This window comes from Camponotus floridanus, unplaced genomic scaffold (genome assembly GCF_003227725.1).
Source record: "Camponotus floridanus strain SB8 unplaced genomic scaffold, Cflo_v7.5 scaffold42, whole genome shotgun sequence".
Taxonomy (NCBI): Eukaryota; Metazoa; Arthropoda; class Insecta; order Hymenoptera; family Formicidae; genus Camponotus; species Camponotus floridanus.
Genome location: NW_020229570.1, coordinates 791,901 through 863,989, shown reverse-complemented (window position 1 = coordinate 863,989; position 72,089 = coordinate 791,901). Strand labels below are relative to the sequence as shown.

Here is a 72,089-nt window from a genome sequence, read left to right as displayed (position 1 = left end):
AACAGAAGAAAAACACCGAGATATGAGACGAATATAAAACTAATGCAATTGAAGTGATACTTATAAACCAAAATTATTTAGACGAAATTATTAAGACTATTAACAAAAATTATTTAAAATTTCTTGAAAATCTTATTATATACGTACATTTTTATTCGTTTAACTCTAAATACTACTAGTCTCGATATTTTTATTAAGAAAGATTCAATTGGAAATTGATCAAAAAATTCATATAAAAAGGATTAGCTAAGACTGCGACATATCATCCTGTATCTTTTTGCTTAATAACTATTCTGATTCGAGAGAACTCTTAAAATTATTAATCTTAAGCAAAGTCACAGTTTTGTTGCAAAGATTAAATTGCAGAAGTACGAGTGGAGAAGGGCAAGGAAATTTGAAAGCAAAGCTAGAAGGAGAAGAACAAATTTACGCTGCGTTCGGCGTGAACGTACGTTCGACAAATGTCGAATCGGAAAACAATTGAGACATGTACGCTACTCGCTGCTGAATGGGACGGGGACATCTAGGGATAGAAGGGGGAGGGGGGAAGGAGAAGAACGATCGAGAGAAGCCGGAAAAGACCTCGGGGAACATCGAAGCGGAAGACGAACAACCGGATAAACTGTTTCTTTAAGAAGGAATACAACGGGAGTGAGGGGCTATCGCGGTGTGGAATCGCAATAAATAGCTCCTCTGAAAACGCAACCGGACAAGTGGTTGAAAGAGTAGTCAGGAAACGGGCATGGGGAAGGGGGAGGAAGAGGGGCCGATTTAGAGAGAGGGAGAAAAAGCGAGATATGTGTCGATGCGGATAAATTCGTCGCAAAATATCGAAATATCGGCACGCTTTTGGTATCGATTAATGTCGTCAGAATTTATTGTCGTGTCGTCAATAGTATTTATATCGTAATCGCGTCTGTTACGACACATTCCTCTAAAAGCATTGAATTTGTATGGCTTTTATGTATCTACTTGAAATGTTTATCCTGTATTCCTAAACTCTTTGTTTTTTAATTTATTATCGCTGAAAGCGTTTTGATAAATTATTATCATAAAATTATATTTATTAAAACAATAATTTGTTTTATTTATAATCTTATGTTGACGTATACGTTATTGTAGAAAATATTTTTTAAAGAAATATGCGAAAGAATATAAAATATATTATTATAGAACATGTGTTGTCGACATGTAGGCCACATATATTATAAATATTGGAGCAATTTGAGTTCTAAAATTTAAGAAACGGCAGAAGGGATAATAAATTTACGGTGAGAGATCAAGTAAGCATGACATTGGCAATAGACAAGAAAGTTCGCGAGAAAACCAGGACACGGAGAACCAGAAGATGTATCATAAATAAATGAATCGTTCTCTCTACCGCAAAGCTCGAGGAAAATTGACTAAATAATATAACATGCAGTTACTAACATGACTTATTTTCTGCAGCAAACAATTCTGCGGTATCCCTTATGACAATATTAAGACACATATATTTTAATCGTAAGCTATATATTAATTATAAATAAACAGGTCTCTCTGTGCGCGTACAATAATTCCAATTAAATTATTAGATGGCTAACTACATAACAAGATAAAATAATAATGTAAAATTATATATTAAAAAAAAAGATATATGTATGTAATCTAAAGATAAAATATTTCATATTTTCTGATTTACAGATAGTTAAATTTCCTAGTGTTTTAAGTCTGCTAATATATAAAAAAAAATTTTAGATATAATAAATTTCGAATTCACAAAAATTTTTAATTTCTTAGATAATATTTAGATCTCTGAGTATATTTTGCATCGCAAATATTATATCCAAAAAGATGCTACAAGTATTGTTGTGTCTGATATAATATTATAACAAAGAAAAAGAAAGAGAGACAGAGAGATTGTAATGCGGATTATATTCAATGTTAGTTGTCAGATAGAAATAGCGGGCAAATAAACAAAGATGTTAATGCGCTGGGCTGAGGAATCCTTGACGAAACAAAGGTATCCATTCGCAAAGAAATTCTAACCAGTTCATCTGCGAAACAGAAAAAGAAGCAGAGAAATAAACTCTTCTCTCTTTCTCTTGGAGGAAACATTTCCCAAAGGAAACATTACATTCACGAAGATATTAATCGTAAAACAGGGATAAAAAGCAAATAGTAATATATATTGAGATATTAGTATTATATATATCAGCTGAATTATATTTCTCAATACCTATTTCTCGATAAATAAAGAAACTACATAATGTATAACAGCTATCTACGAGAAACTGAATAGATAAAATTTTGCTAAAAATATGATATACGTTTATGTATGTATAAACGTATACATATACATGTATTATCGTTATTATTATGTATGTAAGTAAAAAACTAGATCTATATTTTGTGTTTATGTATACGTAGCGTATAACATTCGCGTAATATTTCAATAAAATAAAATTTTGAACGTAAAAATATTCAATTTATTTTTTTTCTCTTTTTTTTTCTTTTTTATCTTATATCATACAAACAAAAATATCTATATATATTCTATATATATATTTAAAATATTAAAAGAATAATGTCGATATTTAAACGCCAATTTACAGATTTTTATTGCAAAACAAGGTCTCATGTACTTTCAATAGAATAAAGAATATTATAGAACCTATTTATAATTCTCTATTATTGATCGCAGCGACAGAAATAAACAGTGCATGGAACATAGAGATTGTTAATGTCGCTTAAAGAATCCACTGCGGAGGGAAAATAACCACTCGCGACAAGCTCGATATCTTGCGATAGCTGACTTAGCGCAAAATAAGTCTGTGGCAACGAATATTAATAACGAGAGAAAAAAATGGGGATAACGCGATAAAGAACAGGGGAATAAGAAATATAGTTATTAATACAGAGACTCGAGAAATTTCTCTTGCGAAACAAAGCCGTGGTCGTCCCTCCTCGATGTCGGAGCTACTTGGACTTCGATAAACGGAAGGGAGAAAACAAAGGAGAAGAGAGACAAATGAAGAGAATTAAGACAAGGGGAGAAAATAGAACGACGCAGCCGCTCTTCGGGCATTAGCACCTCGTTAACGTGTTGCATGGACATTTCCAATTTTCATTTTTGACCTCGCGCACGCCTCGGTAAAAAGTTAAACGGGAAAAGTTTCGCCGAGATCTTTCCGAAAGCCGAATACGAAATGCGAGCGGATGTGTACGTTTCCTCGTGCGCGATAAGCAACGAAATCGAAGCTCAGAAGATAAAGTGGCAAGATGTGTGTGGGTGCGGTCAGAAATCACCAAAGATCGAACTTAGGGGAGACTTCGGAAATTGCACACCGAGAGAGATATAAATGTGATATGCGGGGACACAGGATATGTTCATTGTAAATAAAAAATAAATGAAGAGAAAATGAATGATAAAAAAATGTAATTAATTATTGCGCCATAAAAATAATTGTATTTTATCGTTCAGTAGTTTTTCTATATTACATAATTTTTCATATTTATAATATATCAATTATATATAATTATAACATACATAATCATATTAATAAAATATAATATGATAGAGGAGAGAAGAGTTTAATCTACTAATGATCCTGAATACCGAATGATATGGTGCAATTTCAATGTCAATTAGATCGTCAATTAAATAATTAAGAGAAAATATATACCGTGCATTTTTTCCTATAATAAATAAATTAAATCATAGAAAAGAGAGATAGAGAGAGAAAGAGAGAGAGATCTATTTTCTTTTTTCTTCTTAATATTCTTAATTTTATGGAATAAAAGATGACACGATTAGTTTAAATAAAAATATATAAGAGTCTGTGTGAGCGTAGTTATAAATATATAATCATTTATAGAGACAATGATTAAAAATATATTTTAATTTATATTTACATTTAAATGCTTTCCAATGATTCAAAAGAAATAATAAAATAATAACAATTGAAATAATACTAAAAAGAGGTAAATTGAATAATAATGAAAAAAACATACTAAACAGTAAAAATAAAATGTAAAAAAGAAATCGAAATCATATAAAAGGTTATTTACATAAGAAGTTTTCAATTAAATTATTTTCAATTAAATTATTTCAAGATTAATTTAACCTTTAATGTAAAAAGAATTTATAATATATTATCTTTTAAAACTGAGCATTTATAATATCGTTTAAAAAATTATTTTTCAAATATATCATTAAATTAAAACAATTCCTAAAATAAAAATATGCTAATATAAATATAATAATAATAATTTTCTCTGTTTTTCTTTTTCCTCTATTTTTCTCTCTTTTTTCTAAAAGTTTATATGTTACCGTGTTATTTTGTGACTTGTAATTTGATCACGTGTTCGATCCATCTGACGAACAAACATTTCTACTGTATTATGATCAGTTCGATGTAATGTGAAATAATAATCCCATGTGCATAATTAAATTTAGCTGCATTTACGAATTGATTATAATTCGTTACACAATAGTACACCGCAATTTTACGTTACATATATAACCACTGGAAAGTAATTTTATGTGAATAACGCGCAGCTAAATGTGAAATGTGTAGGTGTATGAAACAGCGTTTTGTCGAAGGTATCGCAAGAATTTCTAGAGGCGAAAAAGTATCATCCGAAATAGGAGCAGCGGACCAACACTTATACACGCAAGTTCGCGAAGTTGGCCATCATCCCGGAGCAAGAATGTTTGCCCTGCTGTGCCTTGAGCCAGCCCCATTAAGTACTCGCCTCATCGCCGCAAGCCGCAAGCCACAGGCTAACTGAAAATTACCGTGCCACTGAAACCCTTAAAACCGTCCGGGATTTACGTTGCCACACGATGCTGAAATGTATACGTCGTACGTGTAATTATGTAGCAAAATTAAAATAGGGACGTATGTAGACGGGATACTTTGACTGTCATCGCGTAACAATTTTCTCCTCATTTTATTTATGCCGTGCTTTTCTCGCTTGCGTTTCGTTCTTTTACTACTAATTAAGTATTTTACTGTATTCTAACGAAAAACAAGATGTACGAAACGCAAAAACAAATTAAATGTGTATAAATATATTAAAAATATTTATATTGCAAAAGCATTTCCAAAATTTTTACTTCAATATTTTCAGACTTCTAAATTCATTGTTTCAACAGAATTAAGATAGAGAAAATAATGAGAAAACATTATACAAGTTTGTTTTTTATTTTCTAATTATGAAATAATAATTATAATTGATAGTGAAAAAATTATCTTACTTTTAATTCTAATGTCACTGTCCCTTGTTTATTTTTAAGAAAATGTAATGCAATAAAAAAATAGTAATATATTTATTAATAATTCCGTATAACGTCAAAAGAATTCTTTCAATTCTATTATAAGTATAACAAATATAAATATATTAGCATGAGTTTTATGATAGAAATTATTGTGAATGATTTGACAAATTATTCAGAAGTTCTTTATCTTATTAAAAGCAATCAAGTATCATTAACAGAAAGAGAGAAATTATTCATTCAAAAAGGTTTAATATAACATCTATATATGAAGTTTGATAAGGAATTGAGGAAAAATGTCTATCTCTCTTTCCACAATGTCAATACGATAAACCCACACATTGAACAAATAAAATACAGCCGTACAAAGGTACAAGAGATCGATTCTCAGCTAAAGAGCCGAATCCACGTAGAAAGCGGGGCAAACTACTCAGCGAGTTTCCCTGATTGGTTAACAGGCTGAATACCCGCGTAACATTTTGGACCCGTGATCCAGTCAAGTAAGAGCCCAGTCAAACCGTTAGTCGCAACAGTGGAATTCACCACGGGGAAGCAACTTCTCTTAAATAAGCAACCCTTTGACGGACTCATGCCCTCGGAGCTTCGTTTTCCCGCGAACTTGCGAATCGGCATACGCGGAATAAATCTATCGTGTCGTAACTTTGGTAACAAGCGGGTCATTGTAAGGACGAGAAATTCTGTCTCCTGGATCTCGTTCGCTTAACTAAGCAAAAGGAAATATCAACCGGAGGCTATTGTCCGAAGTACAGAAACGTCGATGACCAACTGATTTTAGCAATATACCTCCGAGCGAAATATTCTCCGTTCAAATAACCGAAATTTCATATGCTCGAATGCGATACATTAGTTTTTGACGATTAATTTTAATAGGATTTGATATTAAAAATGCATTCATTTTTTCCACAGATGAGTATGATAGCATATTAAAAATAGAAAATGGGGAATATTTCTAAAACTCATAAGGTCATAAATAAGGATTCTAAAATTTTCGTCTTCACGTTTTTTATATATTCAACGGAAGATTCAACTGTTGTATTCCATTTTATGCAAGGATCTGAAAAAAGATATAATTTATAATATCAAAATATATTCGTCACTTGTCTAAATATGAGAATTCGCAACTTATATTCAATTTCCGACGCAATGCTGAACTGTGTTTAACACGAGCCGCAAATTCAAGCACTGTACGTAACTATCTCGTCCTGGCGAAGGTGTCAAAATTTTCGATTCAACCAAGATCTCTACTTAAGTCTGCACTCACGGTTAACCTACGAGGATCGCATGTTCCGACCATAATCTTGCGAACTTGGCTGTTTAGTTTATAGACTTGGTTCAAAGTACGCAGGAAACTTAGTCAAAATACTCTACAAGCACGACAAGCAATGAAACATTTCAATTTAGCGTTTGCTACAATAGATAATAAAGTCTAGTAGTACATATGCGATACACGAACAAGATTGAAAGATAAATCAAATTTCAAATCGATTATTTAAAAAAAAACACAATATATTACATCATATTAATATATAATATTATACATATAATAAATTATATATCTTGAGATTTTGAAACCTGATTAACTCTTATTATTAAATCAAATTCTCAATGTTAAAAAACTCGCTAGTAAATTAATTCAAGGTATAAATAATCATATGTAGAAACGACTCAACTAGCGCAAATTAATTCTTTATTATTCAAACATATCATACAACGTTTCGACCATTTGGTTGTGGTCCTTTTCAAGTATAAATTTCAATAAAGATGGTCGAGATAAATTTCAATAAAGATGGTCTTTATCTACAATATCGACCAGCTTTATTGAAATTTATTGAAATTTATTTACTTGAAAAGGATTACAACCAAATGGTCGAAACGTTGTATGTTTGAATAATAAAGAATTAATTTGCGCTAGTTGAGTCGTTTCTACATATTGTTTATATCTTATTATTAACGTGTTAAATTCAATTAAAAATATCTTTATTAGGTCAAATTTATAAATTGTCAGTTACTCTCATGTATATTTTTCCAAGCAAATTTACGTTCGATTCTATCATTCCAATTTAATAATGCTAACTTAGCGTCTCTTATGTGTGGTACATACATCTTGTATAATCCCCAACCGCTCTTTTTTTACTCTGTTGACAATTTTTCCGATTAAAAGGAAATATCACACAGCGCAGAAAAGAATATTTCATCCAGCAAAAGCGTATCTAACTTATTGAAATAGTTATTTGAGCAAATATTGGATCTTTATCAATACAATACGCCTTTATCGACACACAATTCTCACAGTATTCAATTTAAAAGCATCGATATTCTAAAACGTCGTGAATACGGTTAATGCGTAAATGCTTCGCTTAAAATTCATCTCGGGATATCGGGCTCAGCGCAACACCGAGGGAGTCTAGCAAAATATGCGAGTATAAACATTCCCAGAGTGCGGAATCGTTTATCGCGGCCCGTGACGTATTTTTCCGTCCTCGCCCTGGTGTTTTCAATTTCGCGCAAAAGCGATTGGCGCAGTCGTGCGCCGATAAGACAACACGTGAATAAGCAAACGAGAACGGCCAACGTCCATCGGGCGTACGTTATCAGCGTTAATTTCGAAATATCGGAAATCTTAGCGTGTTACAGTCGTGTTTCGCGAAAAAAGGAGGTCGCCGGCTTACCTGAGCTAGAGACAAGCTTTATACATCACTCTCTGGGTATACGCCCGATGTCGTGAGTATAAGTCTACCCTTTAACTCTTGGTCCGACGCACACATACACCCATAAAATGCCGACATAAACAACTATCGCTCGAGTTTATCTGCGAAGTGTGGAGTTCCGCGCGGCAGAATTTTATATCTTTTCCCCGAGTTTTTTTAATCTCGTTCTTAAAGGGTATAATCGTCGTAGCCGCCGTTGTGGTACGATGCGAAATTAGCGGGTGCTCCCGCAGCGAATGAATCAGCCGAACGATTACGACGGCTGAGCGGCGTTTCGGGGGAGTAACGACTTCGTTACTGCGTCCGATTACTCACGCCTGGCGGAATAATTTTCAGCGTTAAAAGACTGGGAGAAGCATGTTATTGCCGTTACTTTCATACGAATATTTTAGAGAATAAATTTATCGTGGAAAAAATGTTTAATGTAAATTTTTAAGAATTTTTAAATAAAGCTCTATATAAGAATAATTCTCTATAAGAATCTATAAATATAGATTCTTTTAGATTTGACGAATCTACGCGTCACATGAATTGATTGATGAAATTGCCTTTTTTTTTTTGACAGAAATATTAAAAAAGACGATGGTTTCTCGTATACTTTTATATTAAATATCTTTGCAACAAATTCTCAGATATTTTACAAGTTTCTCAAGTGTGTAAACTCTGGTTGAAATTTGTCAAAACATTGATTGATTTTAAATTTATACGTTTAAAAATTAATTTTCTAAAAATCATAAATTTTCAATTTTTTATTTTATATTTATATTTTATATTTATTATATTTTTACTTTTATATTTGTTATATTTTTATTTTATATTTGTTTATATTTGAGAGTGAGAACAGGTATGTTTGATAGTTGAACGGATTAAATTATTTGAAAATTTTTTTACAAAAGTATATTTGCTAAAAATAATAAGATTATGAATAAATATATAAATTTTAAATTGATTAATGAATTTGCAAAAGAGAACGCGTATGTATGTATACATATATGAGTAATCAACTTAAAATATCCTATATATGTACAGCTGATATTTTTTTATTATAATTCCCGATTTATTAAAGAATAAATTGAATATATTCCAAGCATCTCTGCTAAGTAGACGTGTTTTCCTCTTTTTTTATATTTTTTATCTTTTCCCAATTTAAATTTAAATTTAAATGTCGAATTAATATCTTATATTCACGACAAGAATCGAATTACTATCGATCTATTTATATGATTCGACAGATGTAATCGTATGATTGAGAGCACATGTAGAGGATCCTTAATTAATTCAGATTAACTGAAGTAAATTGGTTACTGTATATATATCATATATTGTATGCAACCCAAACGACTACGAAGTCTAAGAGCTCTGATTAGCTTTAGACGTGAAATCTAATTACGGTACGTTGTACATTTCGACACACGGTAATACTATCAGAAACAATGTCTTCCATATAGTTTGGAATATCTAACACTTTGTCCTTTACGAAACTCTAATTAAATCTCATAATACTCTAGATGATTTATCTATCATAATAATTAAAAGTAATTATCAATTTTTTAAAACAATCTTTTTTTAATATATTATTTTTTTACGTATAATATTATATATGTACTTTTTCTTATAACAATGTTGAGTCAAATATAATCTAACTCTTTTACTTTTGTAATTTTTCTACAAATATAACGCCTTACGAATTGATATTTTTGGGTGAAAGATTTAATTAACAAAATTTTTGTAGATACAACGTACGTGATAAATCTCTCTTAAATAAGATCGTAGCATAAAAGGCAGACTTCAAATATTCTATCGTGCACTTTAACATGCCAGATAGGAGAATTACCGAATAAAAAAATTGAAATCATACATTACTAATTCGAGTTAATCGCAATTTCTCGATCGAGATATTACAGAAAAAAGAAAGAAGGACTGAAACTCGGAGAAAGCGTGATTAAAGAGAGTCGGTCATGATCAAGAAGAAGAATCACGATGATGCAACGATGGAGAAGCAGAAATCAAGAGCAAGATCGTCGGGAGCGATCATCATCATTCATCTCCCGGGGATGAAACGCACTCGCGTCGCTATCTTAACGGCGACGAGGCTGGTTTACCTAGTGTCGCGCTATCAGCTGATCCGCGCCAAATGACCCGGGCGTTGAAAGATCGCGCGCGGAATCGCGTCGCGTGGCGACGGCAGACGGATATTCGTCGATCGGCGTGTCTTTCAGGTAAAACGATCGCGCCACGCCGAGTCGAGTCGTTATCAGAGCGTTCACGTGCGAGGCGCGGCTGATGAATGGTCCCGCCAGCCAAGGTACGGGCCCGTCACGCGAGACGTTATTTATAACCCTGCCGAGGTGGAGGCGGAGGATGGAAGGTCTGTACGTCATCGCGAGGCGGGACATTCTCCCTTTTTTCTTTTTTTTTTTAAATTCATTTTTCGAGCACACGTTTGCCTCCACGAGTTACGCCTTCGCGCGATCAGCGTCGATGGAACGAGCTCACATCCGATACACGTCGCGATGCGTATCGCGTCGCAGCCCCGTCTTCGCGAATTGAATTCGCGGCGAGCGCACAATCTGATGAGAGGAAGAGAAATAGAGAGAAATTAATGGGGCGCGCGCTCTGTTCTGCCTTTATGACCAACGCAAACGACCGGCCAACGAACGAAAATATGCCTGCCAGCCGCGCGGTCGCACTATGCGTCAACCCTCCGTAGTGTGCAAACGTTTAATTATTTACCGATAATGACGGCAAATTGAGGGCGTCGATTCGCTCGCCAAATGGCCCCCGATATAAATCTCGCTTTGATTACGTACGCTTTCTTCATTAGCGCATGTCGAGCTAAATAAAATATATCACTTTGTAAATGGTGTTTGAGAAAAAAATTTCGAATAATCGTTAACATTGTGTTTTTATCAGGAAATTAACATAATTTTTTTATCTGTGATATATTTCAAAAATGACGAATTGCGATCGTTGAAGCATATTTTATGTAGATAAATATATGCATAGAGATGAGAATTAAGTTATTTGCATAAGCCTGATTAATGTGACAAAAAAAATATTAAACTGTATTAAAAATTATATATATCGCAATTACTTGAGATTGTGTCTTTATTTTGTAATTATTTTGCAAGCTTGATTAGAGAACTGACAAAAACTTTTAACGAGCATAATAATGAAAACATGCATCGTAGATTATTTGTCGTACGAGAATTATAATATCAGTGTACTTTACTTAGGCAAATGTTACATATTTTTTTCGCCTCAATATATCCTATAATTTTACGCAAACTCATCCCAGCATTCCAATCACTGACCTATATTGCATGATCGTTTAGATTCTGGAACATCAAGTATCCATGTCGACATGTCGGCATACAAAATAAAGACTTGAGTTAATATTTAACGTCTCCGTGTGCTGACCTTATCATGGATGTCCAAATATTTACTAAGGTTCTAGAAATGTTGCCGATCTATACACATTCATTATGCATTATGCACCATCCCGAACACGACTAACTGCGATGGGCCGGAAGACCAAGCCATAAACAAGACACACTAAAGCGAAGAACGGGTGATCCATTGCGCAGTTAACTCTTTCAGTATTAAATTCTCTCTCTTTCTTTCCCCCCTCTCTCTCCCTCTCTCATTTATTTATTAATTAAGCAGACTAATATTCTATATTTCTTCCCGAAATTCTTGGATACAATAATTATAAAATTCAAATTATTGTTAAATATACGTGACCAAAGTAACAAGAGAATTTATTGTCATTTCCTATTTATCATTTCTCATTTAAAGAATCTATATTAATAAATAGAAAACCGCAATAGAAAGAAAAATAAATTTATTAGTTTTCCTTAGGTAAGCGGTCATTTTTTTGCATGTTATATATTCATTATATTTATTCTTTTAATAATTTATTCTTTTAATAATTCATAATATTTATTCTTTTAATAAAAAAACTGACATGTGAAATTTTTTTTAAGTGATAACTTTTAAAATATGTATATAAATCGACATAAAAATATTAAGTGACGTTAAAGACATATGTTTATATATCTTACAAATGACATAAAAATCTGTCCACGATTGTGGGAATACTAACGGTTGTTACACACGGGATTCGGAATGACAGAATTTCCATCCGCGCTGAACGGAAGTAAAAGTTTTACCGCGTTTCCACCGTGAAAAAGCGCTATCGAGGGAAATGGTGGCCTGCTGTGTTCGGCTGATTACTGCTGGCAGCTTAAAAGCGATGATACATACAAACGTAAATCAAACGATGAAGTATTTTCAATGTATGGTCCATCCTCCCGTTTCCCCCCCTCTCCAGTTCGCTCGTGTTAAGTCGCGTCGAATAACGGGGTAGGAAAATCTCCCGCAATATTTACTTCCATTTTGTCGTGATGCAGTAAACCGGTTAAAAGTTTTGAATCACGGCAAATTTACGCGGATGCACTTTTCATATAAACAAATGTTGGATTTGCACTTTAGCGTTTAGATAGTAAATCTGTATTTCTACTCAATAGATAAAACGAGAAATTTGTCCGCTAATATGCTTATCCGTACAATTGTTGTAGATTTTATTGTGTTTTTATTTTAAAATAGAAAATATGGTAAAAATATAGTGTGCCCATTTAATATATTTTATTATATTTTTTTTTTAAATTGCGTATTTTTTTGAATTAAGAAATATTTGTTATTGTTGGTATCAGCAACTCTTGAATTTTTATAAAAATTTTTATAAAAATTTTTAATTTTATAAGAATTTTTATAAAATTTAATAATAAAAACCTGAAATAGAAAAACCTGATATTTTGATTAAGTTGTTACTTAAAGATTCGACATTAATTAATTTTGACACATGCACGAATTAATTAATGTCTTAGAATAAACGATTAGAGAATATCTTTTGTCTTAATTTAAATCATACGTATTTCCATAAATCATACATATTTTCATTATATAATCTTTTTGTAATAAAAATTTATGCCGGTTTTTTCAACATGGCTTCACCACGCAAAAATAACGCCCGTCACGACTGCAGGTCGATATAGTCAGCGAAATAAAAATACGAGCAATTTTCAAAATTACCAATAACACTTTCGTGCAAAAAGTTCATGCACCGTTGACATACTTTGTGGCTGACATACCTGCCTGTATCAATTGGATCTCTGATAGTATGATTAGTTTCACCAATACTTTTGCGCGTAGCATTATGCTTTTTGCAAAACAAATATTTTATCAATGATATTCCATCAGTATTTCATTATCTAGGACATTTTATTGGCTACACAAGCTTTTGTTTAGAAAGTGCAATAAATAAAAGCAAGCAAATCATATGTAACGTATTAACAAAACTGAAAATTAGCTTTAACTTTGATAAAATCAAGGTTTTTAATTCATAATGATTAAAATATTCATTTTATTTTATTTAAAGAATGTGCTCTAGAGTGTGTTTTTATTCAATTCAAATGGGTACCTTCTTTAAAATATTATTTTATATATCGCATAGATATAAAATATGAAATATGAAATTATTAAATAACAATATTTGTTTGATAATAATAGAATGAAATGTATATCAGTTACACACACACACACATATAATATAAATAATAAAAAAAAAATACAGAAGATATATTTTTCGTATATCGACATTTGTGTCTTCATGATCTGCGATAGGATCTACACGTATTGCACATGGCTTTTTAAGTATACTTCGCAACTTTTACAATATATTTGTATTCCTAAAACGTTTTCTTCACAATTATTCTCTTACAATTTCTTTTATGGTTCGTATTCCTTTAACTTTTAATCGAACTAGTCGAGAATTCGTATTACGTTCCTGGAGTGTCGTATTCCCGAATCAAGATAGTTTCGAATCTTCGGAGCTTGTAAGTATTTCAGAAGAGTCTAAATAAACTGTGGAAAAAATTGCGAATAAAAATTGAATTCGAAAAATTAGATTAAAAGAAAAAACGATTACTACAATATTGAAAATTATTCGTACGTCATAATTTTGTGCTAGCGTTTTGCTTTAGGTAGTCAGATTTACATTTTCTCTGAAAAAGAGAAATCTAGAAACCTGACAGTCAGAGATCCGCCATATTCGTGATATTGGATTGACAAGTACGTGGAGACGCGAGTAAATCTTTAAGCCCATCACAATGTCTCTAAGAGTACCGTAGATTTCGTACCTTGATTCTGCACTCCTTGCACGCCTTGCCACAGTTTCTGTCCGTGACACACAGTCCTGTACGTCCTGAGGATAAGAAGAAAGGGTGAGAAGGGAGAGAGAGAGAGAGAGGGGGGGGAAGGAAGGAGGGAGAGAGAAATGATGAGGAAGAAGAGAGAGAGAGAGAGAGAAAAGGAGAGGTTTCCTTTACACACACGCATACACATATAAGTGTGTAAGTGTGCGTACACCCTCCTAGACGAATGTTTGTGTGTCGACGTACTTCCTCGTGGAAAGAGAGGGAGAATATATGTGAATCGGTGTGAATCTTTATGTGTGTGTGTGTGTGCATCCGCGGACCCTCTGCGCGCTTCCATCGTCACAGGGGGTGGATCGGAAACGCGCATGCTCCCACGGCCGAGAATCTCCCCAGTCAGGTTAAATCTGCCACCGAAACAAGACGTGCGTGCGTGCCGTTATGCTATATACAATGTCGCGTACGCGAACGATCCCCGTGACGATTTCTTAAAATAGCGCCGCGTATAACAGCCCGCGAGACCAAGTATCGACATGGAAAACCGCGACGGTTGGATTTCCGAGTTGTTTATCGAAACGTAAAGTCGGAGCGCAGAGGGAGGCCGAGAAACAGAAATAAAAAAGAAGCTCAGGAGACCGCATGATCCGACAAACGTTCTTCGATCGACAAATTATTAAAGAGTGCTTTGATGTAAAAAAAGAAGGGTGTCGATAAACGGATGTCGTTATGCGGTGAACGGAGAACTCTCCTGCGACCACGACCACTTCGGTTCGAACAATTTCGAGCGGTGCGACGGAGCGAGGGTGAAGAAGAGACTGCGTTTCCGGAATAATTCTCGACTGTCAAGTGGCGCGCGATCGATCGATCGCTCCAACGCGCGGCGTCGATCGCCAAGATCCCGTCGCTTCGGCCGAAAGCAGCTCGAGATAGTTCTGATTATGTGTCTTACGAGATCGCAACGATTTTTCATTCGCAGGATTCTCCGCGCAACGATGAGAGCCTCGCGCGTTCGCGCGACGGAAGCTGGGACCGTCCTGTGAAGGGACTCGGTTCGATAATCGCGAACAGGAGAAGCAAGTTTTTCGAATCTTCGCAAGTGTAACGCGTAGAGCGGAAATTCCTCGGGGCAACTGCAACGAGAGTTTACAGGTTTCTTCCGGAACCCAAGACAAGATTCAAACTCTACCGAGTCGCGTCGAGAAACACGACGGGGTGAAGACTTTATCCGACGATATAGGTGGAAAGTTTCGCAGGATACGCGGCACGCCGCCCGTCGAAAGTTTTGCCATAATCATTTCCGCGCGTGTTATCGTCTACCTAGTCGTTATATAGGAGATACCACTTTGCGGAAGATCGATCGTATGCACGATCGGGCCGCATCTTATGGGAGATCCGACCAAACTGCCAGCCGTCGCGCTAATTCATTCCCCTTTCGGTTGAACTCGCGGCGAACGAATTGATATCTCAAACTAACCGTGAATAAGTATCGGCTCTCATTTCCCTTTGAAAACCTTTGGACGCGACTGTGAACTGTGTGTGTTAATTAACGTGTAAGGATCAGAAAGAGACGAGTGATAAGACGCCTCCTGGTCAGTGCCATGTCAGTGAATGGTGGTAATAGCGATCACGGGTGGAAGATGTGAATGATTTTAGTAATTCAAGTGTAAACGTCTCTCAAAGATATAGTCGCGGAAATGGCTCTGAGATGGCAAGCGAGGCTCTCGATTGCTGCCATACTCTTTATGTGCACAGAAGGTAATCACTTTGCTACTTTCTAATCATCTTTGCATGATCCCGTCGTAACTCGAAGGAGGATGATCCGTGGCGTGCACTTGCGACATTAGACGACCGTAGGGAAATCGTGAGGAAATATTCTGCGTCATAAAGAAAAAAAGAGACTACTATCTTGGAATTATTAATGCATCCGTGTTGGTGCACAATTGCAATCTCGTTGTAACTCGTTATTAATTATTAAAAACGGTGCATAAAATTGTTTGCTTTGATAATTGCATCGTTGAACATTATAAACATGCTAAAGCAACCAAGCAACCAATTTTTAAAACAATCAATTTTTAATTATTGTTAGTGATTGAAATTAATTTGAACATACAATCTCTTTCCTCGCGTACTTGAATATAAATATTTGCAATATTAATTACAAAAAAAAAAAAAGAAATTGATACAAAAATAATAATGATAAGAGGAGAATATAAAAAAGAATTTAGGTTTAGGTTTTTTTTAAATATAAAAAGAGATAGATATATATGTATTTACATATATAAAACGGCGAAGCGGTATTTCACGATGCAGATAAAATCTCATTTACTATCGTCCACGAAAATTAAGATTCAGTTTAATTACGTTAATTGCAACGCGACATTTGCTGTTCAGAAAGGAAGAGAGATTTACGACTGCTGTTCTAGTCAAAAAGCAAGAGAGAGAGAGAGAGAGAGAGGAAGAGAGAGAAAGAGGAGTAGGGGAAAGAAATGTAGAGATTTATAGCTCATGTTTGCGCTTCGTAAACGCAGAGGAAGTCGATTGTTTGCTGTTTGCCTGTGATACCCGTACAATTCCTTTACTATGTACGGTCGATGTAAACTGAAAATGGAAAATGATTTATAATTGAAATTTTGTTGATGATAGATGAACATCTAGAAATGATAAAAATTACGACATAAGGGAGAAATACGTAATGATTTAAGGTCTTTTTCGTGAAACAATTATTTATGCATATGTTTAAATAAAATTTATTATTAGTGATAAATAATAATATGTGGGAACAAGAATTTTCTATTTGTGTGAAAGCTACAATTTCTCTTGAAATAATAAAAAATATCTTTCGTAAAATAATAAAATTAATAATATAAACTTAATTGGAATGTAAGAATAAATTTTCCACTGTGTGTGTGATGAAAAGTTTTCAGTGTACATTGAACACATGAAGAGATATTTCACATATAAGTATTAAATTGTTTCATATATTCTTTCATTGCCAATATAAATAGTTGAGATAAAACTTCTATTTCAGATAAATAAAAACGCGCGGATACAGTAATGAAAATATAAAATATTTGAAGCAAGAAGAAGTTATCAGCAAATAATTAAGAAGTATCTAACAAGTTTCTTAAAATGAAATACAGAAATGCTCATGAAATGAAATCAAGAATAAAAGGAATATAATAAGCTACTCGAAATTTATAGAAATGTCTAAGAGAAGAAATTAATATTAATATAATAATATATACATATTTATATTACACAATTACTTTTAATTAGGAGAAATGTCTATAATGTATAAAATATATTATAGGTTGGAAATTGGAATCAATTAGTGATAAAGCAAGTCAATTTAGACTTTTGAATTAAATAGTAAAAGAGATTAGATTTACAATTACGTTGATAGGGAATATTCAATTATTTATCTATTAAGTTACATACATGTAATTATTTATAATGAAAATATATAATTAATTTAAACATTTCATATATTGGATACATATTGCAAGATTTATATATAATATAACTTATCACATATAAGTAAATACATCTATTATTATATTTGCAGCAAATAAATAAAAGAAATGAATAAATTATTATATTGAAATGTAACTTTGACACATCGAATATATAATAGAAAATGTTTACAATTATTTTAAATTACATAATTTTAAAATGTTATTTAATTGTTACTGATATTTGATATATTGGATAATGTTAGAAAGATGATTAGTGCTTCTGTATGTGTTATATAAACTAAAAATGTGGAAGTATATATTATAAGTATCATATGTATATAGTTCTTGCCGTTTCGTCGATTAATTAAAATGATTAATGAATCGTCCCACAAAGGAAGGAAGAGATGGTTAAATTACGACACAAATAAAGATAATGAGATAACACTACATTATTGCACATATTACGTAAAGGACACATATTATGTAAAGGACATTAATTATTATCAATTATAAAAATATACTAATAATATATAATATATAGACACGAAAAGATTCACTATTTGAATGAATTTAACGCGTATTCATGGTAAATTATTTTCTTTATTTTATTTGTAGAATAGATTGGTGCTTACTAAACATACACAGTGTTGTTTGAAAAAATATAATAAGTCATATTTTATTATATTTTTAAAAATATTTTTTACAGAATATTCTATAATATTCTATAATACTATTTTTCAAAATTTATGTATTTATTATTATTATGTACTTTTATATATTATTTTTATAATATTTTTCTAATTTCGTTTTCTCAAATAATTATTCATTATTACATGATTTTATATATCAGATTATTTATTTTTTAATGAAGAAAAATATTTTTTTTGTATATTATATAATATAATTAAAAATGTATCTCTTCTTTAATAATGACAAATTTGAAAGATTTATTTTTTTTATAAATTGCGTGTGTATCTTAATTAAATGAAATTAAATATAACGAATGTGACACATAAGTCGCCTTTTTTCAAATATATTTTTTTTATTAATATGTAATTAAAATCTTTCATTAAATAATTAAAAGTAATATTTATTAATATTTATGATAAATAATATTAAAAATAATTGCAACGCAAGAAAATACTAACACATTAATTAAAGTTATGAAAAAATAAATCATTATTATACATAATTTAATTTCATTAATTTTGTCATGCTAAAGCACTGTTCATACAAAGAGAATGTAATTATCTTTTTTATTTATACACTTCTGACAAAGAGACACTATGACACTATGACGTCAATAACTTTTATGGAAAACTTTTTTCCGGAAACTGAAATATTGCTAGAATTGTTTATTTTTGTGTTTATTATTTTGAGTTAATTGCCAAAATTAATTTCAAAACTCATAGAAATAGAATTTGTTTTTATTTGCGACAGAACAAATATCTATTGTTTATATATAATTTTACAAACGTAGAGAATGTTAATTCTTTTTACAAAGTGAAATATATTTTCTATATTTTTGTATATCCATGAAAGCGCGCATATCAACAATTTCTGATTTTTATATAAAAATATTTATATAAAATTTGTTTATATAATATATCTATATGAAAGTTTTTATATAAGAAATTGCAAACCTGAGAAATTATTGTTTGTGCTTTTCTAGAATTTTAATGATAAATAATCGGTTGATTATTTCATTGATATCACTTATTAACAGAATGCCGTATCTGTCAGAAAAATAAACTGTGGACATTAATGAACTAGTTAACATGCCACACGACATTTATCGTGCGCGAGAAGTATCGGGATCACGTACCGCACACCCTGCGACTTGTCGTGGCGCAGGGCGGTCGTAGGAAATAATGGAATGGTACTTGGCGGCGTGAAAGGAGTTACTCAATTGAATCCACGGTATCGGGCGATAAAACGGTACAACTAATGGAATTACACCGGCGCGCTTGCATGCGTGCGACGCAAATTTATCGCATGCATTATTCATAACTCGGCCCAAGTCGGCCGACGCCGTCGACGATGGTGTTCGCGCGTCCCGCAAGTAAAGCCCTTCTCCCTCTCTCGAGCATATATCGATGTGTACACATCGATCTCGCACACATGGGGAATAGCGACATATATTGATCATTGGAATGTTACATGGACGTACGGTGTAAAAAGTCGCCTCCGGAGAGGCCTCCGGGCGGGTAGGAATGTCGTCATCGTTGTCGACGTCGTCGTCGTCGTGCAGTTATATTTCATAGCCTCGCTTCACACCTCGTTTGCGCCATTGTCGTTCTAGACGAACAACTTTCGCAATTTCATTCGGCGCCACGGACTGCGACAAGGACTTGGCGCGCGAACTTGGTCCAGGTAAATTAAACGCTTGTCTCCGCTCGCGATGCCTAGCTCGGCGATCTTCAGCCGCGCTGGAGGACCACGGAAATTCAAGCAATTACCATCGCTTCGGGCGCAAAATGATAAAAGGCGAGCGTCCACGATAAAGTAGCGTGGTCAAAATAGGCCGAAGTGGACAGACAAAAGTGCCAGAACGTCAAAAGTTTAGCAAGACGGATATTAAAACCGGTATAATTTCGATGGGTTCGATTTCCGATGTTGCGTAAAAATTGACGGAAGCAAAGGCCTTACACCACTACGCGTTTCTACCCTGTCTCCAAAAAAATATAGATATTTTTAGAACTGCAGTCCACGAAATATAATACCTGATTTGGGACAAATTGGCGTACATTTGCTATCGGTTTCCAAATATTTATTTGCCGTGCATTCATTGATTAATACCAGTTACGTCAGCAATGATAACGCCCTAGATATGCACATCATATTTTTTATTTTTTATTGAACTTGTTAAAATTGAGATTTACAGAAAATATTATTGTACAGAATTAATAATTTAATTATAAATATAGTAATAACGGGAAATGTGTTAAGAACTTTTACGAATTTTTATAAATAAGTTGCAGAAAGATATATAATATATAGGTTCGTATTTTTATCAAGTTTATATATTCACAATCTAAATTTAACTAGATTATATTTTGACAGAATTTTATAGCTTAAAGTTTTTCTAATTACAAAAATCTAATTTTAAAGATGACTGTTGAAAAATTGCAGTCAAATTTTTATTGGAAATTTATAAATTAAATATAAGATTAGAAATATGGAACTTGATATAAACTCTACCTATTTTACATATGACAAGCTTCCTTCCTGTTTTTATACAGAGTTTATAGCTTCTCTCGTGTATAATGTATAAAGTCTGTCTCCATATTCGTTACAATCTTTGAAACTTTCTCTTCACTGTTCTAAGCGGACTAAAACATGCTAATTGGGTAAGACGTTGCGAGATAGTCACCGTAGGCGAAGGTGTTTCGTGTTGGATCTCACGATATTATGGGATCAAGCAAAGTTAATCTTCTGGAAACGCACCCGTGGTTTAACAGATTTACGCTCGGCAAACATTTCAAGAGATTTCGAGATTCTCACGAAAGGATTGCTGAAAGGGACCAAGAAGGTTTTATGCAAGATGCCGTGTAAAAAGTACACAAAGACTTTACAAACAATTTGCATGTATCTTAATTTAAGATGCTAAGATCTTTAATTTAGAAATGTTTTATAACGGAAAATTACGCAAATTTGCAAAAATGTAACAGATACTTTGGCTGTTTGAAAGATACATGCGTCAAAGAAACTTGAAGAGAAACCTCGTAATTAATACACGCAAAATTATTGTCTATATATCTTCTACATTTTTAGCAAGTTTTTAAACGTGTTATGCTTTTCCGCTTATTTCTTTTAAGAAACATTCACATATTCCAGTTAAAGAGGCTATATAGAAATCATAGTTTTTTACACTCGGAAGTTTGTATAACGATACAGTTTCCTACTTTATTCTTTGCAAAATTCTTGCATATCCTAAACTTTCGGCCGTTGTTAACCAAATGCATACCAAAAGTCTCCTCAAAAATCTTTGCATTATCATTTTCACGGAGCTTTGCAAAGCTTACAAAAACTTTCGACATTTCAGAGTCAGCATATACCTTAATAAACTTTTGAATATCTTAGTTTTCTTTCTCTATTTCTCTCTTTCCTTATTTTAATAGGCTCCAAAATAAAACGCATTTTATTATAAACATTCTTAAAATATTTATATTCCAGTCTCACTATTCATGCAAATTAAAAACAAATCAGAATTGCTTCTGCAGAATACGATGCATTTCGTCGAGTTCGCAAACAGGTCAATTTCTCTTTTTCTCTCAATATATTTATAAAATTAATATTTGGAATTATAATTCTCTCTAATAATCTTATCATAATAACAGCGATTCATCGATTGGATTATCACTAGATTAATGATGGACTTGCACAATTATCATTAAAAGCCATGAAATATTGTGTTGATGTAGGCGCCGCGCCAATGTTAAGATTAAATTTACGAGATAAATATCATTGTAATGTTAATAATGCACGATAGCGATATTTATTTTCCGTTTGCATACATATCTCGTACATGTTCCGCGAGAGAAGGATAGAAAAAGAATGATTGATGTCGCACACTCAACGCTAATATATACGCTAATTAGCGCATAGCAATATTCTACAAAGCGACTTTACCCTAGTTAGCATCTCGATACGTCGCGGATATAACGGCGGGAAAATACGGCTTATAGAGCTCTATAGACGGCTCGCGTTTGCCTCTAACGATAATGGTCGACCGTGTATGCCATCCGTCGTGAGGACGCGAGTCGTTGACCCGCAGTACTTGAACCTGCAATAAAAGCGACGTGCGTGTGCCTTATCGATAGATATGTACATATATATGTGCACGGAGAAAAAAGTTTCACCGTAAACACGAAGAATGTCGAGTGAGAAATGCGGAATAGTTTCAGATGTTCCAATGTGTCTCATTCTGAAAATAATGGTCCACCATAACTCACTTTGGGCGACGTACATTTTAAGCCGGGTTGCATTCACAATCAGAGTTTAAAAAACCTAACTCGAATTTGTTTTAATTTTAGTATCTCTTGATCATGTTATAATGAAAAATACTACAGGTTGATGATATATGGTTAGTCATAATAAATGAATAAAATAAATATGATGTATTTATGTAATAAAATCATTAATTGATACAAGCATTAATAACTTTTTTGAATTTAAAAAATGATGAAGAATAAAGAGTTTTTGTACTAAAATTTATATAAATAAATTAATAATAAAATTATATTTTTCATATAATTTTAGGTAGACTTTAGTTTCAAAATTATCAATTTAAAACTAAAATATAAAAATATATAATACTAAAATTGAAAATATATTGTAAATACTAATATTGTTACTATAAAGAAATTGATTAAAATTTTAACGAAGAATCTGTTAAAATTAAAAGTTATCAATTGTGGAGCATCTATGTATATTTGTAGAAAAATTTTATATCAAACGAATATATGCATATATTGGATTTCTCATGTAAATTGAGCCTTCAGAAAAGTTCTCATATCTCATAAATTATCCCTCTCCAGACATCTGATCTCGCCAACATGACTATAATCAAAGCCACCGACATTAGTTATCGATAAAAGAGCGTGCTTTGACATATAACCCAAGATCGATAGAACTGGAAATATCCAACTATAATTTATTCACGTTATAATCAAAAGTATTTTTAAATACTTATAAAACCTATTTATAATAAATATAAATATAAGATATAAATATCGGAAATATAAAAAATAAAATATAAGAATAAAAATATTCTTTTTAATTTAACGATAAAAATTGTAAAATCGAACATCGAATTAACATTTATCACATATACATACAAACGTTATAGAGATGTAATTTTCTGAATCTTTATATAGACTGAGAAAAGATCACATTTTTTGAAAGATATTAGAACTATATTAGAAAAACGTCACATCAGGGATTACGGTTTAAAACCGTATCTCAAATTGATCATTCGCGACGAGATCCAGATATGATCGCGAGATAAATCAGAGATAATGAAACACCGTAGAAAGTTATGCGAAATATCCTCCAGACACTGAAAACGTTAGCAGTGTTTCTTTTTACTCTCGAACGTACGGCTCTTCATTATGTTATATGAATCTTCCCTTCTCTCTTTCTCCCTTGTTCTCTTCCTATTCTGGTGGAAAATGATTGTTATAGTCTCTCAGTGCACTTTTGCAAGCGTGGTATGTTTCGAACTGTCTTGTGAAAGCACAAAACTTTCAGGCCACGTATCTCATCTTATTATACCGGCTTGTCGCCGCGGAGCTTGCGGCGCGCTCGTTCCGGAAAATATGACCCGACGTCGTTCGAAAGAGAGATCGGACCCCGTTCCTTCTCTATCTCGGCGATAAATCGAAATTTCCTGCTTCCCCGCTGTTCCGAACAACTCGGATCTCCTACCAGTTTTCTCGCTGTATAGTACGATGCTCTCGCCATGTAGCTTCGCAATATTAAATTTTAACGAGAGACACTTTTATCGACTCGAAAGTCGATATTTTCTTTGCGAAAATTCGATGGCAGTTCATTATTCTCAATATTTAATATGCTCGCGATTCAGTCTCCGATAAAATTGACGTTAAAACGAAATCGAGTAAAACTAACTTGAAAAACGAGATTTTATGACCTATTTATACATTATTGAAATTTAATTAACGAGATGTTTTTAACGCATATAATTTTCAATATATATTGCATTATAAACGTTATATATTTCAGCGATAAATAATTCTTTCATAAAATTTATTGGAAGACTCTTTGAATATAAGCATGAAAAAATCTTTTATTGATAAGAACGGGACAAGACTTGTACAAATAATTTAATTATTAGTATAGTATCATTAAATTTCCTTCAAGATATTTTTACAATATCATAATCATATTTTTCATTGTCTTTTATTTTTAATAAATTGGGATTTTAAAATTAATCTCTCTCTTCGATATGCGCATCAATTCCTTTTATCATGATGTTATCATTAGCATTATATGGCCAAAGTAAGACATGTAATTGCTTTGATTAGCGTTAATTGCAAACAATTTAATGCGTAAATAAAAGGAAGTTTATTTAAGGAAATATCGATTCAAAAATTAACTTGATTGCAACTTCAATAATACTTATACGTAAATATTTATCACCAATCAAGATATTTCCGCATGTTTATAAAATATTTGTAAAATGGTAATATCAGAAAATTAATTTACTCATATTTATCCACACAAGCAGTACATTGAATAATCTGCCATTTATAAATAAAAAAAGTACGGACCGCATTGCACACAACTACGTTGAATTCAATTAAAAAATGGTATAAGTTTAATCGCAAGAATAGATATAATAAGAATAATTAAGCAATTCTAGTTTAGATAAAGATATTTCTATATTACTTCAACGGGAAAGCAGTTCTTTGAAGAAGTCCACTATACTGTCTCTAGAAGTTTGCGCAAACGAGGGAGGCTCCTTTCCGCGATTGAAGTAAAACTTTATTAATTAAGTACTACTGGTATAAAACTGTCGAAAAGGTTATTTCTCAAGTTTAAAATATATGTGTAGGTGTGTATGGATATGTGTGCCTTTCATTTATATAAATTCATGACAACAAAATCATGAATATAAAATAATGAATAATGAATAATGAAAGATAATTTATGCATAAAGTTTGTTGTATTATTAATAATTTAAAAATAAATAAAGAAGTGTCAAAACAAATTTTTCTTTTTTATTTTAATAGACTTATTGCAAGAAATACAAGTTAAAAGGAATATTATCATATATTACATAATTTTAACGTGAAATATTTTAAAAATGTAATAAATATATTATATAAATATTAATTTATTACATAATATTTGCCTGTTATATTGTCTAATATTATACTATTATATAGAATATTATATAGAATAATATTATATAGAATAATATGAAAATAATATTGAATTTTCAAATTCAAACGTATTTTAGGAAATAAATTCGAGTACAAGTTTTAAAATTTAATAAAATTTTAGCAATATTTGCAGAAAAAATCGATATTCATAGTAAACAATAAAAAAGTTGCTAAGTTATGAAAATTTTATTCATGTCATTATATAGCAGCAAGATTTCTGCATAAATTTCGCAGCGTGCCGTCATATTTTTAGGACGTAATCAATCGATTTTTACAGTTATTTTCAGCGAAGATTCAAAATATCTTTGACCGTGTTATTCAACAAATTTAAATCTCGTGGAGCTACTATCATAGGTGAGATATAAATCTCGATCCGCATGAGTTTGCAGTGGATTAAGTGGAGCGGAAATCATTTCGCGACGCGGAATGCCGCTGAATCCGGCGTAATCTCTGGAAGAATCGTCTTTTTTCGCGCAGCATTGCCGAGCTGGATCCTTAATGGAAACTCGAGAGTTTCGCGTACGACGTGAAAAATAATTACCGGGCACTTTATTCTTATTCGAGTTTTCTCACCGATATATATACGCGAGACTCCTCTAAAAAGAGATCCCCGAACGGAGTAACCAAGTGCGCCCGAGGGCACTACCGAGGCAAGGAACTCCGTGCTTGCAAACTTAGTCGAGCTTACTCTTTCTCTTCCCCCCCCCCCCTCTCTCTCTCTCTTTCTCTCCTTCTCGTTTTATTATTGCGAAAAGTTATTTCAAGGTTCATCATACTTTTCGAGAGCGTGCGAAAGAGGAATAAAATGATTCTAGGATGGAGTCTAGCAGGTAAATTCTCGAGATTGACGGCGCACCTGCCAGCTACGGCAAAATTCGTTCCAAAAGTAACACCGTTAGTCGCTTGGACGGGTTGCACTCAATTGACTCGATATTATAGAAAAGATGATGACTTGGGTGACTTTAGTCAGCGAGAATAAACGAATTGTTCGTGAAATAAACCTACCTAGTGAAAGAGAGAAGGAGAGAATTATTCTAGGGTTTTGATGCTCTTAAATTTTGAAAAGTCAACCTTAGAATCGTCATTAAATATTGTTTCCTTACTCGCCATTCGCGTGTATTTTGCAATTTTTCATGGGAGAGTTCTGATGATTATAAAATATAAAAGTTTTCTTAACAAGCCCTGTTTCATCCGTTACATGATAATTAATTATGTGTCCAAATAATTGCTGAAAAGATAAAAGAATATCCTTTAATGTTGCAACAGAAACTTATATAAACTTTGTGTGTAAAAAATTAATTATATCACAAAGGAAATAAATTTTACACCGATTTAACACACTTGCGACTCATTGTACGTGAGACTGTTGAATTACACCCACATAAATCATCCGTTATTTCATTATCGTACGTATCTCGTTGAAAATATTTTTATCGAGTTTGTTCTCGTGAGTACACACAATAAAGCTCTGGTTAATATCTACATTAATGTAGCGAAAATTTAATGCAATCCAAATATCAGCACAATCAAATACACTTAAATTCAGATTCAGAAATTGTTGTAACGAGATTCGTTATTATATTACTGCGTTATGCAAATAAAGCATTTCATTCCAATCTCCCCTCTACGAGTTCGTCTACCTCTTCGCATGCAATTCGCAAATGACGTCACGCACACGATGCAAAACGTAATTTAAACTAGATTGTGCAAGATTCGGGGAAACTTATTGTTATTCGTGAACCTTCGAAAGAGGAAGGAAACGTTAAGTTTCCCCAGTTCCCCCTGCGCGTTTTAATTACGAGACTAAGTGTGAGTGCTTTCGCCTGTTTTAAACGGAGTTCTTGCAGTTTTGTTGCACCTTCGCGTCACGTGACAACGAAAGATAAACACGCGGAATCATGACTGTCATCATTTTGCGACGCAACTCGCTCGTCCTACATTTGATATGTCATATAGCCAAGAGATTTCGAGCGCCATATAGTGCGTCTACATGTTTTTAATTAATTGCTTCTACCACGCTGTGTTGTCTCGCGAGAATGCAATGTCCTTTTTTCCTTTTCGCACGTAATGAGCGAGGAAAGTTAGGGAAGATATTCTAAAGAGAGAGAAAAAAAGTGGAAGCGTCGAGGTCTAATTTGGGATCATTAGCGGTTATAATGAGGGGTGTTACTATGAAATTTATACGTCAATAAATTTAACTTTTTGCGTACTTAAACTTCCTCTTTTGCGTTGAGGTTAATGACGATAGGCTCATTATCAAGTGTTATTAGAATATGTAGATACAAATAATTTAATTAAACGTACGATATTTCTTTACTAATGGAAAATAGTCGAGTGTATTTACCTAATTCCGCCGACATCTGGTAATGCTCAAGCTTTGATATTACTTGCTCTTATTTTTTCTCACTTGCCCTTATTCTTGTATAAAAATTAAAAAACTCTTCCACTCTGCAACTCTGTTTCCACTGCTGGAAAAATTTATAAAAGAATTTTTGAGAGGTAGAATTCAACATTTTATTAAAATAACTGACCTCTGAATAATTAATGAAATAATACTGTATTGTATTGAAATATATTTCAATCCTTTAAAACAAGAATTTATATATCATATACATACATGATTTATTTTAGATATTAAAATATTTAGAGAAATAAAATACTTGTAATTTATATAATTTCATCTTTCACTACGCTTTATATAATATATAATATATAGTTGCGTGTTAGTCTTAACATTGACATCAATATTTTAATACTATTAGCTAGAAATATTATAAGATTAATTTTTTTTAATTAATTTCATAAATATTTAAATAAAAAATTTTATTAATTTGTAATATCTTACATTTTTTAAACGATATATATTATCTATATTTTATATACGTATTTTATTTTAATACGTGATATTAAATTATTTTATGCGAGGGCAAAAATCAAGTGATAAGCAGAAAACATCATAATTTATTGCAAAACGGATTCATTGCAATTTACGCCGATTAATTTATGTTCTACATATAAAATATATTTTTTATGTTCTGTCATCGTTTTATACAATCTCTCGATTCCACGAGATACTGTCCTCTTCTATTCAGGTTTTCATGTAATAAAAATCATAATCGTTTAAATTTATGAGTGAACGTGAAAACATCCCGAGACACTTGCAGTTCAAAATACTTCTCTAGAACTCGCATTTAAATATCATAATGCCCTGCCGTAAATTCATGCAGTTTTTAGCAAGGGAAATTTTACGCGACGATGCATTGGATGCAATGTGCGACGAGCAACGAGAGCGAGTAATCTCGAAAAAACCGACACGAACTACAAATTCGGCGAATGCAAAACGCATTTGCAATGTCATGGCTAGAATTATTTGAGAAAAAATGCCACACACAGCGGCATTAGCGAGACAACTGAACGAATTAGAAACACGCATAATAAACGTAATAATATTTACTTTGTATAATAATATTTTTAAAGCAATCTTTCTATATGATTAATAACTACTTTTGTAATATTGTTGTCTGATTAGAAAATTACAAATTCCTGAAACTTTCTTTCAAAGAGGAAAACAAAGCGATCCTCACTCGGTATATGTATGTATAAAGAACAGATTTAATTTTAAAATATATTATACATTTTGTGCTATTTATTCGCGATAACTGAAAGATACGACAATTGTATTCATTATCAAATAACAATACAAAAGTGGTAAATCTAAGATTGATCATGCACAAATATATTGTACCATTTTGAATACAAAATGTTAAATAAATCAATGATAATTTAAAATGAAATTCTCTAGGATAAACTTAAAATTTTATTAATCTAATTATTTTATGATAAAAAATAGAATTTTATTATTTATTTTATGTGATCGAAATATATATAATTTATATTTATATATGTATGTATATATATAATTAATATAATAGAAAAATAAATTCATTTTTCTTATTTCCATGAAAAGCATAAAAATAAAATTTAATTGATTGAAAAGAATAAAGGAATAAAATTGATTGGAAAGAATCAGCATTTAAGAAACAATGACAATTATACATATTATTGATTAAAATCTAATCTTTTACAAAATGCAAAAATTTTTAGATATTTGTTTTCAGAAAAAGTAAAAAAAAAGGATTTGTTTTACCAAACAAACTTTTATACGTTATTTTAAATTTAAATTAAATAAATTGATTTATAGATAAATTTTTATTTAACAAAATAAAATTTTTTATAGAATATCTACAGATGTATATATTTGTATTTTTTAAAAATATTTTTTCTTTATTGAGATAAATTCTCATATGCTCTATAATAGTATTATTTCCAATCTCATATGCTATATAATAATATTATTTCCAATTAAAATCAAAACTTTTGTTTAACAGAATACAATTCTTTTATAATATATATAAAGTTATATACAATATATACAAGTTATATATACAATTCTTTTATAATATATGTAAAGTTATATATATTTGCGCATTTTTTTAAGGATAAAAATATATGTGCTTACCTTGTCAAATAAATTCTCATATGCTACGTAACACATACCATTTCAAATTTCCGCGTTTTTTAGGTTCAGAAATACCCATCTAATTTCGTTATTAAAAAAATATACGCTTGCACATTTCGCACGCCATAGTATCAGCAACGGGCGCCCCGTTTTATTCCACTTTCGTACCTACCCACAAATCATTTACGTCGCTCGTTACTACACGCAAAAGTTATGCTCGCGGCGCGCGTACGAGCGGGCGCGATTTATTTCCGTGCAATCTCGGGCAACGTGAAAAAATAACGCGTCTCTCGTGCGAGCACATAACATCGGGCACAGACGCCAACGACTCTTATGGAAGACAAATCCGCGATGCGGGAGTCACGCGACTGCGCGCCGGTGTGATTAAATTATATGGCCTGTTTCAAAGAGATAAGGAAACCAGGGGATTATCTGACTTACTTATCGAAGGTACAAGCCATTCGAAAGTGACTGTTAAAGAACGATCGAGCTTCGAGCTTTGAGCTTCGAGCTTAGACCTCCTTGACTTGTCGATTTATTTTAAATTTGCATATTTTGCTCTTACACTTCCTTCTCGAGTACTCGTGCATCATGGATGCATAATTTACGAAATAACAACACATATAGACGCAAACACATATACTACTGGACGACGGAATTACGTTTCGGCATTTCCGTTATTTCCGTGGAACGGCACGCAGAGTACGCATTCCGGTGGTCGTAAATCTTGGCAACGTATCACGGATTTTCGCGTAGGATTTTATTAAATTTATTCCCGCAAACAATTTCGATGTTTCTAAGCAAGATTTCATGTACGTTCAGAAAGAATGAAACAATCGTGGATCGCAAAAACGTCGCGAAATAATGTATGAAATGTTACTCAAATAACTTGCGCGTTCTACAATTTAGAATAGAATATTTCTATGAAAATTGTCATATATTTTGTTTTTTCAACTTGTGAATAAATTTTACGAAAACTTTGCAACAAATGCGTGGTAATTCACTGTAAACTGCGTGCTTTTACAAATTTGTTCATGCGACACGCACAAGTTTCGCGCACCAATAATTCTTCGTGGGTAGAGAGTGAAAAATGTTCAATCTCGTTTATTACACAGCGATGCATATCCGACCGGAGAGTATTTTCACAAACCAGGTAAATAATATACGATATCTTAAAGTGAGTTTCTGATTGATTTCAAACAGATTGAAAATATAATGTCAAATAACATTGATATTTAAAATAAAACCGAGTTTTGTTACGCGCGATAAATAATTATTCAATATGTAAAAATGTGGAAAAAAGTGAGGCGCGAGAAAATGTGAAGTAATTAGGTTTGTGCAATATTATTTCGCTGAAAAATTCATCGCGAGATAGATACTAAATTTAAAAAAATTAATCGGGACAAAAGTATTTATCTTTCAATATATATTAAATAATATATATTAAAAGTTAAAATTGTTAAAAATATAATTCATGCACTCTTTTAAATTGATTACAATATTATTAATAAAAGAAATTAATTAAATGGCTTTAATAAGGATAATAAATATATATCTGCAGTGTGTGTATTTATTCCACTTCACTACTTTCTAAAATTTATTAAATTAATTTGAAACTTTAACATATGACAAGTTTTTATAATATTAATTTGTTAATATGATAAAGAATATTTATTTGATGAAGGATTCTCATTTTCGATCGTTATTTGTTATTTCTATTATTTCTCTTCAAAAGTTTATTTTATCAGGCACGTATTTTAGTTTTAATTATTTATTACATTTTTAAATTACTTAATAATTAATTATTCTTTAATATTCCATTATATAGAACAATCGATTTCTCATATCATTAAACAATCCATAATAAAAAAGACGTGACAGGTTTATGACTAATATTTCTTTTACAAGAAAAGATAAAAAATATTTATTACAAAAATAAAAATCATTTTATTATTATCATCAATTATTATTATCAAATTTCTTAGATTGCGGATACAATTGTTAACTGTCGAGAAGCTTAAATATATAATCATCTATTCGAAAAAGTATTACGAGTAAATTAATCCACTTTCGTTATATATCAAGAAAAATGCCAGCGCAAAAACGATTAGATCTGAATATTTTATTCCCGCCCCTGTAGAAAAATTCCCAGCCCTTTCGTTCGTTTCGTCGAGCCACAGTTACAGAGTCGAATCGTAAAAGCGAGGAGCCCTGAGTACAAATTGCGATGAGCCCGAAATAAGATCGTAACTTTTACCGTCCACTTACACGCGGGTGGAAAACGATCTTCTCTCACTATTGTAAAGGTCACTCGCCCGATGCCCCAGAACGATCTAAATATTCATATCGCTAGGTTACGGTACAACGGCAGTCTGGAATTTTCCTTTTTCCCCTTTTCCGCTCTTCCTCTATCTCTCTCTCTCAGGAAATTGCAACGCAAAGACGGCTACGATCTGCATGTTCGTTTAAATACCTTAATCCAGAAGCACCAACGCGAGTCGTGAGCAAATCCTTTAGGTCATATGCGGCAACGCGCAGTTGGCGTCGAATAAGTCGGCGTGAAAAGTAATTTTCCGTCCAACATGCTGCGGAAAAAGACGCGGAAGGCGCTATGCGGAAGATTATTTTGTGACGATCGATATATCGTAACGCGAGAAATATGTGCCCGCCGGAGGTATCGTTATTCCTCCTCCATCATCGGCGTTTTATGATACGGCTGCGGCCGCCGCAGCTGTTACAATATCTATTGGTACTTTTGCGTCGATAACTCATTGTATATGCCATTCTTTTTCGCGGCTGCCGTTTCGCAAACTATTTTCCGGTGTAATGAATTTCGGCATTCGCCGCTGGCCGCGTGAATGACGGACGGTGCTTGAAGCAATAACACGCTAAGTTACACACAATACCGAAATTGACCAGAAACTAATTCAGAAATCGTTTCATAAACGAGAATTGCATTTCTTTTCAAAGTTTTTAAGCTTATTTTCCGCTACAGCGTACTATCTTTTAAAAGAATTATAAAAATATTTGCATTAAAAGTAAAGTTACATTTATTTTTAAGTCCAAGAATCAAGAAAAGTTAAGTTCTTAAAAATCAACCTTCTCACTGTTTCAGATTTCTCCGGAAAACTACGTGTATTCATCATTGAGAAATCTTGCCCCATATTTTTCTCCACGATATATTATATTTCTCTTTTATCACGATTTTCTTGAGATATTAAATTTATTTCAAGTTGAATAAAAAAAACAGATATATGCAATCAATAATGGTTAATTGTTTTTGAAAATTAATGAGGCTCAAAAAATTAATAAATATGTAAAAGTTAATTATCTGTATTTTAATTTAAAAATCATTAATACCATCTTTTTTCATATTTGAGACACAGATTAACAAATATATACTTGAAAAATATTCACCGATACAGACATTTGATTTTCTAAAATTTTTTGGAAATATAACTAATAATTAAACAGCAGATATGCAGCACAATTCGTAAAAACAAGAGATTTACAGATATCATATAATCCGCGTGGCTTTTTTCTATATAACTGCAATTAAAACGCGCTTATTCTATCATACCTAACATAAATCTATGATTTCAGACGCGATGGTAATAACGTGAGTAACCATCCATGTCAAATAACGTCAAAGTGACGGAGAGCGCAATTACTGAGAGTCGCTCTGAAAAAAAGGAAGCGACATGAACCCGCCGACAAATCCAGTTTTTCCTTAACTCACTGAAAACGAATGGTTCGCAATTTGCTGAACGGCTAGCCGTCTATAAATTGATGAAAATTGCCCGAGTTATACTACAAATCTATTCGCGAATAATCTTACTTCGTGGAATGTTTTTCTTTCTATTGAATATAATTTGTATGTAAGCTGCCTTTCGTTCCGAAAGATTTATTTTTGCAGAACGTTCCATATTCATTAAACAGATCAACATTCGCAAAATAACAAGAATATGTAATATGTTTCTATCGAAAATATTTTATCTAAAATTATAAATTCTTATATTATATATCTCATATATAATATTAAAATTTATTCAACTCCATATTCTCCATTATCCGAAATCAATAATCTAGAAAAAAATTAATATTGTAGAATAAAAATTATAAAGTATTAATCATCTAGAATTAAATATTAATGATCTCTTGTACTATCTAATTGATCTATTTTCTTATTAGAAATATAAATAATGTACATTACGGAGATACGAACAAATTATTTGTAAGAATAATTATCGCGCGTACTGTACATAGATCATATGAATTGACAAAATTCGAACAGAATTTCAACAATCTATAATGACGGTATACTTTTCAAGATGCATGCAAACTGCAACTGTTATATTATACAGTATTAGCATGCCACGCGATGTCTTAATGGTGACGAGCAAGATATAAACACTCAACAATGTCTTACATAAGTGACGCATAATTTAATCTTTATCTTAATAACATTTTCTCTCAATTTGAAATGCACATATAGCGACTTATCTGGGAAAACATCCATCGCTTATTATCTCTCTCGCGAAATGATGCGGATTAATCGCTGTGTGGTCAACAAAAGGACATTTCTTGATATCTCGCATCCACCTGAGTGAGCACTTGCTTTAATTAATTTTGTAGCGGTAACTAAGAGCTTATAGCGAGCTTTTCCATGCACCCCGGGGAGTTCCTCTCTTTGGCTTTTCCCAGAACTCGTCTGTTCTATATCATCACTGTCGTCTTCGTATATCGAGATTCGCAAGCATCTACCACTAGTATACACACACACACATATATAGATACATACATTTCTCTACGGATATCACATTGTTAAAGTTTTAAAAGCACGAGACTACTGCACCTGAGGCGTATCACAGTGGAAAGCTAATGAAGTGCAAAGTTTTCCACAGACTATCAGCTTTTGCTCGCTTGTTGTGATATGTACGTCCGCGTTAATTAGGGAGGTTACAATCTACCGTTTCCACTTGAGTACGTTGACATCAAACTAACAACTCGACTTACTCTCCTTTGTTGTCTCACGAGAAATGAAGCTTCAACGATTTTATCGTTAAAGTCGAAATAAACAAGCAGTATAATTATCTGACTCGTTTATAAAATGCATGTGTGTGAATGCATGCATTTTTTGTCGTCACGATAACAAATATTAAAAAAGATCGATACAGAAAAATGCTTGTTATCTTTTCTTTCAATTAAATTTAATAAAATGTGAAAATTCTTATACAAAGTTTCTTCTTATATAAAGTTTCAATTAAAATGAGTTTTATACTTTTATATTTTAAAGCTTGTTGCAAAGATATTTGAAATAATATTTTTTCAGATATGAAAAAAAGTTGTGAAAAATGAAAATCGAGTTTACGAGAGGAGAGATTTGAAAAATACGAGAAAATATGAAGAAATGTGCTACTTTTGCTATCGTCTGTGTCGTCTATCAGATCTTGCGAAGATGCCAAAGCTGAAGAGCTACGTCGGCGTCTTAAAGTTCAATTCAATGTTTCGAGAGACAAAATACTACTACTATTACATTGCGGCTCATCGCCATTGTCTTCAAGATGGCAGTGCCATTATCATTCACGTGATGTATTATAGGAAAAACAATAAGGAAGAAAGATTTATCTCAAACGGAAGTAGAGTCCTTTACTCATTCTCTACCTAATTCACTCTTAAGCTAAAGCGTAATGAGCTCTGATCTAATCTAATTCTATCCAATCTTCCTCCGACTATAGCTACATCCCGCAGCTATTACAGTTCTCTGATTACTAAACTATAGATACGTTGAATGCATTTGATTGTTAAACCTATTCATCCATATATTAACTATATATTGATTAAACGCAATTAATCGTGATTTCTTTTTAGAATCTTTGTTTCCAATTATTATGTATTTTATGTGTTATTCATTTTGATTAAGAATTTTTCACTTAATTTATTACTCTTTTATTGTAATAGGATAAAATAAAATATCAAGAATATAAGATATGTAAAATATCCAAGATTTAATGTCTATTATTTATTTGATTATTTTAATATAATTAAAAGATATAAATATTTTATACTAAAATTAATATATTATAGTTAGAATAAAGCCGAAATGTGAAAAGGAAACAATTAATTAAAATGCTTTAAATATGGAATTTGTATGACAGTGCAAGATATATCTTTGGCCATTAAATCCGGAATATGCAGTAGAGTTAGTTTCAAACACTAAGCAAACACTTCTGCTACTTCGAAACATATATCGACCGTTCCTGAGTGCATTTCTAACTCAACAACTTGCAGTGCACAAAGTGCGCGAGTGCTATAGACCATTTTGCAGCATCTCAACACACAACTACATAGGTCTTCGGTAATCCTATTAAATTTTCTCAATAGTTGATTGTATTTCATTAAATACATTAAGATTAAATAGAAATTATTGTTTTTATTTTCTCCCAAATATTTAAAGTATACTTTGATACGTGGCTCTTTTTACTATAATTATATTATTTCAAATATCGTAGCGTAAATTGTGCATTTCGTAACTTTCCGTAACTCTAATTAAAAGTTAACATGTACATATTACTTAGAATCAACGTTAGAACTTTTGAGGTGAATAGTTTAACCACTCATGACATCAAACCACTTGTTATACACAGTTACTTGTTGTATTATGTTTTATAGTTTCAGGAGAGAGAAAAGTGTTAACACGTTAAATAGGAGAGAAAATGTAATTTTAATATTTATAACATTCTTAGCAAAATTCCCTATAGAGAATAAAATAATCAAGCTGCATAAAATATGTTACATTTTTTTACTAAATTATGTTTATGATATATTTGAGCATCAAAGGAATTAACAAAAATCAGATATTAAAATACTATATTTATGCATGATGTATTCTTTACAAAATTTCTACTTAATATACGTATTGTGTTTATCATTGATAAAATTACATTAGTTAAATTATGTTCTTTTTGCTTTATAAGAAACGATTTCCATTTTTCGATACAATTAGATCGTTCCATTTCGTTGCGCTTTAACGATACTTGTGTTGTTATCATGCAGTTGCTTCCCATAAATTGATATTTATACGCGATTCGAAAATCGATGGTCCGCAGTTGGCTGGAACGAATCCCGAAAGTTATTCATCGATGCTCGCCATTTGCACACATGTATCCTTATTAAAATATTCGTTGCCTTTCTTAATGTAAATATATACGAATAATGACAATTCGCTTTACTCTCGCAATTTCGCATATAGAGTAATTTCTTTAATTACAGAAGAAAGAGAGAGAAAGAGAGAGAGAAAGGAAGGGAGAGGGGAAGAAAAAATACATATAAAATAAAGAAAGAAAGGAGATTGAACAGACTGAATATAGAAAGAGAAGAAATTGAATAAACAACCGAAAGAGAAAAAGCTTCGTATATAACAATTTCATTTCTTCAACATCGCAAAGCAAAAGCGTATTCAGTGCAGACGATGACTTTTAACAAAATTTAAAATCTTTGAAAGTTTCAACACAAACATATAATTTTGATTAAAAAATGTTAGAATAAAGATATTTTATATTCTATTTCATATAATATATAATAAAATTCAATAGTTATTCAAATAATTATTATGTATATTGGTAAAATTATTTATTGCTGCGAATAGATTAGAAAAACCTATTGAATAATTATTATTAGTTTTTATTGCATCTACTGACAATTGAAGACTTTTAAAATTCAAATGTCACTATTTATATAAATTCGCCCTTAAGTCGACTATGTTGCAAATGTTACAAATTTAAAGCTTTCACTGTAATAAAGTTTCCGCGTATAAGAGGATCGTAGTAAAATATAACAAAAATTATTGCAAGCGCGTGAGCGTATCACATGCAAGAAAAGATACAAATGCGTGCAATAGTGGCGAATGCGGCAAGAGTGAATAGACGGAATCAATAGCCTCGATTTGTCGAGTGAAACGCCAATCGCTCTCTATTTCGGAGGAATACTACGATCGTCGCCTGCGTATCAAACTGTCGCTACCTGCGTTTAGCTTCTGCGAGTATTGAAATAGAGGGAGAATTGATAAAAAAATCGATTTTCAAGTTACAAAAAGATTTGATAGTTTTTATTGGAACTTGGAGCGAATAATTCTAGGAAAAATGCGCTGCCGAGAATATTGCGTATTTTTCAAAGAGTTGTAAACGTTTGCGGATGTTGCATTTCAGAGCTTCGTTATTCCTCGCTCGTGTATTTAATAGCTGCCATTGGAGATTTCAATTAACCGGAAATTTCACTAATCGCTTATCTGGTTTTAAAAGCTGATTTATCAATCGTAAATTAAAGGATATAGATAAAATATTCTATTCATGTATTCTAGTACAAATTGAAATTCTATAATTGGAAATGTCAATCACAAATGTATTTCACGCACATGCCCTTTATTTAAAACAATAATAAGAAACTCAAATAAAATTTGTTACAATTTTAATGTGATAGCAGTTTTAGAAACTCTCTTGTTAAACATTATATATAAAAATTCATTGATAAGAGAGAACAATACATAAAATACATTTATACATACATGTACATGCGGTGTCCTAACTATAATTAATATCTCATTCGACGTGTGTTATAACTTGTGAATACTCAATCAGCGAATTTCTCTTTGTTTCAGATACGCTGAGTCTAGGAGATCGGACGATAGATAACATAGACAGACATGCGATTCAAACCAGACCACGACAACAATTGCTGGATCATTCTCCCGAGGTGAAAGCGAAACTGGAACCCACCTTCGACTTCTCGCAGAATACTAACGTGACAGCTCTGATTGGAAAAACAGCATATCTCACATGCCGAGTTCGCAATTTGGGCGACAAAACCGTAAGAGCTTTTTTCCATACATACATACATATATATATATTGTTTATATAATCACTATAAATTATATAAAAAATATAAAATAGAGAGCTCTCAGCTAAAAGTAGTACTCACATTATTTAAAATGTTACAATTATAAATTATAGTAAAAATTATGATTTAATAACATCTTTCATCTTAATATGTTTATTTTTCTAAATATAAAAAATGCGGAAATATTGATTATATTGCACACACACGCGCGCGCACGCATACATACATATATGTATATGTATGTATATGTGCATAAATTGTATATTCTAAAATTCGTGCATCAAATTCGCATTTAGAATTAATATTCATATTTCAATATTGTGCATAAGTAAACAAGAAACTTCATTTTGATTGAAAACATCACTCTGCATTGTTAGTCACACACGTTATATTAATAATATTACATTTTGTGGAGATATTAATTATACGACACCTAATATATATGTATAATGGATGATAATATTATATTAATAATATCATATTTTTCTAATGCGGAGCATTACTTATTTTTCATATACGTATAATTTAAATCTGTGAAGACATTTAAACTGAAAACAAACAGTTTCTCTTTCTTTCTTTCACTCCTTTTATTAAAGAAATTCAATCTTAAGAGAAACTATTCCCAAGATATAATCGAATTGCACAGGAGGTCGATTGGATGTTAATTGACCTTAGAGGTAGCTGGAAACTCAATTTTATCGTAGACGCAATACTACCATCTCTATTGAAAGAAATCACCTGAGCTGTTAGTAATCAAAATGATCGATCTTAATGTGGATCATTATTAAGAATATAATCCTTTATGCGAATACACACACATTCTGTAAAATATATGTAATTTTATCCGTTTGATTATTTAAATAAATACGTTTGTTGGATATCGTATAACGATAGTCCTTGGATTCGCTTTCGAAGTGTTGATGTTTTCCTTGGTACAAGGCAGAGATTCAGTTACTGTACTCTAATGACAATAGATTCTTGTCACAACAACATGGAAACTTAACTCCATGCCAGGCTTTATGAAACAATTAAAAAGATTCAGAGAAATATTATTTGACAAAAATTAAAAATTGTCACACAAATTATTACGCATCGCACTCTCTTTTATCTTGATAAATTCTGATAAATTATTTTTTTAAGCTTTTTTAATCTTTTTCACATGAAAAGAACTTTAATAGTTTTAGAAAATATTTAACAACTTAAAAATACAAAGAGAAGGAGAGAGAGAGTTTTATTTCTTAAATTATTTTCTCGCTTTAATAGCATAAATAAATAACAAAACTTATATAAATAGATTTTATTTCAATAGAGTGATTTAGAAAGTTTCTCACGTAAAAAATTACTAAAATATTGAATATTAAAAAATTTAAAAAAAGAGCGGGCAAAAAAAAACAGGGAACGTTCCATTAAATTTTTATATTAAAAAGAAATTAATTTAATATTATAAGAAGAAGATGTAAATACAATATCGTGCACAAAGCTTGTTTTATTTCTTAAAATATATCTTATATATCTGCTGTTTTCAATCATAACGGAATTATTAAAACTGCACAAAGACTTAATTTAAGCGCTATTGTCTGTAAAAGCGTCGGATGCAATATTACATGGAAGAAAGAAATTGACTTTGCACTCCTTTATAGTTGTTTCGCGGCGTTACGTGGTAATTGCGTTTAATAATAGATCAAGGTTTTGCTCGAAAATTTTTCCGCGATTTTGCTTTCTCACAAAGCAATTTAATTATTCGTGCACTAGTGGTTAAGCTGCCTCACGCGGAACCCGATTTACAAGTTGGTTAATCGCCTGAGGCTGCTTGTTGCAAAGCTAATATATACATATATAAATATACATATATAAATAAATTACTCAAAAGTAATTATTATATTATAAATCATTAAAATCTTAGATTTAAATCATCTTAAACTGATGTGTATAATAACTTTCTTCTCTATTTCTTAAATTTTACAAGTTATTAATATAATTACACGTATGATTTAATTCGATGAAAAGATATAAACAATTTTGTTAAACTGAATATTATTCATAAAGTTTGTCCAATAAAATTAAATTGAATTAAACAATTTTTTAATTTAAACTCAATTAGAGTAAACATTTTATAAAATTTAATAGAAGCAACAATATAAATAAATTAAATAAATATGGAATATTATAAGTGATTGTTAAAAAGAAGAGAATATACTTAAAATAAACTTGTTAACAGAAATGCAATATATATTTACAAACAAAATATATTTTAAAGATTTCTTCGAAGAATTTCTCAAAATATGAAACTTAATATCATTTATGATGTATGATTTTTAAATTAATCCTGATTTACAAATCGAGTATTACTGTTTGGTGCTTTGCTCATGATGTTATAAAAATTCAATGTGTCTATGTTAAGAGTGCTCCGGTTGAAGCCGAATATGGCAAAATTGTGTAAAATTAAAACTTAAATCCTAAATAAATTTATTGTTTGTATTAAATGAGAACAGGATTATAACTGTGCGCATAAAATAATAAACTCGTACAAGCTATTTTCTCGAAATTCTATTAATGAAAATATCTTTTTTATATAATATTTATATTTTATTAAGCTTTTTTATGAGTTTACATTATATTTATATATACGATATAATAAATGTAATAAAATTTAAAAATAAAGATAAAAATAAGCAGATTTCTAAACCATTTATGTCCATCATTGCAAATTATTAGACATAACATTACTATTGGATTTTGTTTTATGATATTACACAAAGTATTAAATGATATTGCCATTACACAAGAAAAAAAATTTACAAAAACTTCATATCATCTTTACATTATCACCTTTACATTAATAATTGTTCTTCCGTGTTATTTTATATTAGAAATGATGATTGTGTGTATAATTAATTGTTAAATATTGCATTAAATATGACAAGTCTAATATCTTAATTATTTGATAAAATAATGATATTTTTCGACAATTTCATAGTTGTATTAGTCTGGATTATATTTCACATTTACATCCTTCCAAAGTATTGTTAGTAAAAAATAGTAGTCATTTTATATTTCTTTAATTATGCTAATAAGTACTAAAAAAAATTTTTAAATGTTGCTTATAATTGTAATAATTAAAATTGCATATTTATGTGTCATTTGAAAAAATTAGAATAGTTACTATTTTCATTAACTGACAGTAGTATTCTGTTGCATAAAGATTTTTAATGATCTTTGTAAAAGTCTGAATATCTCATAACATTTTATCAAGTTTCCCCATATTGTATATTTTTATTAATATATACAATATATTTAGAGAGATTCTGTACTCTATATATTTTAAATACGCAGGATATATAATCATATTTTATATTTTCGATAACTACAGGCAAGGGTACAATCAAATGTTTCAGGAAACTCATATTACTCGGCATTATTTTCATTTAGCATCGATGGATTAAATTTCAATACATGCTTGATGTGGCTCGCATATTAAAAGAGGGAGTTTTTAATCATATTTTATGACACAAACGCTCGTCTGATTAGTACGATAGCGGGATTATCGAGAGAAAAATAGCACAAAATCCCACGTAATGTCGGTCATATAGATATTAAAAATGATAAAGAAGAAAATTTTACAAAAGTGAAAATACAATATTCCACAAAATATCGAAGCAATGGAATTATTAAATTATTTGTTATTAAAAATGATCAAACTATTTGTATATATTATTTTTTATATTAATGCAGAAATTTATATTACAGCATAAATCTTGTTGCAATAATTCTATACGTGATAAAAAAATTCAAGCTTGAAATTATATTTACAGTTATTGTTGAAATCTTTAACGTATCTTTAATCGCAGATTATTTTATATCAATTGAAATGTCCATTTCATATCATTATATAATAATGACAAGGTTTTTATAATCTATATAAAAGAATAGATAGAGTATAGACAAGTTAAATTTTAAATACTAATATTAATTTTAAATTTAAATATTAAATTATAAATATTAAATAGAATAAATCACAAAAAAAATAAATATCGAATATTATTTTTATATCTTTTAACAAGAAAATAACGAAACTATTCAGCATCTCACAATCCACCGCACTTTCTAAGGTGATTTTTGTTCAAATAGTATGATCTCTTAAATATAATACTATTTTATAGTTCTAAAGGTCACAGCACGAACAGATTCTCGTTGTAATCTCATACTCTCTGCATTTATGACAGAGCAGATTCGCACATGCGGGTAGACTTTAGCGGAGAAAGGAGGGAAATCGATAGTTCTAGCAAATATGGGTCTCGCGAATTGATTTTTGTTAGAGATTTGCAAGATTTCTGTTCAGTCTGTACTGAATATTCGAAACCCATAGATTGCCTGATTGTTACATTTGCGTCTTGTTGTTCAATTTTGCCGAATATGAATGAAAGAAACTTGAATGCTACAATAATACACGTCATCAAGATAACTGATAAGATTTATCGGAAAATCACTTATCATTTGAGTGAAATTTTTAAGCAAAATTTTTTTACGAGTAAGAATTCCACTAATGGTATACGGCAATTAAACTCTCCCATCTTTTTCAAACTTCTCTTCGACAACTTGGAAGGCTATAAAAAATTCTTCTCAATAAATCAATGCATCACCACATAATAGAATTGCCTTCTTTCATCTTCCTTCGATAATTACAACAATTTGAAACTCAAAAAAGATATGATTTCAGATCCTATTTATCAAAGTCCAAATTAACGAGCTTACTTATTAAGCAGTGGCAGAATATTTTTGATTTCGAAAAATGTATAAATTTTAATTGTTAATTTTGCGATGGCATTTTGAATAACAAATAGTAAGACTAAAATTTTAAAATTTTAAAATATGCTTAACTTGAAACGATACAAATTATAAATAAAAAATTTTATTTTTTGAGATAGAAAAAGAGAATATAAATGATATATATATATATATATATATATATATATATATATATATATATTTATAGTTATAATTGTAAATATTTGTGTCATATGAGAGTACATATGTAATTCTCACAATTGTTTTGTGATGAATACAATTTTTAAATTCATGTAAAATTTCATGAATAATTTCAAATAAAATATTCTGCGAAGATAAAGGGACCTTCTCGATGCTATCGAGACTCGAAATATATCCTGACGCATGTCACGCTAGATATCTGTTGATGCGCATGCATTACCAATCGCTGCCGTCAATATCGCAACGAATTGATGGTTAACATTTATATGACGAAAAAAATATTTTACGACTAACGCGGTAAATAAAAACGATCGAATGTCGATCGAACACCGGGAAGATGATCAACTAACAGAATCATATAACGTGCATTCATTTGACGCGAGAGCCAGGATGCTTGTGAAAAAAGAGGCGATTGAAAATAAAATAATGAAATATACGCGAATTTTATTCGCGATGCATATGTATAAGAGTATAAACAAAAACGGCATCAATTTAAGAGTAATTCCTCTCTTTATTGTGGAAAATGCAAAGGACTTGTAATACTTCAATTTTTGCGTAACATTTATATAATGATTGCTAGAATTGCTAATAATATTTCGAGAATATATAGAATTGATAGCTAAATCGAAGAAATGTATCTTACCATACAAAGTGTTAGAATCGTTTTTAAATATTTGATTTCCAAATTTTTAAAATTTTTGTTAAATTTTACTCAACATTAATATCAAAAAATGATAAATATTGATATATTGTACAAAATAACAAAAAATTATAATTAATAAAAATTATAATAATTTTAAAATTATACAGAGTTTATGTGTGTACACATATATTTAAATATAAGAGCACTAATAACGAATTCAAAAAAATTCTCAATTATACTGTAATAAATATATCTATCCGCGTTATATCAATACGGACTATTTTGAACAATCGTGATTAGCAGAGTTTTGCGAATCTTTTTATATTGTTTTTTTTTAATAGAAATGTACATGCTAGAACTAGCAAGCAATATGAGAAACCATTTGCCACATTCCTGTTATGTTCGCACGAGTTTCACTTAACGTTCGACATACATCATTCCCGACGTCTCCTTGTAGTTTCGCGCGGGTGCCGACGCTTCGTATCCGTCTGTGAGTCGCCCCATTCGTCCCGATGGTTAAGTTAGGAAGCGCTAAACTGCTTTTGTTCCCGTGCGATAGCTGCCCAGACGCCGCGAGAGACGTAAACTTCGTCGAGTAAATACGCTAAGTGATGCCAACGGCGGGATGTGGATACATGTATGCGGACGGCAGTAGTACGTACGTACGTGTGCGCCGACACACCGCAGTCTTCCTCGCCTCGTTTACGTACGGGGTCGGACACTGTGAAAATATCGACGAACGGGCAAGTTCCGACCTCACTCTGCTAAAGACCACCCACGGGGATGTATTTCTGAAATTTCCTCGCTTCGGGGATGCATGCTTCATGCGAGGACCCGACGTTAATACGCGTCGAACTTATACAGGTTCCAATGTTCGCTCGTTGCTCCGCGATTGCTTTCGGGATGGATGGCTGACGGATGGCAGCGATAAATTATCTTGACACGAATATTATTTTGCACGACGATTCTTTGATTTGACATTCTGATTTAACGGTATTATGACTTGAGCGAGGTGTGTTTTGATTAAATTTAACATAAAAATGATTTAATAAAAAATGTTATTTAATTATACAAACTCGGACAAACACAGGAAATGTGTTGTAATTTTATATATTATAATAATTTATATTATTATTACAAGATCTTTTTTTCCTTGGCCTTACAGATTTATTTCTCTTCAAGTCTTACAGATTTATTTCTCTTCATCATTATGTTGTATATTCAAAGACAATAAAAGAATAAAAATATGTACTTTGACAGAAATATATACACTTTATTAAAAGCTTAATGAGTAGTCTTTGAAAATATCACGACAGCCAATGAGCTTTGACGTGAGAGAAGTGCCTCTTCTTACGGCCTAACTTTTAAGTGACTGAACTTTCCTCATCAGAAAGATTTAATTTCTCGTCCCTGTCCACTTATCATCGCGATGTATTATTATTCCACGCAAGAGAGAAGATTACGATTAAATTAGTCCCTTTATTGTCCCTTTCATGTAATTAGAATGATAATTAAAATTTCTTTAGACAGATGGCTGCTCCTCCTGAATAGTTTTCATTCACAAATTATGTAAGAAAATTATTTAACATTTTCTTATAACTTCTAATAATAAACAATGTATAATTTAATTTAATTCTATGTTAAATATATTTATGATAAAAAGAGCAGAGTTCATACAAGTCCACTCTTTATGCTAATCTGTGCTATTTTGTAACTTGTCCCGTAATTCGATTCCTGTCATAATTATATTGATTTTGCTTTTCATATTGTAACTTTGTTAACTTTGCCTTCAAGATAACATAGTTGATAAAGAGTTAAGAATAATAGATAGAAAATCTCACAATCAGTCGAGTAAAAGAAATACAAGAAGATTCGAATAAAGGGCGCGGCTCCTAGAATAATATTATTTTTGAAGAATTCTGAGGGAGGGATTCAATGTAAGAGAACGCCTGGATCGTTTCGTTCCGCGGAAATCCTTTTATTTTCCGTTCGAAGACTTTCTCTAAAAATCGTCGAAGACTCTCGTAGTTTTGCACTGACATCACCACGCGTTCGACGGAATCTCCTTTGCGTGCGCCAAGAGGAGAAGGGGACGCTAAAACTTCCCCAGGAAAGTTTTCTTCGCAACTTTTCTTACCGTTTCGCGCACGGATCGCTGGTTTTCCGCGCAAGTACGGAAATAGACGAATAGATTCTCTCAATCCTTCCATTGCGGAATCGCAATAAAATCAGATACTATATACGAAGCACTTCACTAGACGCTAGACTGTATTACAATCGAGCGGGTTAGGTTCAAAGTTATCGAGGTAAGCTTCCAATGTGAGAGTATATTCTTACAAAAGTATGAGTCGCTCTTACAGGAAAAATTCACTTAAGGTGACGCATAAAATTTATGAAGCAACTTTCTCATTTGTACATGCATCCGCTTTAAAAGGCAAAACTTAAGAAATGATTTAAAAACTTTTAAATAGTTGAAGAAGAGCATTTCTTTACTTAAGATTACTTATCTTTTATGAAAATGATACGCGAAAATTTGTAATCATTTTGAATTTACGGTATTTATTGGATGTCTAACAAGATATAACTGATATGACTGTAAAAAAGATGATTAAAGGTAAATTTAAAATATGTGATAACAATTTTTAATATGAAAGTTAATTTTTGAAAGAATTTTTTTTGAGAATTTCAAGAAATAAATAATATTTTTTTTCTTTTTAAACTCAAAGTATTCATAGATTTTATAAATTTTATCTTATTCATAGATTTTATATTTTAGATTTTTTAAATTTTATAAATTTTATCAGATATTAATAAAAAAATAATTAAAATGATAATTTATATTAATAATACTATGCATGAAATTCTACTTTTGTTTTTCGAAATAAAATGTAATTGAAAACATGCAAGATGGGTGTTATGTATATTGATTATTTGTTTATCATTTATCATATTTATTGTCTCGTTTGCAAAGGTATCCTGGGTCAGGCACAGAGATATCCATATTCTAACGGCAGGAGCATACACATATACGAGCGACCAGCGATTTCAAGCGCTACATAAACAAAACACGGGTCACGAATGGTCCGAGTGGACTCTCTGCATAAAATGGGCGCAAAAGCGAGACCAGGGAATCTACGAATGTCAGATTTCCACCGCACCTATGAAGTCGTATCAGTTTCATTTAAACGTCGTTGGTAAGTTTTACGTATATTTTCGCATGATTTAATCTTACATAGTTCTTTGTGCCTTCCCATATATAATAATATTTAAAAAAATATTATTTATACATTGTAATGGAACGTATTTAATTTCCAATTCATATAATGTCTCTCTCGATTTAGAATATCAATCATTCTTCTTTTTAAAAAATTTTATTTATGTTTATAGTCAAATTAATTTAATAAATGTATATTGAATAATCAACAAAGAGAATGCATAACCATAAAAAATTATACATTCTCGATAATTATATATCGAGTCATATAAAATATGCATAGAATGGTGGATAAACTTAATTCTCAATCATGCTTAGAAAAATATTCAGATTGTAAGTAAAGAAATAAAAAGGATTAGTATAAAATGAAAATATCTATAGATGTATATCTCCTCAGCAAGGAAAGAAACGCTTGACGATTGAAACGTTTAACGATAAAGTTCCTAAGGCTCTCGGTAGGGAATAACACCGACATCCCGCTCATTATTTCAATTAGACTGACCTTGCGCTTGTGTTAAGAAGCTCCACCTCGTTACTCCTCACAGATCACGAGACGACTTTAAAGATCTTTCATTCCCCTCGTTCGCTAAGTACCATTCCCGAAAGGCTTTCATGCGGAGAGCTTTCACGATCTCTGGAGTTATCCAGGTCGAGCGAACGAGAGGGAACGAGAGCGAAGGAAAGTGCAAAAAATAATGGAAGAAGTAAGGAAGTGGAGGAACCTGGGGAAAGGGGGGAAAAGAATAAGAGAAAGAGAGAGGAAGGCGAAAGAAAATTTTTCTTTATCGCAGTACCTACGGCGACGATACTGGGCGGACCCGAGCTGTACGTCGGTGCTGGCAGCACGATAAACCTGACATGCACCATACACTTTAGCTCGGAGCCACCAGTCTACATCTTCTGGTACTACAATGAGAACGCCCTGAGCTACGACAGTCCCAGGGGCGGCGTCTCGGTGATAACCGAGAAGGGTGGCGACGTCACCACTTCCTGGCTCCTTATTCAGACGGCGCAACCCTCGGACTCCGGGGAGTACAGCTGCAAGCCCAGCAACGCCAATACGGCGTCCATCAGGGTTCATGTCCTAAATGGTGAGTCTTTGCTCCTGCGAGTCAGTTCCGACTTCTCGGCGATGTTTTACGAACGACGCGAGTACGATATTTGCGAGAGGTTACTAGACGCGTAGAAATGTTGCATCCCGCCGTTTAATCAAACTTTTACCGAAGTAACTTAATTACAAAGTTCGTGTTTCGTAAATTTGGAATTTTTGTCAAACTATACGTACAGCGTTCGTCAACATTTATATAAACAAATCTAATGCCTCGAATAATTAACAAGTATCGTTCATAATATCTACGCATAAATTTGTTACTAAACATGAGCTCTTCAATTGAATTTATTGAGAATAATAATAATGTATTGCAATATATAAAAATTTCGTTAAGCGCTTTGAATGTTTATTAAATGTGAAAATATGAAAACAATTAACAAATAGTAAAAACGTGCGTCAAATTGAAAAGCTATTGCTTACGCGTGCAATTCCATATACTTAGGATAATTTTGTCTTGTTGTGTAATGACGGGGCATCATTTCTAAGCACGTAAGAGGATATACCGAGACTCCGAATCGACTATTCATTCCGAAAGTTGTAATTTCTGCCCCAGGAATTCCCAAAGTTGTCGTCAGTCCCCGTTTTGCAGCGTTCAGAATTACTCTATTGGCCGTCTCTGTATTCGGGGATTTCGCGCGAGGCTTCTAAGCATTAACTATTTACAGCCAGCTCGTAAACTCGAGGTATTTCGCGACCATGATCGTTAAAATCTCTTCCCGTGCTCGATGTGCATCGAAAATGTTTTCCGGAACGCAATGGAAATGGCTTCGCCATTTCGCTTAGAATGGAAATCGGACGAATAACGCCGAGAGGAGAAAATAAAAATATTGTCTCTTGCATTCGTACTACTCTAATTACTCGCGTGTGTGATACATATAGATTCCGTATAGAATTTGAAATTCCTGATATCTCGAAAATAATATCAGTCTGAGATGTACGCTTTCGCAGCTGTCCCTTCCCAGCTTTTGGTTTCGAAACTTACCGCTCTAATCAACTCCCGGTAATTATGCAGTCGCGAAGTTCGCGCGTACAAATACGCGAACGTCTGCACGAATACACAAGTGCAGCGAATGCACCGGTCTCGCATAATAAGGCCCTTCGTCATTCGCGAAGAGCTGAGTTGGCAAACGCTTCGATGATCCAGCTTGAATAATTTATTAATGAAACGCGCGCGGGAAACATTACAGAATTATGTTCGTTACCTCGATCTGTTTTTCGCGACGCGAAAATATCGCGCGAGTACAGAACCAATTTCAATTCGTGAATATTCTCGCATCAGAATTTATAAATCGTGAAGTGGAACATCGTGGGACAAGAAAATAATCCGAGCGTATTGTAATCGTATACTATGTAACAAGCGATCACTTGCAAAAAGGGAACGATATTTTTTTTTATGTAGATATTTTATTCTCTATATATATTCGAATATATTCCGATATGAAGAGAAACCATTTATCCAATAATATTCCATTAATGAAATTATAAACGTGGAAAGCTAGCGTTGGATATTTATAAAAATTTCTATTATACATCTCTTTTGTCTGTGCTTTATAAAAGATCCATTTACTTAAAACAATATTATCAAAACTATGATACGGTTTAATAGAAAGAGTAATTTCCATAATAAATATCTCTAAAGATAAATTTTTATTTTATTTTAAATTAAGCTTCAGAGAAATAGGACTGTACGATTCTAATGTCTTTCTATTTGCATCATGCTATATATATATATTGTCATTTCAATGTAAATTGTGAGAGTTAACAAAATACATTAAGTGGAATGAATTCTAAGAGCTTTAAGTTTCCGTAACCTTTAAATCTTCCTGATTTTTTCCGGGATATTTATTTCGAAATCTATCGCGAACGATTTGATGTCGCAATACCGATTAGTGCGCGTATTGTCGCAGAAAATACAAATTGCACGGCAAAAAATAATTCTCGAGAGTACACGCTCTTAAAATTTCACCGTCGAAAAATCCCGACCCGTCCGTTAGAATACGACATCTTAAAAGCTCGCAGAAATTTACAACTATCCGGCTTGATACGGCTTGAACGGGGCGGAAATTACTCTTCGATTCGTGCACGCATACAGAGGCGCGCTCGTCCGGTCTTTGGTGCGACCGATATTCCCCGTCGAAAGAAATATATAGGTCTCCGATTTTCGTGCGAAAACTTTGCCATTAGCCGTATTCCGGAATAATTCCTCTAAGAGTTTCCGGTTAAAATGCGTTAAAAACAATTTTAGAGAAAGTTCGTCTCCTACTTTCTTCTCTCTCAACCCTGCCCCCTCTCTACCCAATTTCTTCCGTCGTCTCTCTCTCGGAAAGAATGTCTTTCCGAAATCTCTCGCGTTGCGATAAGAAACGCGGATAGCGCGGGAACGTAGCAAAGTTTCGCGTGGGCACGAAACTTGGAAAATTTACGAGGACCGAGTCGGAAAATTTCGCGTCCAGCATCATCCGGATAAAGCGAGGGGACAGGGAGGAGGGCGCGCGTCTCCGGAAATTGTACTTCGATTCGCTTTACGAAGTGACCGATATCCGATAAAACGCCGGATTAGAGGGGACGAGCCTAATACACACCGCCACCGTACTTTTCGGCCGGAACTTTTACAATAGCGGACGAAATCGTCCGCGATCAACATTCCAAACAAACAAACAAACAAACAAACGTACGGCGGCGGTACGGCAAATTGCGCCTGTCAGAAAATAGGATCATTTATCCGGATGTATCGCGCGCTCCCGCGAGTTGAAATTCATTAAAAAGTTTCGCGACGCGTTTCGCGACGCGGAACGAACGTGTGCGATTCAATTAATTTCAACCAGTCACATCGGAGAAACTTTCCTCGCGCGGTGTACACGTCACTAGTATTTCAATAACTTTCCATGCAAAAATCCAATCCGTGGCACTGGCACGTGTTGCATAGAGTAAGCCCTCGTTATCCGGATCACACCCGCAATCCCGGCCGTTTCAGCTCCCCTTTCTTGTCTCCCGCCCACCTTCCTTTCTCACTCCTCCTTCTCTGCTTCCGGTTCGCGTGAAGTAGATTATATTCACTGAATGAGACTTGATAGATTGATGGATGGTTTATTTATTCCTGGCATAAACCTCCGAGAACCTCTCATAATAATGGGTTTACCGCGTAACAGAAGCAGAAGTGACGTAATAAAAATGTATAGCCGGTTAGCCGAGTTACAGTTGGAAGGGTAATTCAACGCCAACGTGTCACGATAAAAGACGAAGCGCGCGAGAAAATAGAGAGAGATATTCCCTCGTATAAATTGCATAATGAGATAAATATATTTAAATAAATGGAATCGACCGTTATTTATAAGAGATCAGCAATCTTAAATAGGATTGCTCTTCGTGTTACAGGCGAGCGACCGGAAGCGATGCAGACCGGGACTGCGGGACCGATACTGTCCTCGAGTTGTCTATTGGTGTCCCTCATCATTTTGTACATATCCTCGGTGTAAATGGAAACGGAAATGGCGCCACGACTCGGAGTTTACATCCGTCGCGGTACGTTCCTCATGCGTTTACGCGAATGCATTTCCACGTAATTCCATCTAATAGATGTGATCGCGGGACGATACTGCATTTTTTTGTATGGGATATAAAAAGATTCCGAAAGAAATTAAGACAGCGTGTGTTTAGTTGATACGTTGCATGTAATTCGCCATGATTTTATAAAGGAGAAAAGAATGCTGCCAATAAAAACTGCCAATGAAAAAAGTTGCAATTTTCTCCCCGTAAATTAACAGTTTTCAATTAACTGGGATTATTGCACCTCTTATAAAAGCATCGTGAATTACAATGTATTAGCGATACGTCAGATTACAAGATGTATATATATATACCGTAAAGCAAGGATGCGCGAAACATAAAAGCGCCCACGCGAATCTATTCCTTCTCTTTTCTGATCTCAAAAGGGATACACATCGAGTTACTGCCGAACTGATTGGTTTCTTCCTGTCGGAGGGGAAACGCTATTTTCTCCATACACCATTAATTAATAACAATCTCGTGCCGATGTGCATCAGAAATCAAAATGGAGAATGCAGGAATGTATGTACTTATGTCGCACGCATTTCGGCCGGCCGCGATGGAATTGTGCGCATTATCGATGGAAGAAGTGTGTGTGTGTGTGTGTGTGTGTGTGTGTGTGTGTGTGTATGCGTGTGTATAATTTTGGGTGAAAAGGCATTTAGCTAAGTAAATGTCGATGCTAATGCCGAAAGCGCGGGCGGTTCGTGGCAAATCCGACGTGTAAAAAGTCTCCTTCCTTTCGAAAGGAAGAAAAAAGGGTCTTCCGCTTGACCGTCTCTTGATAATCTAGGTAATCCGCATCGGGAGAAACCGATTTACGAGAAACGTAAAGGCGAGAAGCAATTGCCTTTACGGTACGTTTTACGAGCGGTCGAATCTTGGGAATGCATGCTACGTGGATTCAATGGAAAATAAAACGTGACTGGAGTGCTCAATCCGACAATTTTTCATATTTCATAAAATTGCCGTGCGATAATCGGTGCGATATTCATATACTTTCTATATCATTCTTAGATGATGCTTCCCGCAATTATATTTTAATTTTTTTTGTATCATTCGCCGAATTATCTCTGCACGACGTTTTCTCTGCAATTATAGTTTTATCATAATTAAACATGTCTCGGAATTTCGGCACTCCTTAAAAAAAATTCCTGCTTTATAGTGTCTTAAATAACCGCCCTAAAATAAGGTTCTTTTTACATTAATGAATAATATCGTTATACAATCAATTTTATGACATTTGTAGACAAGTTTTTGTGGTCAACCTGATATTTAAGTTTTCAATTTTTCCTACTACCATCGCACAGATCAATTGCATTGATCAATTTGCCCTTATTTTCTTTATCCGTTTATTTTCTTCATTAGTAGAAGCTACAAAATGATAAACATTTATATAGGAAAAAAATATATATATGTCATCTTCAATAATCAAATAATTGGAAAGTACTTATATCAAAAGATATTGATCGTTGAAAATATTATTTTTCTACTTATGTAGTGAAAAATTAAAAAATTGACACTGCATGTAAATCTTAATGTACGCACAAAAAAGGATAGAAAAAAATATCGATTTTATATTATTTTTTTGCTGAAAATATACATACACATCTTTATGTAGCATTTTACAAATCAATCATATTAATTATAATTATATACGATTATACACATCAATTATACTAAACCATCAATTTAAACAATTAATCCCATCGATATGATAAAAACATCTTCATTTAAAAAAATTAAATTATATATATATATATATATATATATATATATATATATATAACAAATATTTTCAGTATAATCAAATACAATATCCGATAAGACATGCTTTGATGCAGGCAACATACATTGATTCGCGTATTGTGAAATCGTATCTAAATTTGCGTTCGTTCAATTCATGATTGAATTCCCGACATGGAGAATCAGTAATTGAATGCAATCGGCATAAACTCACAATTGGCTTAAGTAGTCCATTGTAAAGGCTTTAATTATGCCCTAATTTTCTATCGTCCACGATTAGCTGTTAATTAAAGGCTTCAACAATGTTGAATAGCATGAAGATAAATTATCGAGACACATTTAATTTCGAAAATTTCCCTATTAAAGTATAACTAAAATTAATAATCATCGGGATTTAAAATAAATATCAGAATAAATTGCATAAAAGAAATATATGTGATCTTTTTCGATTTTTTTAAGAAATAAAAATATATATTCACAAAATTAAAATATTGAAAAAGAAATTTGATTTTTAAAATTTGGTTTTTTAAATTTTAAATTATATCTTGTATGAATTTAATGATTTTTACGTATTAATCTACACAAAAATCTTTAAAAACACATTTGAGAAATAAATTGATGTATAATAAACAAATATTTTATGTACAAAAAAAGCAAACCTGAAAATCAGAAAAAATGCATACATCAAAATCAACGTAATTGTAATGCGACGATATAGCGTTCAATAGTAATCGTCTTATTTTAAGACAATAAGCAAAAATACGAGGAACAATTAGACGCGCTTGTTTTAGCTTGGCACATGATCAAGAGCCAGTAAAAATCAATTAACGCGGATGGATAACAATAAAGGCAGCATACGCGTATGAAAGTTAATCTTATAATCGCAAATAAACGCGAAACGGTTGAATAATCGAATCGAAGTTCACCGTGTGTGCGCGACAGTTTGATACAATAATCGCCAGCGATTATTGCGGGTCACGCATAAATAAGCATTCTATCGACGGAAATAATGACGAAGCGCGCTTTAAATTTTACCTCTGTAAATCGATCGTTAGTTAGTCATAAAAAATTTTATACATTGCACGATTATATTTCTCGATATATATTTACTTCTATTTTGCAGTCAGTTATAACTATTTATTTCATGTATTCAATGATCGCCATATCATGTTATGTCCTATTATATAAACAAAACAATGCAGAATTGAATTACCTGTTAAAAGAATGTAATTGGACGATAGCGATATTGTTGTATCAATTTCTGAAAAATGCATTCAACGTTCATTATAATGCCATTTTATCAATTCCTTATTTTTGTAATAATTATCCTATCGAATAATAATCCAGCTAAACATCCACCTTACCAAAGAGATACGTTAAACAATGTCGTTTTATATTGCATATTTAATTACGCGCTATCTTTAATATCGAACAAATTGTTACTCTATTAATTAAATTCACACAATACTAGAGAGAGGATTATGTAAAGATCTTGACATCAAAGTATCAACGCAATGATATCGGCATAATTTTGCATAATTTTGAATGCATTAGTTTATCGCTAGAAAACGAGAAGTAACAAATCAAACGCCGAGCACTCCCTTCCTCGTTTGTCATTACTCTAACGATCCACGTCGTCGTGCAAACAAAATGAATGAAATAATGATGCAGACAGATGAATTAAATAATTGATTAAAAGACGAGTCTGTAGAAACACGCGTGTTAACTCGCTTATCGGACACATGTTAACATCTCGACCCGTGATAACACGCATGCACGCATGCACGCATGCACGTACGCACGCACGCACGTACCAATGTCTCTTTGGCACGTATTTCGTATGCGTCTACATATGGATTAAGCCTAATGGCGATGTGCCCTAATCAGCAATGCGACGAATGCGTTGGACCGACCTGTTTTGCCGTTCAATGAACGTCCTGCCGGCGTTAGCATCAGCATACTAAATCGCGAATTTGTACATAATGTCTGTATCATAACTGTGCGACATCACATTCACACGCCTTGGAAATTTTAGACGCGAGCCGATCTCTCCCCTCACTCTCGGATGCATTCAGACAATCGCGAATTTTTGATGCGGAAAAATCACTTTCCAATCGCGCGAACGAGAGAGATAGATAAATAGAGAGAGAGAGAGAGAGAGAGAGAGAGAGAGAGAGAGAGAGGGGGAAGGACTTCACTTTCTATTGTATGTTTCGATGTGACATCCTGCCGGAGAGCGCTGACGAGCGACGATCGACCTGTCTGACGAGAAGAAGCTTTATCTCCTATGAAAAAAGTAATCTACAATCATTTACTTCCTACAAGTTTCGCTTAGATTTTGTTCTGTTATATGTAGAATGGTTTATCATTGCAAATGTACATACAATTAATAATTAAATACAATAATTAAATACAATATCTCTTTCTATATTAAAGTTCTATTGTAATTATCCCCTTATTGATTTTAAAAGTATATAACAAATTCGGCTTTTTAATACCGTATAATTAAAATTTATTTAACATATTTTAAGTAGATGAAAATTTTTCTAGGATACATTTAAATATTCAAATATTTCATGAATGCATAATTGAAAAGTTTTTGAAAAAGTATGTAAATGTATTCTCTTTATTGTATATAATTTATAATATATATTAAGTGTTATAATATAAAATAGAATTTTGACTTTTTTATTCCTTTAAAAAGTTAATATTAATCCACATATATATTTATTAATTAATAAAATGCGTAAAAATTTTTAGATTGTTTAGAACAATTTTTAGTCCATTATGTATATTTAAATACAGATTTAAAATCTATCTTATTTTTAATTGTAATATCAGAAAATTTTATATTCAAAATATAAAATTTAAGTGCAACAATGTGTGAAAAACACGTTATTTTTTTATCGCTTGTGCACGTAAAAAATGGAAATTGCGAGAAAGCTAGTAAAAGAAATCGTTATTTTCCCGCTAATGCGATTCGATAATAATGATTTCAAAAGTAATCGATTATTCGAATAATCGATTTCGAAATTATTGTTCAGGTCATCCGCGTCCGATGAAACAAAGTCGCTTGCATTTTTGCATTCCTACGGGAATATAAGCTGGTATAAAAGAAACTCTCTAGGACGGCAGATGGTCGTTTGTCAGAAGCGATTTATGTAACGCGATGAGTCGAGAGAGCGATGAAAAAAGATAGAAATATATGTTGTCATGACTCCAGAAAAGTAGAGAATCTTACAAAGAATGTACATTTATTTTTATTTGTCATAATTTCTCAACAAAAATAGGTATTTGTTTGTAAAAATAATCGACTAAAGTTTCTTAAATTCATCTACTGACAAAATGTTCTGAGATTTCACGAAAATCTCTTTAAATTGGCAGCAAAGAGAGAGTATATAAATATATATAATATATATATTAAATTTAGACATCTTATATGTCTTCCCTTAATAGAGTATAAAAAATTTTCTTTCCAATTTATTATTTGCATCAACGAAGCTAAATTCATTGAATTATTTGAATAGAAAGATTTACAAAACTTCACAAATTTTTACATTATTTATAATATTGAAAAAAAAGTATATATTTAGGACTATTATATGATTAACAAGGATAATATCATCTCTTCTGCCGTAAAGTATTTTTCATATATTTCATTGACATCTTTTCTCTTACATATATTATGCTTGGAAAGAGGAAGGAAGACATAAAAAGCAGGGAAAAATGAAGCTCATAAAGAAATCTCGAAGCAGCACATGTCGGCATCTTGCCACGTGATTGTAGAAAAAGCACGTAATTCCGAAAGAGTAAGAAGATAATATTTCGGAAGTTCTCTCAAGAGGTCGAACTTGCTAGAGTCACGCTTATACGTGTGGTTCAGCGGTAGAATATACGGTCCTCGAATACAATGAGAAGTTGGGAGAAAAATAATTGCGCGGGCGGGCACGAGCGTCGGAGGCCGAAACAAAAGTTTGCAGGCATTTTTCTTTCTTTTCGACGGAAACTGGGTGTAAGAGATAGGAAGCGCGCCGTTGAGTCGCGGAACCAGGTCCGCAATGCGTGTCGCATCGATTTTCTCGTTACTGAGCGGATGTTTGGAAGGCGTATCAATGGCCCTGGTTATTCCGGTTAAACACAGAACGCTCATAAATGTATGTTACTAACAAGAATCCTTCAAATTTGTGGTGAATTTTTTATCAATGCAAATATACGTGAAAAAAAAATTATACATAAAAATATAGGTAAATTATAAAAACAACATACTAGAATACAAATTGATTAATCGTGTTTTTTTATCGTATTCGGTATGTTTACGATTAGCGAAAGGACATCGAATAATCCGAAAATGAAATAAACGTGCTATTCTCTCCTAATTTGGATTTACATGAACCGAAATGTGATATAGCATTTACCTGTTTCTCTGAAATTTAATGTTATGTTACGCCGATCCTATTATGTAACTCATTATTCGTTGATAATGCTATTTAAACTAATGTCCTTCCGCGGATATTTGTTTGAAATATCGTATCTGATTAAAAATAAACTATTTTTTTCCATTTCATGAATGTTGATTAAAATAATCAATAATTTGTAGATAAAATTATCAATTATTGTTATGTATAAATTAATATATACATAATTGTTATATGTATAAATGTTTAGTTGTAACATGAATATTTCTAAAATGTATAAAATATGTATTTTTCATTTTAATAATTATAGTATATATAGTACGTTTTACATATTAACTTAGCTTGATTGTAATTTATAAAATACGTCAATGTAAATTAGAATTAAGAATATACAATTTGGCTGTGATTTTGTAGCTTCTAATATTAATATCAAATTTTCTCTCTTCTCTTTCTCTCTTTTTTCATTCTTTATTATAGTACAATTTACAGTACATTATAAATTTAACACGAGAGAGAGATTTTTTTCTAAAAGATCTGTGATGCGCAATGATGTCAATTTTGTTAGTTGTACAAATGCTAAATCTAGCAGTAACGCAGTTAGTACTCTTCTAATTTTAATTGCGAAAATATATTCGATATTACTTTGCAATATTCTTCGATAAACTTTGATTCCTTTAGCACAACAATTAGCCGAGCGCTCGGAACGAATCCAAAATCAGGTGCAATTTCGCACGAGCCATTAGCCGGCATTCATCATCCTTCGAATGCAACACGCGGGTGAAATTATTGTCCGATCCAAACGAAACTATCGGCAACTGCAACCACACCACATATACATCATACTTACACACACACAGACATTCGAAGATTACTCCTCTCCTTCTTTCGCCTAATATTACTTCCTAATAATACGAATTATTGGATGAAACACCCGTTTTATTACGCGACGTATATATCACGCGAGCAAAATCCTACCGACCTAGAGTGTCGTGACCGAATATCGTACCAGGCATCGCATGGTTCACGCTAGGATTCATCTATGGAAACGGAAGTAACTTAAGCGTCACGTCGCTCGCTGTCAAGGAGTAATAACTGCAGAACAATTATGAACAGTAATTCTTATCAATTTTTCTCACAATTATATACAATATACTCTAGAATCATCGGAATATCGTTAATCGTTGCTTTGGAATTAATTGAAGATTATTTTCCTTGTTGATAATATCTAAAGAAAATATCTAAAGAACTTTTATTTCTTACATTTTTTCAATTATATAATAAAACTTTAAATTAAAATTCTATATAAGCAAAATTTATTTTTAAATAATTGTGGTTTTCATTTTCCTTTTTTTAAGCTTAATCTATTAATAATTCCTTCTTTCTCATTTCATTAATTATTCAAAATTTATAGATGCCTGGAGAACAAATCATCTCAAAATAGATTAAAGGATTTCTCGAAGAACACTACGACGGTTTTATCCTATATAGTGCGTAGAATAGAAGCGGACACGTTCCGAATTCCCGACTCCGCGAGCCGCGAAATGAGGTAAACGCGGCACGTTGCCCGAGCTCGGAAAGATGAAACGAATTCGAATTTTGTTCATTCCACGTGGCCGGCCGTGTCGAGAATTGAATTCCAGGCGCGAACGGAATCCAATTCAAAGTCCATGGTTGGTTTGTCCGCGAAAGCTCTCTCACATCCTCATCCTGATCTCCGAACTTCAATACGATCGTTTTCCTTTCAGTGTCTTCACTTTCAGACTGTCTTTTCCCTTATCATTGGCGAGCGCGAATTTTTCCCGCATAAATAAGCGCTTTTGTTGCGAAAAGAAAAATTCTGGAGTTGTGACACCTGTGCAGTTATACTCGCTTGCATTTGTATTTTTACGTACATTATTTGTACAGAAGACATTTACGGAAAAAAAAGAATTAGTTGTGCGCAGATTTGCCGAGCGCTACGCAAAGTGCGATCATAAAAAAAAATCACGGAGATTTTAAAGCATCGCTCATCCTCTCTCGACTCGTTCGCATCGTAATGCTGCGTCCAATTTGCGCGCGCCGCACATTTTATTGCAGACGCGGAAGCGTGCGTGAAATTTTTTCGCAACAGGGACAGGTGATGAGCGCCGAGTGAGAAACTAATTGTTAAATAGATCGTGAATTAATTGTTTGGAGATTGCGCTCCGATGAGAAACAATGCGACGGACCGAATTCGACGAGCCGTAGATCCTAATTGACAATTTCGCTAAGCGTAAGAGATAAGAAGAAAAAAAGTGGACACAAAAGAAATCCGTAATCGCAGTGATATCGTTAGAAATAGATAGGTATATTATTGTACATACTATGATATTACGATGTTTACTAAATAAAAATGTTGAAAGAGGAAGTGGAGTGGCCTGCTCTTTCGGGTGGAGCATGTAGAGCCGCATGTACATAACGTATCCTAAAAAATAAATGCTCCCTGATAAGTCTCCATTGATCTTTTCACTGGTATTGAACAATAATAATTTTATTTCATGATATATTATGTATATAAAATTTATTTTCTTCTCTTAATATAAATCGTTCAATCTCTCCTTATTGATTTATAATTTGACATGTTCGTCAAAAATTTTCCTCACAAAATCATCAAATCCAGAGACCAAAAATTATGTATTAAATAGTGTCTCTTCAGGAAAAGAAATTCTTCTCATTAAATTTACTTCTACTAGTATTGTATATAATATGAATTATATAATATGTGATAACATTTAATAAACAAACATTTAACACAACGTAGTATATTGATAATAATTTAATAATTTTTAATAATTTAATAATTTTTGTTATTATATTTATGTAATAACAAAAAATTTTTTTATTTGAAATTGATATTATAGTCTTCGTCTCACGTAAACACGCGATTGACAAGTGAAAAAGTTCCTTACAAAGGTGACATCGTAACACCTTTAGACGATCGGCTTGAAAGTATTTCCTTTGTTACAATCTTCACCTTTGAGAGACATCTCGCAGTCGTAGAAACGACCAGATTCTCGAAGAAATCCTTTTGCTTCTTCAGACCTGCGTCTTCTCTGTTCCAACAGTCTTTTTATCGAGAATGCTCCTTTTGCCAACGATAAGTAACTAACGAGCTTCAAAGAACATCGTCGAGCGGTATTTCTGGCACTCTATCGCCACATGATTGTATTCGAAACACGACAAATTAAAAGAAGACAAAAAGTAAGCACGGGAATCGGAACTCAGATAAAAGTATTTTTATATTTACTATTATATCTATTGTTATATCTATCTTTTATATCTATTATTATATCACTCATACACACGTGTAACGATCGAATACATAACCGATTCTTTACATATTTATTTTATAATAACAGATTCGTTTTTTGAATCTAATATATAAGAATTATTAAATTTAATATATAAGAGTATATCGCGTGTTTTACTTATCTTAATTAACAAATCATACAGAAGATTCATTATCAATTTTCGAAATACCGAAAATAACTATATATCACCATTTCTAATAAATATATAAAAGAAAAAAGAATTAAAGAAAAGAGATAAATAAGTATGTCACAGATATAACTTTTAATAAGTCTTTTCATTAATTTTAGCATTTATCAGGAAATGTTAATCAGGATAATTTTTTTCAGTTTCTTAAGTTTGTTTTTAAAGAGTGACTAAAGTACGAACAAAATACGTATATTTTACATAAGATACTGGCACATTTCTTGCCTCTTTCCGACTTTTGCGAACGAAATCGGTATGAGGCCGTAAGATTATGGAAATTGAATATTTAACTACCACAATACGCGCGGGTCACCAACTTTTAATAACCGCGCACTGGCATTGTTCCAAATTAAGGATAACTGGCTACTAGTGGAATATCTTCCTGAGAAAAGTTTCCGTTGCGCTAAAAATTTCAGCGCTTTCTGGACTTCTCTTCAAAGACGAAAAAAAGACAAAAACGTAAGCGGTAAGTGCTGCAGTCGTATTAATGTCATTGCAATATTAAAAAATGACTGTAGAAACGAGGTTGCGTATTCGATCGTGGCTATTTTAAAAGCTCAACTATTATTATTAGAAAATATATAAAGTAATTAATCTTCTCTCTTTGATTTAACTTTAGCTATACCATGACACATTATTTATTTTGTACAAATTTATAAAAGAACTACTAATTTTCTTCATTCTATCACTTTATATGGACTATTTTATTAAATTATACTATTATAAATTTTAAAGATTAATCTTACAATATATTTACCATTGCCGAACACTCGTAGAATATTAGAAATAAAATGACATTCTATAATATTACTTCTTTCCTCCAATTACGTAATCATATTTTATCTCCTATTCATCTCCTATATGTTTTTTCAGTATTCATTAGTATCTCAATTCTGCTTATGTCTGTTTCATTGCTTCATCTTTCGTGAAAGCGCCCTCAATTTCTCTTCCAATTTGCAAGAGACATCTAAATCGACTGCGATCAATCACCCTGCATTCATCGACTTACAAATGCTCAACTCGACTCAACGAAAGGTAACGCGATATCCTTCTACAGCTAACGAGCATCCGGCCAAACCTCTCTAACAGCGTGTCGAGTTTCAACGTTTGCAGCATCCAAGTGACGGACGTTTCTTCTTCAGAAGTACCTAAGAAACGAACTCGCGAGATTCCGCGCGGTTTTGTGGATTCCGCAGTAAAGAGCCGTGTTTCGTACATAGAAGAAGAATATGATAATCTTTGAATATGCTACAAAGGTACATGACGAGTTCTAACGAGACGCGGATATAACACAAAATGCAACCGCAAGAATCATTGTACAGTCGCGACTATGATAACGTGATCAAACAAACATGGAATGCCACGGATGATTTCAGAAGATAATCACCACAGTGTGAGTATAATAAATGAAATAAGAAATAAAAATATTAAGTTAATTCTAATTAATTATTGCTAATTAATTGCTAATTATTTATCATAATAAATTTTTGCACATCGGAAAAGAACGGTTTTCATAAGTCTATCTCTAAAACATTATTTAACGACAGTTATAATAATAATAAAATATATATTTTTTGTAGTAATGTACGATAAATATAATACATATATCGGGAAGATAGTTATCGCGACTAATTTTTTAATACATAATTACATTTTCTCTAATTAATAAGCAAATATATATAGAAGTACATATTATTATTATTATTACGAGAAGTTTCAGAGTAGTTATGTTTAGCAAGCAAACATATCCCAGTATATATTGCTCTAATTATCCTTTAATATTATGCGTTATAATATTATTTCATCGTTATATTAGCATTCTTAAATTATGGCATGTTTTAAACTGCTGGATCATTCGATTTTTTGGTTCATTAATTCATCGTATCAATGATCCTTATCTTAAATCTTATCCTTAAAGCTTTCCGAGAGGCAGCTTCTCAAAATCCGCATAATTTATACAGCAAGAAAGTAATGAAATTAATTACGTAAAAATCAATACGGAGTATACAAGATGATAAATAAATCTACTTGATCAACAAGAAAGCAGGATTTCTATTGCAGTTCAATGAAATAATGAAAATATTTTAAGATATATAATATGTATAAAACATAATAAAATATTTTGTTATAAAATATCTTATATATAATAATACGTATAACAATGGTAATAATAATTATACGTTTATTCATTCCTAATATAATTTATGGATTTTCGACAATATGTTAAAATTAAAAACACTTTTCATGTAAAATTGCAATAATAATATTTCTCGATTTTTCCTGCAAAAAAGAATTTTCCCAATTTTTTCTCAATTTTTTTCTCAGTTTTTAAAAGAGAAAATTCCGATGCGCGCGGTGAATCAGTTTTCGCATAAGTGCGGATACGTCGTCGGCAATTTGCGTTCCGCTACCTCTTTCGTCCTCCTCCCGGGCTGACGGGAATGATGCAAAAAATTTTAATTTCAGTCAGAATAACACGTAGAAAATGGTGCTCATCGTACAGCACGATTATACATGTACGTTTCCGTATAACCCTTTTTATCCAGGTGACTTTATCGCTTTGCAGCGCGGCCGTTAAGAACGAAAAGCACCCATCCCTGTTTTGCGGTTAACTACAAATATCAGTTCAACTGCACCGGTCCGCTCTTCCAAGTACATGCCTCGAATATTTCGCTATTTGCGCTTCGGACTTTACAGCTCCCGAGTGAAACAGTTGATTCTAAAGATACCGAGAGAGGGAAAGAGTCAAACAGAGAGGAAGTTACTAATGTCGTTGTAAAACGGCACGCTTATACTAGAGATGCACAGGCGAACGGAGAGAAGGTGGGAAACAAAAATAAAGGGTGATAGAGAAACGTCGATGGAGAAGATAGCGAGAACAAGTTGAAGAAGGATAGAGAGAGGGAGAAAGCGAGAAAGGGGTGAACAACGTTTTATAACCCGAGCTAGATGGTCCGGAACGCAGGGAGAGAAATAAACAAGATAGAGAAACTATGTTCGGCACCACTCTCGCGATTCAGACACCCGTTGTGCAGATACGCTTTTCCCATTAAAATCCGTTTCCAACATCTCGGTGAACCTACGATAAGGGAAGGGTACGTACGGCCTCCGAGGGCTGGTGTGTGACACGCAGCGGGATGGATAAGCTGTGACAGTTCGTTCTTTGCTCAGCGACGTAAGGTCTATCGCGATAAAACCACACACTTGAGGAGAAATATCGCGTGGCGATTCGGGAAGCGGGAAAATCCACCGCGATATGATCGCGAGCTGATTAGGCCGTTCGCGAGGAAACTTTAGTTCCCAAGACTTCCACTTCATTAACTCGAATGCAGTGCTGCGCTTGCATAAGTTCTGCAAGACCGTTGAAATCATTTCAATTCTCTTCCGGTATGTGTAACTTCGTTTAATTTAGTACCACTTAACTTAATTGCCTTAATCGCGATACTTCCCTCCCCCTGTTGCTGTGAAATATATGCGCGTATGCATTTCTTCTTTATGTAATAGCAAATGTGCGAAAGTATAACAAAAAAAAACAAACACGGCCAGAAAGGACGCATCTTATTCTATTTAAACGAAAATTATCAAGTAATTTACATAATTCGATAATATATCTCATTTTTCTGGTGCCTGTAAGAACCTCATTTTATACTTTCGCAAAAAATAAAAATTCAAATATAAATATAGGGTTTTTTTACTTAAATATCATAGCAATTTCTACAAATTTTTCTTAACAAAAATAATAATTTTATAGCATTGTGTGAAAATTTTTAATGTATTATATATTTTTTTTAAGCAGTAAATATATATTCTATCAAAGTTTTAATCGAATTTTATTAATGATGCAAATTTTGTTTTATTCGATTTTAATAGCTCTTTTGCTACAGTTAAGGTAAGATTAAAAAACGCAAAAAAATATTAAAATAATAAAGTTCGATGATGCAGAATAAAAACAGCGTCATATATAACCGTAATCGCATCTAAACAGAACGTAAAGCCAATATCACAATGCCGTTTATATTCCGGCCACTAAATCAATATAATTTCCAAATATATACCGCCAGCATATTTCCTAGACTTTTTTTTAACGTTTATGTATTTTTATATCGAATTGTTACGTTCGCGGAATTATTGATAGAACATAAATAACTAAGTAAGTAATAGAATCAAGATACATGGATATTAATAAAGCTGATAGACTCGCAAAGGTTACGTTAATATATCGATTCAAAATCTTAAAACTGCATATTTGATTTAGATCAAGATGCCAGATTGAGCATCGACCTTTGCGTCAAGTTTTGACAGCTGATTATCATCGCGAACAATTATATCAGCAGCGATATATTATTATTATTTAAATATGACTCTCTTCTATCAAGTGTCATCCAGAAATATTTTGTTCAATTCAATGATAACGATTCGCTCAGCTTAATTTTTGTAATTTTAAAACACATATATTATTCCAATCAACATACACAAGAGATACGTTAGAAATGTAACATTTAACGAGATGCAAGAAAAAGTCAGTGAGTATAAATTCGCTTATCAATATCTTTAATTGCAACTGTAAGAATCGTAACCTGTAGAGAAACAAAATTATTTCACTCTTTCACTTTTCTTATACAAATAAGACAAATGAATTCAAATTACAGGTATGCATATCTCGGCTCACCTGAGTCTGAGCGAATAATCACAATAGAGCGACCGTTTATGGTGTGATGGCACGCTATGTAAGACCGCTAGTTTCTCCGAACAAAAGGTTATTAGATTCTGATGACTTCGCTTACGGGGGCCGATTACGGAGCAAGCTTAACCCTTAGACAATCCGATGGAAACAAAGTTTTGATATGAACTTAGACGGAGGCAGATATCATCTTCTCATACGTCACTTTGAGAACATCCGAGATAATTAGAGTTTCTAGAGTAGAGGATGAAGGAAAAGGAGGGAGAGAGCGGCAATCACTCTGAGGGTTGATTTACCGAAAGGAAATGGTACTATGTTGTTTCGACAATAATCAATTCGTCATTGCTAATAGCTACGAATACGCACTTTGTCATTGATTACAAGATGTTACATTCAATCTCAAATCGGACTAGCACGGACGCGATATATTCATCGTAATGTATAACACTCGGACGTCTTAATCAGCTTGCGATTATGCGTATATGCGTGTAATACTGTATATTGCAATAATTTTCACATGGATGCATGAGCAATTTATGCAATTATTGTATTCGATATCTCCGATAGAAATATCTCATGAGTCTCTCATGTTTTACTTATATTAAAAATGCGATATAGCAAACGCGTGTTTAAGATATTATAATTGATAAGAATAGAAAAAAAAGAAAAAAAATTAGACTGAATCTCTGCTTTTCCAATTTAAAGTTGGATTATGATTGAATTGCGAAACGTTCAGCGGAAATTAAGACCAATGCGACACATTCGTAGGAAATTAAAATCGATGCGAATCTCGCTCTGACTTTTCATTTTTCAGATATATACTAGGAAAACCGACACTTTCTAAGAAGAGTCGCGGGTTGACAATGAAATAAGTGCACAGGTGCGATTGTCTTGCTTCTACGTGATGCATTGTCTCAAAGCTGTCAAGAATTCTTTGTTCTAACACGAATGCAAGGCATATATACCAAGGTAAACCCTATACATTCCATGTTTCTCGATAACTTCCGGCATGTCGCTGCACTAGCTGCTGACGACACATTGCGGGATTCTTCCCGATGACGTGCGCTCCGACGGTTGTGTCTTCAAGTCTCTGAGTACACGACAGAACTTTGTTTCGACGGGTCGACCGAGAAGCCATAACGTCACGTGTAAGTAAGCCACAAGATAAAGAGAGAGGGAGAGAGGAGGAAGAGAGAGTGAGATCGTCAGGATCTAATAATCTTTTGTCGGGCAGCCGGATGGAAACTCGCCCAGTTACATGACGTCGCGTCGTGCCGTGTTACCATGTAAATGGACGTCTGAATGTCCTTGGCAGGGATAAACGAGTCTGTAGCCCGGTTCGCTATATACGTAGCGACGACAAGTTCGGTGCCATCGATCCGACTCGGCGAAAGCAGGTCGGAGATACTTTCTTTGGAGACATTGTCGGCTATCCCGGGTTATCTTTCAAATTCGAAAACAGTTTGACGATTGATACCACCCCGCCCTTCTCGCGCGCGACGTGAACTTTCATTTATCTCTCATTTGCCTGCTCCTGTGTGCTCGCGATGGCGCAGACGTATCGGTGAGAAATGTCGCCATCAATCGCGCAGATATAATTTTTGTGTTTGAAGAAATTTTTAAATATTTAAGGATTATTTCTTTCCATGATAGATTATTATTCTGATCATATTTGTTGCGTTGAGAAAATATTAGTGGATTGTTTGTATTATCAATAATATTTTGATGAATATTGAATATCGCATATTAAAACAATTTATGCAGAAAAATGAATTAATGCCAAGTATAAGATAAAAGGAAATCTGTCAAAAGAGAATTTCTATGAATGCATTTCGCCGATGAAATAAATTAATTGGCAAATGTGTTTGAATGACTTCCATTTGAATGATACTTATCATATGTAACTGTTTTTGTTATATTTTTAGAATAAAATGTAACTCAATTCATTGAGAAACATTTAATTGTTCTTGACTTTTTTGTTTTTGTTTTGTATCTTTTTTATATATTAATAATTATAAATATTTTTACATTTTCATTCCTTTAGTAAATGTAGATCTTACAAAATTTTTATGATACTAATATTTTTAAATAAGTTATTTATTATATTGTTAATATTATTATATTGTTAATCACATCTATGTAATTTTACATACATTTAGCCTAATAAAAGAAAAGTCTAAGAGTTTAATGGGATTGTCTGGTATGCAAAGATACGTGTGTTGACTAATTGCAAGGGCTGTTTCAAGTCGGATGATAATTAGACTGGTAGTAATTAGCAGCAGATGTTACCAGACAGAAACTAACTATATACATCTTTGTCGAGTTGAGCGCGAATATCTTCTTTAAATCGAAAGATTATTTTCGCGAGCGAATTAAATTATCTTTTACATTTTAAAAATAAATTTATATGAATATTATTCATATATATATATATATTTTTCCAATTTTTTATTTCTAACATTATTTCATATGAAAAGAAAAAATAGTTATGTTATATTGATAACTAATATTTATAAATCTTATATCTTGTATTCTTACATCTTATATTTTTAACTATTGTAATTTAAATTACATACGCATGCTCATATATTTATTTAATATTACGTATTTTTATTTATTTCGAAATATTCATTAAATTCATATGGATTCAGATTAAAGACAGCTATACAAAATTTTTAAATAAAATCAAAGTTTTAGAATAGAATTGTTTTTTCAAAGATTTTATATTGTAGAACTATAGAATAAAATAGATACCTTACTCAAATTCTTTGTTTGCTTATGGAAAATTGTAAAAGAAAAGATATAAAAGCAGAGTAAATTTGCGAGATTATAAATAATTTATACATTACATACACGATATATGCAACAATGTGAGAAGTAGAAGAAAGAGAACAATATGCACGTAATATGATAAGCACTAAACGATTCAAATCAATCACGAGCAATTGGCCTGGGACTGAAATTTAATTATTGAATTCTAACGGTGTGTTGCGAGATACGAAGAGATTAACGCGAGATCTGCTACAATACTTGAAAATCGATGGGTCTATCTAAAAACTTTCGGGAAAAAATTAAAAATAATCTAACAATTTTCTTAACATTCATACATCGCGATAAATTGTGATTTAACTTGTAAATACTAACTTGCAGGACATTTAATCAATTATTTTATTTCGATAGATTTTATAAGTTATTTTTAACACTACTCAGGTTTTTATAAATGTTTCTTTATAATTTTCTCTTTGCATGCAAAACGTGTTTTCAAGTTCCTCAGAGTTATTCTATTTATATACTTCTATCTTTTTTTTAAAGAGGAAGTTAAACGTCGAAAGATTCAGTTAGAATGATCTACTTATCTTATTTTGACAGACATTCTCCATTCTAGATCTCTTTTATACATGGAGGTACAAGTTATGTAAGTTTCATTTTGTAATATTCTCATCTCCTCTTCTCGGAGATAAGAAAATCATAGGAAATAAATGGGAAATTGCTTGCGAATCCATTGACGCCAATGTATCATTCAGACAGTTTCAAGGGTTTGTTTTCCAATCGCGCCACGTTCTGCAGATAATAATTTCGCGAACTCGACATTTCGATCCGACAATCCTGAAATTGCGCTTAAATCTTCGTCATTGACATAAGCGATGGATATGTTATACGAGACATGTCGTTTAACAATAGAGAGAGATCGTACATACATGTGTATGTGAAAATGATCGCTTCTATCGAGATGTTAATGTAATTGTTATACATTGTTATATATTTCGATATTTTGAAATAAAATGACATATGTATACGATTTGTGTACATGCCTACAATATTTTATATTTTTTGTTATACTTTTAGTTATATTTAGTTACTTTTAGTTATATTTAGTTGTACTTTTTTAGATATAAATCGTTATTTATAACGTAAGGGAATCGCGCAACTTCACTTAAAAATTTGTTTCTTTAACGTTGTTTCTCATATTTATAAGGTTTCTTATATTTAATAGGATTTTTGAAATTTTATATCTCTCTTTAAGAATGTAGATAACTATATTTTTGTTAGAAAACTTCGTGGCATGACTCTACGTTCTCTCTCTCTCTCTCTCTGATTCGGCCAGCAAATCATCATAAGCGCATCGGGCACAATCTCAACTCCTAATTACAACACTATCACATAATTAGGATTGTCGATTGTATAGAATATATAAGCAAGAACCTATACCGCTGATAGCTTTAGAGGGAATTTTGCACTCGAACATAAAGGATACTGATACTGATGAATATATAGAAGCACGGTTCTCTATCTCGTAGCTATCGAAATCGCTGCTGGATAATCCGACGCACTTGATTGGATGCCTGCCTTCGCAGATTGATTGTTATACAAGTAGTGTTATTGAAAGCGTGATGAAAATTTAATGGGATACATATAGATCAACGGGGAAATGTTAGTCTTGCGCGAACGTTGGAGTTCGCCACTTTGTGCCTTCGTAAATTTGCTCCCGTTTCACAACTTGCGTTTGAAATTACAAAGTCAATTACGAAAAGAATTAATTAAGAATGTTAATCGCGTGTAATCTATTTTTAATAAAATTAATAAAAAATAATTAACCGCAGATTAAAAATTTATATTTATTTTTTTAGACGATTTAATAAATTATTTAATAAATTTAATACATTAAAGATTTAATAAATTTATTCCAAGTATCTTACTCGTGTTCGAAACTGTCAGTTAACTGCTGATTGAGTGATAGAAAATATTGATGAGGGGAAAGATGGATTATTCTATTTACTTGTTCACACAAGTGAATACACACTTGTGTTGTCGCAATTCAAAGCGATAAACCCTCGGGTGTGAAATGATACGAGCTGTGAAGAAGTGGTGCGAAACGAGACGAGACGAAATATATAGGGGTGCGGGCTCTTAAACGGACTGAGCATAACGGCGTGAGAAATGGCTCTGTTTTGACAGTTGTCCGTTACGCCAATTCACTCTTTACCCGCCATTGCTCACGTCGATATTAATTTTGATATACTTTACATTAAAAAAAGTATATATATATATATATATATATATATATATATATTTATATAAAGAGAGAGAGAGAGAAATTCATTTATATTATTTTCTACATTCTTATTTAAATAAATTGGTATATAATTCGGCTCTATGTATTTAAACAACATAATAATTAAGTAACGAGCACTGAGAGCCCAATAAACGCGGATGGCAATGCGTAAATTTTTACGAACATTAATTGTTCGCGAAA

General features: G+C 32.3%; 1 protein-coding gene across 1 annotated transcript; it reads left to right on the top strand.

The window, feature by feature from the left end:
• Window positions 1-14,393: 14,393 nt before the first annotated feature.
• LOC105254547 lies at window positions 14,394-53,782 on the top strand. Its single transcript, XM_011263305.3, has 5 exons — window positions 14,394-15,959; window positions 38,742-38,950; window positions 47,581-47,803; window positions 48,615-48,914; window positions 52,310-53,782. The coding sequence occupies exons 1-5, from the start codon at window positions 15,899-15,901 to the stop codon at window positions 52,408-52,410; spliced, it is 894 nt and encodes a 297-aa protein (XP_011261607.1). The 5' UTR covers window positions 14,394-15,898; the 3' UTR covers window positions 52,411-53,782.
• Window positions 53,783-72,089: the final 18,307 nt, after the last annotated feature.

Excerpts from the sequence above, each read along its gene's own strand:
- LOC105254547 (XM_011263305.3), top strand. The coding sequence starts at position 15,899 with ATGGCTCTGAGATGGCAAGCGAGGCTCTCGATTGCTGCCATACTCTTT. Across the intron at positions 47,804-48,614 it reads GTTTCATTTAAACGTCGTTG|TACCTACGGCGACGATACTG; the intron begins GTAAGTTTTACG and ends TCTTTATCGCAG. Across the intron at positions 48,915-52,309 it reads CAGGGTTCATGTCCTAAATG|GCGAGCGACCGGAAGCGATG; the intron begins GTGAGTCTTTGC and ends TTCGTGTTACAG.